Source organism: Silene latifolia, chromosome X, assembly GCF_048544455.1.
Source record: "Silene latifolia isolate original U9 population chromosome X, ASM4854445v1, whole genome shotgun sequence".
Lineage (NCBI taxonomy): Eukaryota > Viridiplantae > Streptophyta > Magnoliopsida > Caryophyllales > Caryophyllaceae > Silene > Silene latifolia.
Genome location: NC_133537.1, coordinates 151,897,232 through 151,969,320, shown reverse-complemented (window position 1 = coordinate 151,969,320; position 72,089 = coordinate 151,897,232). Strand labels below are relative to the sequence as shown.

Sequence of the window (72,089 nt, the reverse complement as noted above, 5' to 3'; positions counted from 1 at the left end):
ATTCCTTATAATGAGACTTAAACATGTGATCATCATGATCAACAGTCGTGATTGCATTATTGTCGGAGGACACATATTCCAACAATCTCCCACTTGTCCTCGACAAGTGTGCGTCACCAATTCTCTTGTCCTATTACTATCTCCCACTCAATGCAAGGTGTCTTTCAGGTCGTACTTGCAAGTGATCATATCGAGAGTGGTTTCCTCGATCTGGAGAATAACTGATTGACCGGATTTATCTATCATAGATACCTTCCGAGCGTGGCCACGCATTTCCAGTTCATTACTCCTCGAGTGGCCCTGAGATATTGTTATAACCCTGACTAGGGGTGGACAATTCCTATCGCACTCATTCCCTTCGACTAGCCACAGCCATCATAACCCAAAATATGCCCATATGACCCCATTTACAAAGGTCGTAGTAACACAAATCAAAGTTAATCTGAAACTGTGCCATCTTAGGCGAATAGTCTTTAGTCAAAAGAATCGACTCATTTGAATACTATAGTAGCTCTCGCCACGACCAGGCTATATAAATTTGCCAGAACTCTATAAGCGGTCATTAGGCCCGACAAAATGTTCCTAACAGTCTGCCTATGTGATCGACTAGTCATCTCACATGACTCTATGGCACTTGAACTTGCCATCAATCGCATCACACTCTAGTCACTTCGACACGTCACCTCATGTAAGTAACTATGGGCAAATACAATGTTAATCCATGTTCACTTTAACGGGGTTCAAATGTCTCCACAACCCGTTTGGATATAACAATGTACAAGGTGAGTTAATAACAACTCAAACGACAAATGTCGACATCACACTCGGGTAGTCAATACCATATTATAACCTTGTGATGCAAATCGTAAGTGTATAAACACTTGTTGATTGCAATAGAAGTTTAACATGTCATGTGTCCATGTGTTCAAACTTCTTATAATCGCATTTTTCTTTATGTTCATGTTATCTTCTCATAGCATGGACCTTACCAAGTACACATCAAGGTTCCCGACCTCGGTTTTGGTTCTTTATCTTGAATGAACTTCCTTATCGATTATCACATAACGAACGAATTTGTGGTGAATGATATAACTTGTACTGATCAAGTACTCCATCCACACACAATGCACTAGGTACATGTTTTGTAGAGTCTTGCAACAATTTGTCAAGATGATAAGCCTAGCACTTCTTACAAGTCCTAGCATAGTTAGGAAAGATAAGTTTTGAGTAACTTCTTATTCAACTAAGTATCTTTCCAATAACCTCTTATTTCTCCTTTTGATTTGAAAAGTTTAGGATTTTCATAAATCTTTACGTGTGTTCGAACTTTCTATAATATGTGCAACCTCTTAACACATAATAGAGTATTCCGTCAAACACCGAAATCGCTCATCGGATTCTACTCGAGAATTCATGACGTTTCTATTATGGCTTACCAATGAATCATCATGCTCTTATGCATATGATTCACCATTGGACATGTGCATGATTATTCTAATGGCGGAAACATTAGTTACTAATAATCATGAGATCAACCGTTCATAGGTTCAATGAACGACCATGACTGCTAATGGCAATTCCATTTTCATATACATGAATAACCTATGTGAATGTTGATACGATGTGTATCTCTTAATACTAATCCAATATTTCTTGATGTAATTGGATTCATCATAGTCCAAATTCATCCAGAACTGAAAACTCAAATACTTCTTTGTGAAAGAAGATATTAGCTCGTCATTCTTCAATGAGTGATGAGTTGTAAACATTCAAAGGATGATGGCTCCCACTAAATTTCATGTCTTCACACGAAAATTTCTAATGCTCCCACTTAATTCCACATGTTTCGAAATTGATTACTCAATTGAAAACATTTCAAAATTTGGAATGTATGTTGCTTTGCAAAGTTATTAAGATGAAACCATATATGTTCCCATCATATCCTTTCAAAATTCCTATTTCGAAGAGGTCTCATCTTAACCTTATGGAAAGAGATTTTAATCTCTAACTCACACATATCATAATGATGTGTAGCAATGTCATTATAAATAATATCTAGAACACGTCCTTCGAAATACCCTTTCGGAAGGAGGTTTAACCATTTTATAATGAGGTTAAGTAATGACATCTGCGTGGTTATAACTTGGCTATTGAAGATATCGGTATATCAATCTTTGCAACTCGATCATAACTAGTATGTTACTTTGATTCATTTAGGCTCTTAAGTAAATCTCAAGGTTGAAACTATTGGTCAAAATATTCATAAACTTAGTCAAAAACTCTTGTTAAGATTTTACATTAGTCATTTTGTTCCAAAACTTTCTTTTGGTCTCCTCGTGTAGTTATCTTGAGAACATTCTCTTACGATTACTTCACTTGGTCTCTTTAGTCATATTGAACTTACTTGAGACCATAGATCTCATCTATTGAGTAATCTATTTAAATAGATATACCTTCATTCAAATCATTCTCTCTTGCGTAGATCTCATTTACACAAGTACACAAAAAATTATATCTTGCCTCGTGTGTTGTGTCCTCATTTTTCTCCCACTCTATCTTTAGAATAAATACACTAGAGATTCAAAGATAGCATATGAGACACAAATAATGATGTTGAAGTATAACGAGAACTATCTCATAGGTTGACTAATAGTTTTAGATTTCGTAAGTGTACTTGGTGATTGACATTCCTTTAAGAGAGTTCATAGACTCAAAATTACTTTATAAATGATCATACACAAGCCTTAAGCATGTGGACATATAATGAAACCCGTCATTATATTTGTCTATTAGATCACTTTAAGTTATATGTTTCTAAGAGTAAGCATTTAAACATGAATTTTAGAACAAAAGGATAAAATGATAAAACGGGTGACTTGGGTTGCAAACCAAGTCACCATTATCCAAAATATAACCCATTATCCAAAATACCTTTCCATGTCGAACACGGAAACTTAAGGTTCTAAAATTCAAAACATGAATAAAATAAGACAATAAAAAGCGAAGCTCCATGAAAGCTATTCCTAGCTCCTTGATGGTTTCTTAAGCTTGCTTTTCTTTTCTTTTGTCTTTGCTTGGTGGAGGCCCTATTTAGAATAAAAAGGGAGATACATTATCACAACTTTGTATCACAATACCATAGTTGAATTAGAAACATAAAAGAAAGGATAGTCATTTACCTACTGGAGTAATCTTTCCAGCCTTAATATCACCAAGGTATTTGGAACAATTTCTTTTCCAATGTCCCATACCATTACAATAATGGCATTTATTAAGAGGACCCTTCTTGATTTTTGAAGTGCTAGCTTCACAAGTCCTAGATTTGGTGAATGTGGGAGCTTGCTTCTTACCCTTCCTCCCATTCTTCTTGAACTTCCCCTTACTCTTAGTGCTTATGTTAAGCACATCCTTGGGTGGGTTCACATTTAACCCCATGTCCCTCTCGGCTTGCACAAGTAACTTGTGCAATTATTCAAGAGACACATCCTTGTCTTGCATGTTAAAATTCACCCGGAATTGAACATACGCTTTGACTTTGGACAAGGAGTGTAGAATCCTATCTACAATGAGTTCTTTGGGGATTTCAACCTTTAGAATCTTCAATGTCTCGACAAGCTCCATAAGTTTGAGCACATGAGGGCTAACCTTTTGGCCCTCTTTGAAGTCGAGATCAAAGAATGCCGCGGCCGCCTCATATTGGACAATCCGCGGAGTTTGTGAAAACATTGTCACAAGCTTGGAGTAAATCTCATTAGCATTGCCCATTTTAAAGGCTCTCCTTTGGAGATCCGCCTCCATCGCAAATATCAAGACATTTTTCATTGCGGCGGACTCCTTTTGGTAACCCTCATATGCTTCCCTAGTGGCGGCGGTCGACCTAGTATGTAATACTTCGTATTTATAAGTCTTGGGGTACTCTATCGAGTAGGCCTTACTCTGTCGAGTAAGGGTAAGTTGCGTTTTAGAAAAATTTCTGACCTATTGGGTACTCGATCGAGTAGCTGGGGCACTCGATCGAGTAAGGGGGTACTCGATCGAGTACCTCGGGTACTCGATCGAGTAGCCGGTTTTACGGGGAGTTTTCTCGGGTTTTGTTAATTATGCGATTAAGGTATATAAGCTTTGTCGTCATTGTTCTAAATCACTTTTGCAAAACCTAAATTACTGTTTAAGAGAGAAAGCAAGCAAGTTCTTCATCCTAATCGCATTATTAGCAATACCCGGAGTTTGGAAGGTCAGTTCTTAGCATTGATTATACCGTTGAGTTCCTTGCGTCAACGGTAAGATCTATGTACCCTTTTTATTGTCTTTCCTTTGATTTGGTTAAACCCTAATTTAGAGATTTGGGGGTTTTTGTATAGTATATGATTCGGTAGCATTTATATGTCATATAATAGAAGGAGGTTTCATAGAGGAAGCTTTTTGATTCAGCAGTAGAGACTGTCTGATTGTGTGCTTACCAGGTAGGATTTCCTACTCAGTATTAGTCCCATAATGGGATATTGGTTGATGTGTTGTGTTTGGTTGGTTGACATAGTACTTGTATTATGATTGTGGTTGTGATCGTTGTCTATGGTTCGCGAGGCGTGGCCTCGGCTGAGTGGGGTCACTTGCGGGAGTGGCTTCACGCCCTAGTTTCGCCTTCTGTGAAACCCGCCACAGAAGGGATGTGCACATTAATGGACAGGGTTATCGCTCACTATGTGGAGCGGGGATTTGTTGGGTACGGCTGCGGTCCCCCACTGGCAGGGCTGGTCTAGTGGACAGTCAGTGATTGAGATGATTGGATTTGGCGTGATTGTGTGTGTGTGACAGTTAAGCTGTCTGTTTATCTTATTGTTAGTATATATTGAATTGTGTGATTAGTACTGACCCCGGTGTTGTTTTGTAAACCTGCGGTGATCCATTCGGGGATGGTGAGCGATATTGAGCAGTCTCTTGAGATGAGTCTTGGGATAGCTGGGATTGCCACGACATGATGATAGGAGTCTTCCGCTGTAGCTTATTAGTTATTTACATTTCAGTTAGAAAAGTCAGTTTGAGAATATGTATCGTACTTTTGGTTTGGTTTTGAGAATTGTAACTCTTCGCTAAGTATTTATATTTAAACGTTGTTTCTTCATTGCTATTTGATTATCATTGCCTCGGGTAACCGAGATGGTAATGTCTTCATACCCGAGTGGTCCTGGTAAGGCACTTGGAGTATGGGGTGTTACAAATGGTATCAGAGCAACGATCCTGAAACCTGTAACCAATGAACCTAATGAACATAGGGAGTCAACTAAAATGAACCCGGGGTAAAAGTTGTAGGAGCTAATGCAAAGGCTTGGGAGACGTCCTAAAGTCGCGAAGTCGCCCTACAATTTTGAACCGGTCACATGGGGGGAGTGTTTGTCGAGTCGTATGTGTGTTTGGTTAACTTGTGTAAGAATGTGATGAAATGTGTTAATTGTTGGATGTTTGAAGTAGAAGGTTGAGAATGTGAAAGAAAGGTTAATGAAATATGTAGACTTGTTGTTGGAGTGATAACATGTTGGATGTTTATAAGGTGGCATTTAATCACATGATATAGTGATCTCGTAGATCGTACGAAAGGATGCGTAGCATTATATGCTTAGTTATGATATAATATGTGGTTTTATAAAGTTTTTTTTAGCATGTTAGCATATGATATAGCATGCGGGTAGCGTTTCTGAATTAGCATGACTCGATCGAGTGGGACTGACTTGATCGAGTGGGGTTTTGATGATTTTGAGTCCAGAATCGTGTTTTTGGGTACTCGATCGAGTAACTAGGGGTACTCGATCGAGTAGGGGGTCACTCGACTCGGTCGAGTATGAAAGAGATCAGAAGGTCTGTTTGGGGTCTGATGTTTGGGTACTCGATCGAGTATGTTGGGCACTCGATCGAGTAGCCCGTTACTCGATCGAGTGTGTTTGGGAACTCGATCGAGTAGGTTCTGGGCTGCGTGTTTTCATGTTTTGAGGTTTAGTACGTGTGTTTATGTCTACCCTTTCTTATATATAGTTTCAATATGCCGCCCAAGAAGACTGCTTTGTATGCGAGAGCTGAGCTTATGAACATAGATGACATCGTTAAGATGTTGGAGCATCAGGATGCTCTCACTGAGGCTTTAAAGACTGTGGGGAAAGATAAGGATAAGGATAAGGAGAAGGAGGTTGATCATTCTAAAATCAGCCTCTATATCGCGAGGTTTAACCCGAAAGAGTACAAGGGAGTTGGGGAGCCTAACCTTCTTGATAGTTGGCTGAGAGAGATGGAGAATATATTAGATTTGGTTCCCTGTCCTGATGAGATGAGAGTGGAACAGGCTGCGTTCTATCTGAGGGAGGCAGCTGGCAAGTGGTGGGATACAGTGAAAGTGAGTGCTAAGGAGATATATACAAACCAAGGGTTACCTGCTATACCTTGGGAGGAGTTTCGTAGGGCTGTGAGGAAGGAGTTTGTACCGGAACATGTGAGGAGTAAGTTGAGGGAAGAGTTTGACAGTTTTAAGATGACCGCTGAGATGTCTGTGGCCGAGTACTACAGGCAATTCAATGAGAAGTCTAGGTATGCTGAGGATATGGGTTTGAGTGAGGAGAACCTGGCGTTGAGGTTTGAGAGGGGGTTGACCCCTAAGATTATGGATAAGTTACCCGTGGGAGTCCTTACTGATGTTAAGGAAGCTTATGAGAGGGCTGAGAGAGCTGAGAGGTTGGTGGAGATGGCTCAGGAGAGGTTAGGTGGTGAGAAGAGGAAGTCTGAGAGCGAGGGTGGTGTCCAATCTAATCACAAGAAAGGCAACCACAATCAGTCTAAGGGATTTTCTTCGGGTCAAGGTTCGATCTTTGGGGCTTCCTTTGGGCGCGGCCGTGGAAGTGTTAGTGGTAGTTGGGGAGTGACCTGCTATAGCTGTGGTGGTGTAGGCCACAAGAGACATGAGTGCACAAGTGCACCGGGATCTTTCCAGACTCCGCACGAGCTTCGCGAGCAAATGACCGGCTGGATCATGGCCAAACCGGGAAGTCGAGTTACCAGTGGGAGGCAACCGCAACGGCGGTAATTCTTATCAGAAACCACCAACGAACAACAACAACAATCAAGGGTCGGTGCTAAGCCGACCACATCGCCAAGATCTTGTCCAGGAGGTGGGCGAGGAAGACCGATGGCAAGTTATTCATGATGGAGAAGAAAGCAGCTGAGGAGGATGCTCACGTTATCACCGGTACTTTTCTTGTAAATGGTATTCCTACCTTTGTTTTATTTGATTCGGGGGCTTCTTAGTCGTTTGTGTCTTCGCGTCATGTTAAACAGTTGGGTTTGAGGGTATATGAGTCTGTTAGTGAGCGAGTTTTTATACCTTCGGGTGAGTCTGTATCATGTGGGAGATTGTTTAGAGATGTATCTATGATAGTTGGGCAAGTTGATCTACCTGTAGACTTACTAGAGTTCCCGTTTGACGGTTTTGAGATGATAGTCGGGATGGATTGGTTAGGAAAGTATAAAGCTAAGATAGACTGTCATCAAAAGAAAGTATCTTTAAGAGGTTCTAAGGGTGTTAGTGTGTCTTATCGTGGGTTTCTAGTCAAACCCAAAGTTAAGTTGATTGCAGCTGTCACCTTGAAGTCTTATCTGAGGAAGGGATGTCCTTTAATCTTGTGCCATATGAGAGATGACCGGATAGAGAGTCCGACAGTTGAGGAGATACCAGTGGTGGGGGAGTTTGCCGATGTTTTTCCTGACGAGATTCCGGGGTTGCCACCAAAGAGGGAGATAGATTTCACCGTTGAGTTGAAACCAGGGACGGGGCCAATCTCTAAGGCACCGTACCGTATGGGTCCTAAGGAGATGGAGGAGCTTAGGAAGCAGTTGGATGATTTGATAGAGAAGGGATACATTAGACCAAGTGTATCGCCGTGGGGAGCACTAGTTCTTTTCGTGAAGAAGAAAGATGGGAGTTTGAGGTTATGCATAGATTACAGGGAGCTGAACCGAGTGACGATAAAGAACAAGTATCCTTTGCCAAGGATAGATGACCTGTTTGATCAGTTGAGTGGTGCATCAGTCTTTTCTAAGATTGATTTGAGGTCGGGGTACCATCAGGTGAAGATTAGAGAGGTGGACATACCAAAGACAGCTTTCACGTCAAGGTATGGCCATTATGAGTATGTGGTTATGCCGTTTGGGTTGTCTAATGCACCGGCAGTGTTTATGGATTTGATGAATAGAATCTTGAGACGTTCTTGGACCATTTGTAGTGGTATTTATCGATGACATCTTAGTCTACTCTAAGACTAAGGAGGAGCATGAGGAGCATCGAGGATCGTGTTGCAAACTTTGAAGGATCATGAGTTGTATGCTAAGCTATCCAAGTGTGAGTTCTGGTTAGAGAAAGTTGCTTTTCTGGGCATGTGATCTCTAAAGATGGGGTAGTTTGTGGATCCGTGAAGATAGAGGCGGTGACAAAGTGGGAAGCACCAAAGAATGTTCTTGAGGTTAGGAGTTTCTTGGGTTTAGCTGGATACTACGGACGGTTCGTGAAAGATTTCTCCAAGATAGCTAGACCTATGACAGCGTCGATGAGGAAAGAGAACAGGTTTCGTTGGGATGAGAGTTGTGAGACGGCGTTCCAAACATTAAAGGAGCGTTTGACCACAGCTCCTGTATTAGCATTGCCTGAAGGGACCGAGAACTTTGAGGTTTATACAGATGCCTCGAAGAATGGGCTGGGATGTGTGTTGATGCAGAATGGTGTGATTGCCTATGCTTCTAGGCAATTGAAGCCTTATGAGGAGAACTACCCTACTCATGATCTGGAGTTGGAGGCTGTGGTGTTTGCTCTCAAGATTTGGAGACATTACCTTTATGGAGCAATCTTTAAGGTATTTTCTGATCACAAGAGTCTCAAGTAAATCTTCACTCAGAAGGAGTTGAACATGAGACAGAGGAGGTGGATGGAGCTGATTGGCGATTATGATATGGAAATCATCTACCATGAAGGGAAGGCCAATGTTGTAGCTGATGCTTTGAGTAGGAAGAGTGTACATTCTTCGTGTGCACTCTATCTTTGATGAGGCCGAGAGATGAGGTAGCGAGCTTTGGGATACATATGATGCGAAAGGAGATGCCATGGGTAATATGACAAGACAGCTTGAGTTTTATGATGATATTCGAGGTAAAGCGGGCGTTGGACCCTAAGATAGTGGAGTGGAGAGCTGGAGTAGAGAAAGGGACAGTGTCCCGGTTTTCTATTCATACAGATGGTAGTTTGAGGTTTGATGGTAGATGGTGTGTTCCTAATGATGAGGAGTTGAAAAAGACTATCATGACAGAGGCACATTGCACACCATATTCAGGTACATCCGGTGGTGACAAGCTATACAAGGATTTGAAGAAAACGTTTTGGTGGCCTGGGATGAAGAAAGAGACAGCTGAGTTTGTGTCCCGTTGTTTGACATGCCAGAGAGTTAAAGGGGAACAGCGATGACCACAAGGTAAGATTCAGTCTTTAGAGGTACCTGAGTGGAAGTGGGAATCCATTTCCATGGACTTCATTGTGGGTTTGCCAAAGAGTCAACAAGGTAACAACATGATTTGGGTAATAGTGGATCGACTGACCAAGTCAGCTCACTTTGTTCCAATGAAAGATACATGGACTAAGGCACAATTGGCTATGGCCTATCGAAAGAACGTGCTTAAGTTACATGGAGTCCCTAAGGACATAGTGTCTGACAGAGATGCGAGGTTTATATCGAGGTTTTGGAAGGAGTTGCAGGAATCGTTGGGAACAACTTTGAAGATGAGTACAACATTTTATCCTGCGACGAGACGGGCGGATCGAGAGAACAATCAAGACTCTTGAGGATATGTTGCGAGCTTGTGTGATGGATTTTGGTGGTAGGTGGGAGCAGAGGTTGGACTTGATAGAATTTTCTTATAATAACAACTATCACACTAGTATTGGTATGGCACCGTTTGAGGCTTTGTATGGGAGAAGATGTAGGAGTCCAATCTGTTGGGACGATAGTCTTTGAGGCAAAGGTGGTTTTAGGACCAGAGATGGTGCATGAGATGGTGGAACAGTTTAAGATGATCGGGGAACGGATGAGAGCGGCTCGGGATCGACAAAAGAGTTATGCGGATCTACATCGCCGGATATAGAGTTTCGGGTTGGGGATAAGGTTCTTTCGAAAGTGTCTCCTATGCGTGGGGTTATGAGATTTGGGAAGAAAGGCAAGCTAAGTCAGAAGTTTATAGGACCGTATGAGATCTTAGAGCGGGTTGGGGAAGTTGCATATCGTCTGGCTTTACCAGCTGCATTAGAGAGAGTGCATAATGTGTTTCATGTATCGCAGCTGCGGAAGTATGTGAGTGACCCGTCACATGTGTTAGAGGCCGAGAACTTAGAGCTAGATGAGTCCTTATCATATCTTGAGGTGCCTAAACAGATTCTAGACCGAAAGGTTAGAAAGACTAGGAGTGGTGAGACAGTTCTGCTCAAGATCCTTTGGTCTAACCACGAGACCGAGGAAGCTACATGGGAGCCAGAGGAGGCTATGAAAGAGCGTTACCCTTTCCTTTTTGATCAGGTATGTATGGTTACGGGGACGTAACCTTGTTTCTTTTAGGGGGGTAGGAGATGATCACGAACAGTTTTTAAAAGTTTTACACCCCTTTTATATGTTGTGTCAGGATGTTTGTCGGGATGAGTTGGGTTAGTAACATGTTTTATGTTGAATTTTGTTTGATTGCTGAGTCGGGAATGTTATGGGAGTACCTTTGTTTAGTAGTGGTTTGAACTTCGGGGACGAAGTTCCTTTTAAGGAGGGAAGACTGTAATACTCCGTATTTATAAGTCTTGGGGTACTCTATCGAGTAGGCCTTACTCTGTCGAGTAAGGGTAAGTTGCGTTTAGAAAAGTTTCGACTGTTGGGTACTCGATCGAGTAGTCACACTCGATCGAGTAAGGGGGGTACTCGATCGAGTACCTCGGGTACTCGATCGAGTAGCCGGTTTTACGGGGAGTTTTCTCGGGTTTTGTTAATTATGCGATTAAGGTATATAAGCTTTGTCGTCATTGTTCTAAATCACTTTTGCAAAACCTAAATTACTGTTTAAGAGAGAAAGCAAGCAAGTTCTTCATCCTAATCGCATTATTAGCAATACCCGGAGTTTGGAAGGTCAGTTCTTAGCGTTGATTATACCGTTGAGTTCCTTGCGTCGAGGGTAAGATCTATGTACCCTTTTTATTGTCTTTCCTTTGATTTGGTTAAACCCTAATTTAGAGATTTGGGGGTTTTTGTATAGTATATGATTTGGTAGCATTTATATGTCGTATGATAGGAGGAGGTTTCATAGAGGAAGCTTTTGATTCAAAGAAGAGAGACCGTCTGATTGTGTGCTTACCAGGTAGGATTTCCTACTCAGTATTAGTCCCATAATGGGATATTGGTTGATGTGTTGTGTTTGGTTGGTTGACATAGTACTTGTATTGTGATTGTGGTTGTGATCGTTGTCTATGGTTCGCGAGGCGTGGCCTCGGCTGAGTGGGGTCACTTGCGGGAGTGGCTTCACGCCCTAGTTTCGCCTACTGTGGAACCCGCCACAGAAGGGATGTGCACATTAATGGACAGGGTTATCGCTCACTATGTGGAGCGGGGATTTGGTGGGTACGGCTGCGGTCCCCCATCGGCAGGGGCTGGTCCGGTGGACGATCGATGATTGAGATGATTGGATTTGGCGTGATTGTGTGTGTGTGATTAAGTAAGCATGTCTGTTTATCTTATTGTTAGTATATATTGAATTGTGTGATAGTACTGACCCCGGTGTTGTTTTGTAAACCTGCGGTGATCCATTCGGGGATGGTGAGCAGATATTGAGCAGGTCTTGAGATGAGTACTGGGATAGCTGGGATTGCCACGACATGATGATAGGAGTCTTCCGCTGTAGCTTATTAGTTATTTACATTTCAGTTAGAACAGTCATTTTGAGAATATGTATCGTACTTTTGGTTTGGTTTTCAGAATTGTAACTCTTCGCTAAGTATTTATATTTAAACGTTGTTTCTTCATTGTTATTTGATTATCATTGCCTCGGGTAACCGAGATGGTAATGTCTTCATACCTGAGTGGTCCTGGTAAGGCACTTGGAGTATGGGGGTGTTACATAGTAGTAGGTTCGGGTGGAGAGGCCTCGGTAAGGTAACGAAGCTTGTCGTCACCTTGGGCGGCTAATTTGAGTTGGGCATCCCAATCGGAGAAATTTGACCCATTCTTTTCAAGTTTACATCGATCCATGAAGGATCGGAGCCATGATGTATTAGCGAGAGGCGTGGCATTAGGGGTTGGTGTTGCCATTTGTTATGAGAAAAAGAAGTGGTCTACAAAACAAAATAGAAGGAGTAAAACAAATGTCGTTTTAATACTCGTAAAAAAGTATAATTTAAACAAGTTTTATGCATTTTTCTAGTGACGTCTACCCAACTAGATAAATGATTCCAAGACCCAAATTCATATCGACTTAGGCACGGTATGGCCGATGAAACCTTTATCAATATAACTCGGTGGATTAACGTTTTAATCGATTCTACTTTTAGAATTCTTGGTCGATAAAATTACTCTAATAATTATCTATAGCCCAAAACACATCCGACAAGGGCACGGTATGGCCGATGAAACCCTTATCGAAAAACTTTTGTTGAGTTCAACCCAAATTTCGAATAAATGTGTCCATGATCCAAATCCACATCAACTTGGGCACGGTATGGCCGATGAAACCCTCATTAACATGAACTCGGTGGATTAACATTCATCACCCACTTCCCCTACGTAACAAGGTTTGTACCCCGGTAGGGCCGAGTGCACTCCCTCGCGAAATAGGTTTTCATGGTTTCTACTATTTGGTAAGGCTATGTCCCAATTAATTGTTTTAGCGAGAGGTCATGTCAATTTATTATCTATCACGTTTTAAGTGAACTAAAGCGGTGAACTACGATAATTCTAATTGACACGGTCGATAAACTCGATGAATGAAGATGCATGTTTTAGTTATGGCGATTTAGCGATGCATGTGACATATAAATAGAATGCAAAAATAAAATAAATCCTAGTATGACCTTCCTAAAATAGAAAAACTATTTAACTATTAAATATTCGGAAACCAACTCCATTGGTCCCTTGAACTTCGGTTGTGGCACGCATCTCGAGGTAACACCGTCTTTATGTATCGCCATCTTGAAGAAATCCGTCTTTGGGAACTCCGAAATAAATTAAATTACATAATTTCCTATTATACATTTGTAACTAAAATAAAATAAATCTATTAAATTACAAAACGGTGATACGAGATCACAATAAAATTACAACCGAATCGATATTCCCATACATTTCGGGAAATAACAATTAAAACTAAGGCCATACTAAGTAAATTACATAATTCAAAAATTACATAAATTAAAATTATGACAATCATAAAGAAAATGCAGCATTATAATATGTATGATCATGCCCAATTTTATGCTAAATCGCCTTTAATTAGCCAATATCGTATATTACTCGGTTTTTACGGATTTGCGTGATTTCAACATTTTATAATCACAAAAATTACATAAATTCATATTTATGCATAAGTTAATTACCCTAACCTCTTAGGACTCAAAATTTAGTCTTCACTAATTATATGACCATAATTAACTCATATTTCTAAAATTGTTCATTAATGGACCAAAAAATTACAAAAATAAGCTATAAACTTCAAATAAATCACAAAATTTCAAATAAATTCAAAATTCAAAATTTAAACTCATGAACATTCTGGAAAAATACCATGACACTCATAATGTTCAAAACTTAGGTTAAAAATTTCGAAATTTTTCCGGAAAAACAATGTTGCGGTTTATCGGTTTTAACTAAAATAATCATAAAAACATGTGAAAAATTATATACATCAACTTTTCAATTTTATATCTGAAAAAGATAATAAAATGCAACATATAATGTTTTTTCTTAGTCATAGATTATGTTTTATTAATTTTTCACTAATAATGTCACTATTTATGCAATTTTTCTTCAAAAATCCATAAATCATGCAAAAAGACTTCACTATATCCTATTATTTTACACACATCTTGTAAAATTGCATGTGACAACATACTAAATTTCTATGACCATATTCTAAATTTATCTCATATTAACCTATTTTTCACCTAAATCCGAATTTAATAATGAAAAATCCATTTTTCGAGCATAAGAAGTCCAAAAATTATGAAAATTTACAGGTTATCTCAAAATAATATATTTGACAACATATCGAAAAATCACTGGAAAATACGAAGTATAGCTAATTTTAGTCCGAAAATGACATTTTTACTCATAAAATCATATTTTAATGCCATTATTGTATAATATGAACAATAAAAATTCGTAAATTAACCAAAATATCCTAAAACATTTTAGGACCAGAAATTTTAACATGCATGAATTAATTTCGTGATATATCATAATAACACAAATTATACAAGTTTTATATGTTAATCTTTATAACTCGGAAAAACTTTTAACCGATTTGCATGCAAACAACCATGGCTCTTGATACCGATTGAAGGAAAAGTAGATCTATATACTTAACATACTCATATATGTTTTAATATAATTTGTCATAAAATTAACTAATGATCTTATGCATGCAAACTAACAAACAAAATAAGGAAGAAACATTGTTCTTACATTGGAAATTCGGTTAATATGGGCACAAGAGAGATCACCTTTCTCTCTTGTTCTTGTGCTTTCCTTTAATGGAAGAACTAAGATCCAAGTATAGGATCTCTCCCAAAGCTTTATACCCAAAGCTCACTCTTAATAAAATTAATACTATGAATACTAGATAATATTAATTTTGTAGAAAAATGACCTAAAATAATTTGGTTTTAATCTCCCAAAACCGATTAGGAGAAGAGAAGAGGAAGTGGAATATTTTTATCTCTCTAAAAATATTTTGATGATATGAATGAATGAATGAAAAAGACAATAACATTATTGTGTATAAGGTAAAATTTGAGAGGAAAAACCAAGTGGTTTTTTGCCTCTAAAAACCGGGTGGTAGGAGGGGCAAAGGGAGCCAATGCATGCCTTTGTTTATCTTCACAATGTAAACTAGGTTTGCATGGCTAGTAAGGTAAGTAATCATTATGTTTACCACTTATATTATAAACACAATATTTAGCCTAATCCCCTCTTAATTTCGGTATACTAGATAACATGGATTCCATATTATTTTTGTCAATTTGTCAATATGTTACATGTCACATGTCACATAAAATTGCTATGTATTTTTAACATATTAAAAATCAACGTATTAATAAAAATACGTCATATTCAAAAAATCGACTTAGTAATTCATAATTACTTGTACCAAAATATTTTACCAATTATAAATCACAACAATTTGTATTTATAATAATTCATTCAATTTCAATTGTTTCTTTAAACAATAATTTCATCTGAGTAAAGATACAATTCGATTACTCAGACCGTATCCAATTTAATCAAATTCCAATGTGATACGTAAATTTTACTTCCAAAATCGTCCGTCAATTTTCAAGTAATTTAATTAACTCGTAACGTTATACGATTAATTAAATGATCAATTAAGAGTGTTGCCCTATAGGTATGACCTAGGGGATCAACTGATCACCACCGTCGCACGACAGTAATATCAAACTCTAGTCAGCTAATCATTACCGATATATATTGATCAGTTGACAGTAAAAATACTTCCCAATTGTATTCTTTATAATGAGACTTAAACATGTGATCATCATGATCAACAGTCGTGATCGCATTATTGTCGGAGGACACATATTCCAACAATATGGAGTATGTGGTGGATCTTTTGAGTATGACTATGGGTATGGGGAGTTTGAGAAGCAAGTCAACACAAACCTACCTTCGTATTCGTACAATGAAAACCCTAACTACTACCCTAATTTTTCCCACCAAAACCACCACATCCATTATCCACAACAACCACCCACTCAATACCCACTTCATAATGACTTTCAATTGCCACAATACAACCACTTTCACACCCACCCACAACAAGAAAATAAATCCATTCAAAATGTGATTCTCCAAATGATGGGGGATCAACAAAATTTGTTCAAACAAGTGCTAGAGGAGAGCCAAAATAGGGACAATGTTCTTCAAAGCATTATTACCCATGGTGAGGAGTTGGCAATTCGAATTGCCCAAATGGAGGCAACCCAAGAAACCACCCAACCAACCACTCCCCACCAATCTTTGAGCATTGACCATGAATGTGAGTTTGAAGGAGTAACCTTTGATGTGGAAGATGAGAAGTGGGAAAAGCCAATCTCTTTGAGCTCTTGTGAGTATAAAAGTGTGGTATTTGATGAAGAAGATATGAAGTTGAGTAAGCCAAGTACTCTTAGCCTTTGTGAGTATGAGGGTGTGTCATTTGATGTGGACATTGAGGTGTTGGAGGAAGAATTATTGAGGATAAGTAAAGCCCCTATTTATGATTCATATGGAGAAAGCGATGATGATGCATCTATGGAAGAAGATGATGAGGGAAACATAGGCTCAAATGATAAATGGAGTTGTGAGATCAACTTGCTTGAGGAACCCATCCTTGAGAAGTTTGAAGATTGGTTCGATGAAGAGGAGGAATGCCTTCATGAGAGTCTTTTCAAACCCACTATGGAGCCCATGATACTTGGAGATGACATTATGGACCTTCTCAGGAAAGTTAAATCGTCATACAAGAATTACCTAGTGGAGAAGCTCAAAGAAAAGGCCATGAAGGAGGTTACATGTGGAAATTTGGCACCCACCATCCCAACTCCAACGACATCCCATCATCAATGCCATGAAAGTTCGTCTTCTATCCTTGGAGGATTGACTAGTCCAAGCATTTGCGTCATCAACCCTGGAAGAAATAGGAGCAATCGGAAAACCCCCTATGACAAGAATCTCAAGTTTGCTAGTTTTAAGAGCCGGGAAGGCCATCATTGCAAAGCAAAGGAGAAGGGGAAGGAGTTCAAAGGGAGGTCCCTCATGGATTGGCCCTACTCTATTTTGCAATGGTTCAAGACTTATTCATGCTTACTTGATGACCATTCACAAGCTTTTGACCAACTTTTAAGAGCATTAAGCTCCATGGATAAAGAAATTTGCCATTTAACATAGTTTGGTGGAGTCCTACCTCAAACCACCATTTGTAAGATATCCTTTCCTTTGACTTTGCATTACATTTACACTTGCATTTAGTTATATACATATACATTTAGCTTGAATTTGTATTATATTTCATATTGCATTTACATTAGTTAGTTCATTTAGTATAGTTTGCATTGTAATATATCTCACATGTCTCATATAGTTAGTTACATTCATGCATAGTCACTAATGACCAATCCTATTCTTTTCTAAACTAGAAATAGTGTTTAAATCGGTTTGGGGAGGTTTGATCATAGGTGACCATAGTTTACTAGAAATCATGCATCATATAATGTAGTTTAAGTTGCATTCATTTGTTATATATGACATATAGAATTGCATTTAGTTAGAGCATGCATTCATTCATACCATATCATTGCATTTGCACTTCAATTTCCATAAAATCAAAAAATCCAAAAACATGTTTTTCTTTTTCATTCCTACTCCTACATGTACATTGAGTACAATGTCCAAAATAAAGTGGGGGATGGGAATTTATATTCCAAAAATGCATAAAAATTGAATTTTTTTTTGAAAAATACAAAAACATGTCTTTTTCTTCCACAAATCATAAAAACCATAAAAATTTGAAAAGTGAAAAATCCAAAAACATGTTCATTTCCTTTGCAGTGTAGTCTTGTGTATATATTGTGTTTGTATATCTTGTGTTTGTTTGTCCTCCTATCACATTGATCGACTACGCCACATCCGAGACATGAGGATATTGAAGACCGCATGGTATGATCTTTCCAATCTCCTTTTTCCTCTCTATGTTAATGACTACGTGACTTTATTTTGATTGATGCGGTAAAAACAATGTGAATTTAGGATTGCATTTAGATTATTTGGCATACTAGTTGGTAAAAGCATATGCATTAGGTTGTATAAATGTTAGTTACATCATGGCATATAGTTGTATTTAGGAAAAATTTTGTGAAAGCATCTATTTGGGAAACTTGACAAGTTTATATAAGGCCTTTGTAGATACCTTTTTTCTTAAGACTTTGCTTGCTAGAATACTTGTAAAACACCCTAGGATGTGTCATCCTAGTATCCTTTGACCCATGGATTAAGGCCTAGTCAAGAGTATCTTGTGGTGTGATAAATCCTTGGTTACCGTTTATTCCAAGGTGACCCTTGAAACCATGCAACCATCCATCATCCATATTCTACCACGTTTTGTCTTCAAAGGGAATGGGCACACAAAAATTGTTCAAAAATTTGAGTTCATGAAATGAAAAGAAAAGAAAATGTTTGCAAATGCATCAAAAGAAAAGAGGAGTAACAAAAATGAAAACTCCTATGCTTCAAATATAAGGCACCCTCGTTACAAATTGGGGTGACTTTGAAAATGTTCAAAAGAAAATGCAAAAAGTTGAAAGTTGTCAAGTATTGAAATGCCAAAAATCAAAAGAAATGGCAAAAAGAAATTGTTCTCAAATGTTATATGCCATAAGAAATTGGGGGGAAAAACAAACAACAAAAGCAAACTCCCAAATGAAACTCAAATACTATCGATCCCTTTTCCATCGTATCCACTTTTGTGCATGGTAGAGAGGGGACGACCCTTCTTCTTGTCTAGGCAGGAAGGGGAATTCCGTGATCCTCCATTGTTTCTAACACCATAGGGAGTCTATTCTTGACAAAAGCATTTAACAATTGAGGACAAAGGTACTCTAGTTTGACACAACTTGGAGGTGATTTATTGGTATCCTTCTAGCCTTAGTAGTTTGAAGAAACCATATCTATGAAGGAGTATGTACCCTTGAATTTCTTCCCCTTTAGATAATTTTTGCCACTTAGATGAGGAAAGTGGCTATTCTTTTGTAGATGCATCCATTACTTATTTTGTGTGCTTTAATGCTTGGATGTGTCTCCATTTTGGCAAGCCCCACACTGCCTTGCAAGAAGGCATCCTACTTCATGGTTGTCTTGTTGTGAGTTTAAGGGGTGGAGTGAGACCCGCTAATTGTCTCATATCGGCTATATTAGTAGGTTAGTTTAAATAAAGGTCTAGTTTTTGTCACCTCTTTACTCGGGACGAGTAAAGGTTCGGTTTGGGGATATTTGATGTGAACATTATTTGCACACATTTAGTCCCCTAATTGAACCTATTTTTCATACTATTATAACATTCCATAGCAATTTTATCCGTCAAATGCTTCCTATTTTGCTTTCCTAGTACATTTCGTATGTTTTGTAGGAAATAAGACAATTAGGCGGAAATTCCCGTCTCCCGTGCATATTTAGAAGCTTTTTGATGATATTGGATGGACTAGTATGAAGAGGAGGCAAGAATGATGACCAAGGATGTAGGAATAAAGAGTATATAGAAGGATCATAGGCTTAAAAGCAAGGATGACGAGAAGGAAGACATTGCAAGAAGAAATTGCTCGAAACCCAAATTGATAGTTGCTCCTTTGGATCTGACAGTATGCTAGATGAAACGGCGTCGAAAAATCAAGTGATCTAGGCTTTTGAATAACTCCAATAGGAGTCCGGATGAGAAAATGACGCCCGTTTTACAATCCGAGCTCAAATAGAGAAACTGTCCGCCAGGACGAGCGTCTCCCCTTCAAGACGCTCGGATTGTTTGGCAGACAAGAATGAAGAAGAACACTGCCTTAAGATCCGAGCGTCCCGTGCTTGATCCGCTCGTCTCCCCCTGCTACAGTCCGCTCGTCCCGACTACCTGGCCGCTCGGATTGTCCTCCAGTGCAACACGTCCTCTTCTTTCTCCATTCGAGATGCGCATATTTTTGAAAGACTAGCTAAAAGGAGACCCGCATCTTTTCTTGAGAGGAGTGATTCCTCAAGGACTTAATCGTCATTTAAGCCCTTAGTAACCCTAATTTGTGCACCTAATCCTCACTATAAATACCCTATTGTACTACTTAGAGTACCATGCTCTCTTAACCAAGCTTTCTTTGATTAACTCAACTTTCCTTAGATTAGATTAGGAGTAGATTACAATAGATTATCCTTTAATCTTTCTACAAAATTACACATTAATCTTTCCTTAATTATTGTTCAAGTTTATTATTGAGTAATTCAAGTTTATTATTGGGTAATTAGAAGATCATTTGGGTTTATTGGGAGATTGACAACCTTCCATCAATCATCAAGTACTTCTATTATTCTTTGCATTATTATTTTGGAATCTCCATATGTATAATTCCCTTAATCCTTGTTTTAATTATTGTTAATATTTCTTACTTGTTCATCATGTTTTGTCTTGTTAATATGATTGACAACCTTGTTAGAATGTTAAACTTGATAATGAGTGAGTAGTCTCTTAGCTAGGATTAATGGGTAATTAGGGGAAACCAACATGGGGATTGATTCATGCTTAATCTAATATGTTTTCATAATTAAATTGCTTGGTTTTTGTGATGTCAACCTATGGACATGTTATATTTGATGAAATGCTAAGCCTATGAATCCTTGCATTTGTACCCATCTCTTATTTATTCAACAAGATTTGTAAGACATAAACCAACTCTAGTCTTGTTAGACCATGCATAGAAGTTGAATAGGAGGAAAGTAAGTCAACTTGTAGGTGTTGTACAATCTAATCGATTCGGGTCTGGGACCCAACTCTTCCTATGAATCGTAAGACATAAACCAACTCGGTTCTTCCACAACATTAATTGCTTGCAACTTTGTAAACATGTTTGTATGATCAACACCATGAGTCCCCTATGACCCCATGATATCCTAGTAGTTTTAATCATTTGTTTACATCCTTCCTTTTATTGCTTGTTTTACTTTATTACTTGCATTAGTCTAGAACACAACTACAAACCCAAATCAATTGTGACACTAGCATAAATTGAGATAGATAGACTTAGAACCCAAAGCACACCGCCCGATGGATCAACCTCGACTTACTGCTAGCTAGTTGTTTGTTGAGAATTATAAATGTGTTTGATTGGGAGACCCGACGACATCACCCATCACCTTCCCACCCAAAATCAAGCAATTTCCAGGGCTCCCAATACACATACACCAGGTTCATTTTATTAGACTCACTATGTTCATTAGGTTCATTGGTTACAGGTTCCAAAATCATCGCTCTGATACCACTTTGTAACACCCCCATCTACCAAGTAGCCTTAACAAGACCTTCCCCAGCAAATAAAGGCGTTACCATCTCGGTTGCCCGGTGATAGTAAATATCAAACGTCAATAAAAGAACAATTAAGTTATTACAAGTTATCTCAACTAAGGAAAGTAAAACTGATGACAAACTATCAACCACGTGATACTATCCAAGCCATTACTCGTGATGGACTCGTTCCTCCAAAGCACCCAACTAAGCTCCCAATACCAACACCTGCTAAGACCGACTGCTCGCCATAATGGATCATAGCAGACACAACACAAGAAGAAAACAGAGACAACATCACACGAGGTCAGTATTTGAAGAACCACACAAGACACTAGAAATAGCATACACAACCCAACACTACCTCCAAACATCCATCACTCCTTTGACTACCCGAAGGTCAAGTCCTACCGGAATATCCATCGCTACAGATATTCTACACCGCCAGTGGGGGACTGCAGCCGTTCCCACCTAAGCCCTGCTCATCTTTACCGAGCGCAAACCATGTTCCTTAATATGCACATCCCCTCATGTGGCGGTTCCATAAGGGGCGAATCAAGGGCGTGAAGCCACTCTCGCAAGTGACTCCACTCAGCCGAGGGTGCACCTCGCGAACCACAGAGAACACAACAACCAACTACAACATCAACAATTACCAAAACCAATTAGATAACACAACCGACATACTAGACACTCAACAGTACTGAGTAGGAAAACCTACCTTTAGCAATCCGCAACAACACCGCATATGACCGTATGACGATAAGCAACCACCATTACCACCTATTACATTCAGTATAAAAAACCTTATTACTACTAACACAACCATAACCAAAACTAAGGAAGACGATGATGATGATGATGATGATGATGATGATGATGATGACTTACCTATACTCAGCGTTTTGGCGATAAGACCGCTACCCGACTCATACTTCTTATCCCCATGGTGTCTCAACTCACAAAGGGCCCCAAAGGAAGAAGATTGGTGAAAGAGAGAGATGTATCGACAATTAGGTTTAAGAGAAATAAAATGAAACTGATTTTGGTTTCACGACTTCATGATATATATTTTACCGTTGAACTCCACTTACTCGATCGAGTATGGAACTTACTCGATCGAGTGGCCTCTACTCGATTGAGTCACATAACTACTCGATCGAGTAGCCTACGCTAGATCGGGCCTCATAATCCCAAAGGTTACTATAACGTAAGATCGAACTACTAAGGCTTCCAGAGGTCGAGACAGGTGTCTAAGGTTAGTCAACAGCGGTCAACGGGTCCCTAACAGGGCTTGTATTACAGTTTGTCCAACCGACCCATTGAGGAGTGACGTTGGTGCCACTAGGGAGGAAGCTGCTAGATTTCATATTGCTTAACGCTCGGTTGTTGCTGCTTATGCAGGTAGATTTGCAAGTTTGTTGAAGGATAACTCCGTGGTAGGTCTTCAGGGGTTCCGCTGGAGAATTTGTAATTTTGAATTTTGAGGAGAAATAACGGTTTTTATTGTCGCCATTCGAAGTTTTCCCAAGAATGGCGAGTTTGAATTTCGCTACTTGCAGTTTGAAAGATAGAAAATAACAGTTTTAATTTCCGTCATCTAGATTTTTTAAGAATAGGGGGTTTGGATTTCGCTATTTGCAATTGTGAAGAAAATAACGGTTTTTATTTCCCTCATAGAAAAAAACATTTAGAATAGGGATTTTGAATTTCGCTATTTGCAATTGTGAAGAAAATAACGGTTTTATTTCCGTCATTTGAAATTTTTGTGAAAATAGCGAATTTGAATAGCGCTATTTGTATTTGTAAAGAAAATAACGGTTTTTATTTACGTCATTTGAAACTTTTGTGAAAATAGCGAGTTTAAATTTCGCTATTTGTAATTGTGAAGAAAATAACGGTTTTCATTTTCCTCATTTGAAATTTGTATTTATGAAGAAACAGTGATTGTACGCGTGTTTGGGCCAAAGCCCAAAACTTCGCTGAAAATGATAGAGCCACCCCAAAGAGGAGCGAGTTCTTGGGCGACATAAGGGGCTTCCCCTATTTTCTTAAAAAAAGACGCGAGAACAACTTGCTCCACATTCATATCGCCTTCTTCGACAAAATCAAACAAAAGCTCTCAAAAATCGCCATTATTGATCTTGTTAGTTGCTTGGATTCGTGCCATTACCACCATGTCATCTCAAGGTATGTAAATCATCGTGATTTCACTTGTTTTTGTTTGCATTTTTGTTGATTGAATTAAGAGGAAATCCTAATTCGTCGCAAATTGAATTAGGCGTTTTTATTTCGCTCGTCTTTGAGTGCAATTGATGCTTGAATTAGGTTAGAAACCTATTTAGGAGTATAGGGGTACAATTAGTTTGCATTTTGGTCCCCCCCCCCCCTTATGTAGGAAAAACGCGAATTGAAGAGTCAAGCACGGGAGCACCTAAGAGGGAGAGGGGGTAAATTAGATGTCTATTTAAAAATTTAAGCTTAATGAAAGCTACTTTTAAAACTCTTAAACAATTTTGACTATACTTACATGAAAGGAGAAATTGATACTTAGAACTATAGAGTTAGAAGTATGCAACGACAATTTAGAGAGTATAAGTCACATTGTAATACACAGTGGATTCTGAAACAATATCCAGAGTTAAAGTGCAAATTAAAATGTAAATAGACAAAACAAACGATGTTTTTAAAACTGGTTATGTCACTACTCCGCGACTTACGTCCAACGCTATTTTATTAAACGTCTTAGAAGTAAACTCATACAAACTAAGACCATCCCGAATAATAAAACAACTTCCCAACCTACTTCAATTGCTATTTGCTTAAAAGCTACTACGCTTCCAAGACTCTTTCTTAAAGCTACTCTGCAATAAGACTTTTGCTTTGGGCTACTCCGTCGAAAGACTCCATGCTCAAAAGCGTCTCCACTTTGAAGACCTTGTGCTTAAAGCTACTCTGTAATAATACTTTTGTGCTTAAGATAATTCTATCCTAAGACTTTGTTTTGGTTATACTCGGTTGTTACAAGACACCCGAATCTCAATGTTGTTCAAAATATGAACGTGGAGATAACGTTTAAGTTCTTAATACGAGATCATCAAACAAGATTTGAATGACTAAGTGCAACACAACGTACTCGTTTAAAAGACTCAAAAGATAAAACAAACTTGCAAAATGTGACTCAATAATTGTTAAATGATAAATGATTTTGCAAAGTTAATTTACTTGATTAAAAGCCCAAGTCTTTTGCACACGTGTTAAAATTAATTAAGCACGGTATTTATAATGTCCAACTAGTGTATATTTCACACATTAAAACGCCTCACAAAAATATAGTGCAAGTGTAGAAATAATGTAAACAATTGAAGCTTGGGCAACACTTGAAAATAGGACGGTTTCTTGCACAAGCAAAACCGAGACCCTCATGCAAGAAACGGGTTTCTTACTTAAGTAATATAGCATACTTAGTCAAAGCAAACTTGCTACCCGCACACTAACAAATATGGGTTAAGTTTTTGTTCAAGAAAAAGATTATTTGGAGTTGTTCATGGGAACCATAAATTTTGCCAAATAGGTAAAAGTAAACAACCCATTTTTGGTAATTTCTTTTTGTGCAAGCAACTTCTTTTCCAAGAATTCAATAGTTTTTTCTAAATTCAAAAGATCAAGCCAGATTTTCTGAAATTTAAAAGGTTTGTTGAAAGTTTAGGAAGCCATTTACAAGAGTTTAAACATTGTCGAAATGTTTCTTTCAAAGACGAGCCATCATAAGTCACTGTGGACTGTATTGTTTTTGCACATAGATAATTAACCGAGTTTAATGATCTATTCCAATACCATGACTCAACCTATGGCATTCTTCATCTTTGATCATCCTTATGCAATCTTCATTAACGATTAGAGCTCTTGAGCTACAAGATTAACACTTAAGAGGCACACGATTAAATAAACAATGAGATTAACCTGTCTTATGGCATCATGAACACTAGCTAATCAAATTGGTCTCAACACGAATGAGGGGTGAAACCTTATTCTTTCAAAATGTTGTTCTTGTTTACTCGAGTCGTGGATCCCACTAGGTTGCATTGTAGTCAGGGAAGACTGTTTTTGCTAAGTGAAACCTTTGCCGTATGCGAGGGGTAAAAATTTTGCGTTTAACCCTTGTCAGACGGTCTTATGCTGACGAAAAGAGCACCTGTTGGGCTCGAACTAAGCCGTCTTGATTTGAAAAATTCCCTAAACACAGTTTAGGTCACATTAGGACGTGATCGGGTCACGTTGGTTTGTCGTGGCCGCTTTTGAATTTTTGGCCTCTTTCGCGCTTAATTCGGGGTGATATTGCTTTGCTTGAGCTTTGTGAAATGTCCGGCTAGGGCGGGTGTATATTTTTGTTTTCATAGGATTTGTGTTTGGCTGGGGGGGGGGGGGGGGAGGGGGTTGATTTCTTCCTTGTCGTCTGGACTCCTCTTTTTGCTTGAAAAGAAGGACGAGTCGGATTTTTTTATGGATTTTTGTGAGTTTTTTTTGTGAATTTTTTGTTTGATGGGATTGGGCGGATTTGCTCTTGCTGGTTTTACTGTTTTTGTATTTGCAGGTGATTTTTTTTTGGCCGTTTTTGGCTTTTGCTTATTTTATGCCGTCGTAATGCCGAAATTTCTACTGATGTTGATTTTGCTTTGGTATCAGAAGAGTGTTTGAGAGTGACTGAGTCGGGGACTCGGGAGTAGGAGGATCCAGGAGGTTCGGTTGACTTGGCTACGATTAAGGCTCGAGGGTAGGTCACTGGGCTCCGATTAGTGACCTACGTCTGCAGATTAAGGGGAGTCTGATGATCGGGGTTCAACATTAGGGCGATGCACTGTGTTGTTGCTTTTTATCATCACTTCGTCTGATGATTGGGGTTCAACATTGGGGCGATGCACTGTGTGTAGCCTTTAATCGTCACGTCGTCCAAAATCTGCTTGAGAGTTTTTCTGTTTTTGTCTCGGAGTAGGAAGGAGGAGTTATTGTCATGGTAATCTCCCCTGCTTCCGCTGTTACTCGATTTATTTTCATGTTGCTCCCTTTATTTTTCGATTGGAGGGACGGGGAGTGTTTGGTTCAGTAGGTGGCGGACAGCCCCCAATTCAATTTTAGGTTAGTGTCTATATCATAAGTATTTGTAGTGGACCCTGCTTGTATAGTCAGTTGTGTTAAATGAGTGTTTATATCAGGCTTTGTTTGTATTAAATGTGTGTCAGTTTATTTTGCGTGAGGCGGTTTTGTATAAGTATTTTGGTTTGTGGTTTTTTTTTTGCTTGGCTTTTTTGTGTTTTGTTTTGGAGTAGTGTGGTCGACGGATGGCTTCCCGCTTGCTTTGGTATTTGTACCTGCAATTTTAGAGTAGAAAACAAGCAACAGGTAGCACATACGCATTCATACATGCACAAACGTAAAAATAGGCAAAAATGTTGTCGAAATAACCGCGATGACTCAAAGTTAAAAATTTGAAATTGCTCATTTGAAATTGGATTTTTGAAAATTCCACGACGAAACGTCACGCTTGGATTTTTCAAAAGGGAATTGTTTTTAAATTTTGAGAAATTAATTCGTGTTTGAATTAAGTTAACTCGATTTGCGAAATTGATTTGCAACTCGAATTGAAACTCAAACCGCCTTTTGAATTTAAAACAAAATGAAATCACAGAAGAACTGCGAATATGTCGATTTTTGAATTTTGCGAAATGGAGACTCGGATTTGCGAGATTGAAATTTGTAAAATCGATTTTGCGAAAAAATTTCGTCATGGAAACGATCCGTTGCGGATCGGGACGACTAGCCCTTCCCCCGTTTTAATAAAGAAAAGAAAGATGCGCCGTGAAAACCGTGTCGAATTTCGTAAAACGTGAATCCAAGGAAATGTGAGTGTAAGAAAACACAAAAATTCATGGGCCAGGCATAAGAGGTGCGAGCACTATGGCGAGGAAAAAGAGGTGCAAATCCTTATAAGCAGCCCAAAGAGGCGCGGGCTTCTTTGCGATGCATGAGGCTTCTTCTTTTTTCCGAAAAAAAGCGTTGATTGTTTTGTATAAGTAGTGAGTTTGTGCTTCATTGTTTCATTGTCCGGAACACATAGATCTCTACGAAAACCTCCTTTCTTCTTCCTTAAAAAATAATTTCATGAATACTTTCGAAGGTAGGTTGTGACATTGGTGTCGGGATTTATCTCCTCCCTAAAAATATCAACTCGATGTAATGGGAGGTGGTCAATTATTGGTGCTTCTCCATGTCAAGGTTCAATCTTCGTTCCTTAATGCATGCTCTTAGTTTTGGGATACGAAACACCATGTTTTCAATTTCCCAAAAGGCAAACTTTACCCGCTTGCCGAAGAAGTAGGTGCTACTAAGGATGGTCGGGTTATACTCCGGTGCTTCCTCCGACTCGGTTGTGCTGTAAAGAGAAATTATGTTCCATGTTTGGCTTGTTGATGAGCCAAATGAATTTCCTTCTTGCTCCTCTTGGTGTTGACATGTTGTCATTTATCAACATTTTCTCTAATCGGTTGAATGCTAATGTTTCGGAGGTTGCTAGGAAAAGGGCCCTTGCCTTTTGCCTAGTGCATGCCTACCTTCTTGTTGATGTTTTGATGAAGGATAGGCCGAAGTGGTATGGTAATATGAACATCATTCATATTGTTGAACAAATGGAGCACATACGGGACCCGTCTTGGTTAGTACATGGCCAGATTGTTCAAGCCTTGGATAAGAAGAAGCCTTGTGGAGATTCGCACTCGTTTGGATCTCCTAGAATCCTCCAAGTATGGCTTATAGAGAGGCTAAGGAATGTTGAGCCTCCAATAGATGCTTCTTCTTACTCTTTCCACAACTTTACCATGAGAAAAAAGTTGTATACGGATAGCTTTACGTGCACCGAGGCCTATTGAACCTCGAAGTTGGTAGAGGAGGGTAGCCTTCATGTCCCCTGGGTGGTGCCTTGGTGGCACTTGAGGTCATTTACGGGGTTGCCCAATTCGGCCGCTTCTTCTCGCTCTTTGATGATCGTTGGTTTAAAGGTTGCTTCCTTCATTTATCCGGAAAGGGTCATGAAGCAAATGGGCCGCCAACAAAAGGTGCCCGCTCAAGATACTCTTGTCCAATAAAGCGTGATCCGAAACTCCAGCTAGTGGAGGGTTTCGAGAGGTGGTGGGCTACTCTGCTAACTTGGGAGGTACTGAATCCCGTTCCTATGACATGGGTGAATCCCGCTTATGTCAAATGGTCAAGAGCTTCCACCTTGGAAGAAAGGTCAAAGTTCCGCAAGGATGAAGTCAATGACTTGAATTATAGGGAATTGGCCAAGGCGAATCGTGCCTACTTTGACAAGTTTGATGATAATATGAGTCCAAGCGTGATGAGGCCGCCGAAGAAAAAGAGCTTGGTTCCTAAAGAGGCGTTGGGCCGTGTGTAGCCTCGACTTGGGCCGGGTATTGGGCTGTAACACTCCCATAAGTCGGGACCCTTCCTCAAGGCATTCCCAACACATGGAGGCATCGCAAGACTTGGTTTCCCAAGCTTGTAGTGCGAACAGACAAGTTAAGAAGAATTTACGACAATAAACTTTAAATAGATAAGTATGAGTTAGATAAATAGTTACAAGTTTAGGGGATGCAAATGCCATAGCATTTAATACAACCCAATTGAAATAAAGTGGAGTTTAAAATGTCAAAAACCAGATAAGCATAATTGGTGAAGCCTAAATGAAGACCACTCCCAAGCCCTTACATCAATCAAGCTAACCTGTCAAGCACTGCTCCCAATATGGGCGGAAATCGCCATATGGTTCACTACAGACATTTAAAACCCAAGTGTTAGCTTAATATTGTAAATGCTCAATAAATGCAAATGATAAAAATTATATGATCATGTGATAAATGCTAAGGCAGCCAATTATGAATTGAACAAATATGTGAAATGCATGACAATCAACCACCAAGTTTCTTACCTCTCCATAACCGGTGGCCGGGACACGTCCATGACGCCACATATCAACACTAGGTACTCGGAACAAGTCCGTGGTACTGGGCCCGAGAACGACTCGAGTCCCCTGCTATACATTATTCCTCAACCACACGAGTCCCTCCAAAACGCAAGTACTAGATGTGCACATCCCCCTGGTGTGGGAAGCTCCAAGGTGTGACTCAAGCGGAATACGGTTTCCCAACCGCCTTCCGTCTCCTTAACTACAACCAATATGTTCCACCATTTTCCAACACCAATCAAAAGAAAATCAAACCAAACAATTCCTAACAAGAATACTCGTGTAATTACACCAAACATAATACAAGTCAAAATGCTCAACCTTCAGCAATTCACTTCTTTTCATGTCATTACTTCCTAACATGTTATAATGCATTCTAACCATGTATAAGATGATTAATCATACTTAATCTTTCATCATATACATGAACAACATGAAACCATGTTATGTCTTTAACTCTAATTACCATTAACAAGTTATAATGGAACTACATGAAACAAAAGCAATAAATGCATAATAAATGCATAATCAACCACTCATATTATTAGAGCTAAGTAAGGAAAATCCAACCTCAAGCTTATCTTGACAAGGCCTCAAGCTAACCACTAGAAATGCTCCTCAATGACGCTTCCTACACAAATTAATTACTATATTCATTACCATAATCTACTACATCAAACATACTAATTAAATTCCTTAATTACCCATCTTAATTTCCCATAACCTAATTAATTATAAAATAATCTACTAGGATAATTAAGGTTACTAACATAGGATTAAGGGAAAGTAAAGTATAAGTCGACTTACAAACCAAGTGGATGAACAAGGGAGGAAAAGATGCCAAGAATCCTTCACTTGTAGATTAGGTTTTTAGAGTATAATTTTGGTGAGTGTTTTAGAGAGAATATGGGGAGCTTAGAGAGTTATGGAATTGGCTGGGGAGTGGATTTAGGTGAAGAAATATGAAAGGATAAGCTTCGCAAGCAACACTCCACCAACCAATCTTCTCGCATAAAATAGACTTGACCGGTCACTTTGTCGAGTGGTCGGTCCACTCGGTCGAGTGACCAACTTTCAGAATAGTCAGACTCCTGCCAAACCCCACTCGGTCGAGTGGGGCTCCACTCGGCCGAGTGGATGGTCTACTCGGTCAAGTAAGGTCTTTATAAATTCGAAGTATTACAATCTTCCCTCCTTAAAAAAAACTTTGTCCCCGACGTTCACACCCGACACTATAACCACCAAAATTCTAAGTCCCTTAATGCCCCAAGGGTGCATGGCGGTATGTCGAGATAAACATAAGACTACTACGGTATGACAAACTAAGGTGAGGTTGTGTCGGCTTAAGAAAGAAAGAAAGAAAAACTCGTGCTTCTTGTACTTACGTAATACGCCCCACCCCTCTAGAAATACGGTTACGACCTCGTATCCAACTCATACCTGTGCAAAAAGGTGAGGGTATCGTTCTTTCATGGTTTCCCCGGCCTCCCATGTGGCCTTTTCAAATAGATGGTTAGTCTACAATACTTTTACCAACGTCTTGTCCCCACGTCTTGTCTTCCTTATCTTTCGGTCTAGGATCTCTTTGGGTGTTTCCACATATTTTAAGGCATTATCCAACTCTATCATGTCCGCCTCAGGTACGTGTGAAGGGTCACTTATGTATTTATGCAATTGAGATACATGAAAGACGTTGTTGTTGGAATATGTGTCCTCCGACAATAATGCGATCACAACTGTCGATCATGATGATCACATGTTTAAATCTCATTTTAAGAATACATGTGGGAAGTAATATTTTACTGTCAACTGGTCCACACATATCGGTAATGATTGGCTGACTAGAGTTTGACATTACTGTCGTGCGACGGTGGTGATCAGTTGATCCCCTTAGGTCATACCTAAAGGGTAACACTCTTAATAAAATATTTAATTGGTCGTATGATGATACGGGTTAATTAAATTGCTTAAAATTGACGGACGATTTTTGAAGTAATATTTACGTGTCTCATTGTAATTTGATTAAATAAGATACGGTCTAAGTAATCGAATTGTTTTATTGCTTAGATAAAATTATTGTTTACGGAAACAATTGAACTGAATGAATAATTTATTATAAATACAAAATGTTGTAATTTATAATTGGTAAAGTGTTTTGGTACAAGTAATTGTGAATTACTAAGTCGATTTTGTACATGACGTATTTTATTAATACGTTGATTTTTAATACGTTAAAAATACATGACAATTTTACATGACTTGTGACATGTGACAAATTGACAAAGATAAAATGGAATCCATTTTATCCCATATGGACCGAAATATGGAGGGAGTATGGTGTTTAAATTATGTTAAATTATTTGAGTGGAAACAAAATAATTACACCTAGCTTTAGCCATGAAAGCCTATGTTTTCTTGGATAGAAAAACTTGACCATGCATTGGCTCCCCAATCCCTCCTTCCACCGGTTTTTTTTTGGGAAAGGTAAGTATATATATTAAGATCTCCAAACTTACACATTTGAGCTAGCTAAAAAACACTAGCTACTGACATCGCAATCCAAGCCTATTTAACCACTCTTCAGTACTTCTATGACAGACAACAATGTTACTAACTCTCATTTTCATGATCAATGTCTCCTTCACCTGTTTTATAATGCCAACAGGGAAAGGGATTACAGACTCCAATCTACAACAATTCCTAGCTTTCCGATCGGGTACATCACCAAGGGCCAAAGCAAAGCAATGACCACGATTTGCTTCTTTAAAAGAGACCTATCTCTGACAGCTATCCACCATTCAATGACATTGTGACAGGGAATGCATACCTGCAACCAATCTTCCAGCAGTCTAAGACATTGTCTGCTAAAAGGACATCTGAAAAAGAGGTGATTAAGATCCTCCTCATCGTCCTCACATAAAAAACAACTATTGCTCTGAATAATGCTCCACCGGTTTTTGGAGAGGCTAAAAGAGAGTTTTTCTCCAAAAATTATTCATTCATACAATACACAATATTTCTAGTGTAAGAAATAAGAAAGCTCTCTAAGAAAAACTAGAGAAATAAAACTCCAAATATCTTCCTCTCTTGGCCGAAATACAAGAGATAAAAAACAATAGTTTTGGGTCAATTTTATTAAGATTAATATTGTTCTAGTATTAATAATATTAGTCTTTTAGGAGGTTATCTTGGGTATAATTCCTTGGGAGAGATTCTATCCTTGAATCTTTGTTCATCCATATTAGGAGAGCTCAAGAACAAGTAAGAAGGAGATCTTACTTGTGCCCTTTGATCCGAAATCTCAATGTAAGAATGATGATTTCTTCTCTATATTTACTTATGTTTGCATGCATAAGATCTAATTAATTTTATGACTAAATTAAAGTGAAACATATATGAATATGTTGAGTATAATGAGATATAGATTTCTAACAAGCGGTATCAGAGCCTTAGGTTGTTTGCATGCAAATCGGTTATAGTTTTTCCGAGTTATACGATTAACAAATAAAATTTATAAATTTGTGTTTATTATGATATATCACGAAATTAATTGTGCATGTTAAAGTTTCTGGTCCTAAAATGTATTTAGGATGTTTTGGTTAATTTATGGATTTTTATTGTTCATTTTATATAATAATCGCATTAAAATGTGATTTTATGATAAAAAATGTCATTTTTGGACTAAAATTAGCTAAACTTCGATTTTTCCAGTGGTTTTTGGATATGTTTTCAAATATTTTATCTTATGATGACCTGTAAATTTTCATAATTTTATGAGTTCTTATGCTCGAAATATGGATTTTTCATGATAAAATCGAATTTAAATGGAAAAATAGGTTAATATGAGTAATATTTCGAATCTGGGCATAGAAATTTAGTATGTTGTCACATGCAATTTTACAAGATGTGTGTAAAATAATTGGATATAATGAAGTCCTTATGCATGATTTATGAATTTTTGATGAAAAATAACATAAATAGTGACTTTAATTAGTGAAAAATTGCTAAAATATACTTCATGACTAAGGAAAAATGTCACATGTTGCATTTTATCACCTATTTTAGATCTAAAATTGAAAAGTTGATTAATATAATTTTTCTCATATTTTTATGATTATAATTGATAAATCCGATAAACCACAACATTGTTTTTCCCGATAAATTTAGAAATTTTAACCTAAGTTTTTGAACATTATGAATGTCATGATATTTTTTCCAGAATGTTAATGAGTTTAAATTTCAAATTATGAATTTATTTGAAATTTTTATGATTTATTTGAAGTTTATGGCATTATATTGTAATTTTAAGTCCTTTTATGAACAATATTAAGAAATATAAGTTAATTATTGTCAAATGTTAGTGGAGACGATTTTTGAGTCCTAAGTTGGTTAGGGTAATTAAATTGTGCATAAATATGATTTTATGTAATTATTGTGATTTTAAAATGTTGAATCACGCAAATCCGTAAAAACCGATTAATATACGATATTGGCTCCTTAAAGGCGATTTAGCATAAAATTGGGCATGTTCATACATATTATAATGCTGCATTTTATTTATGATTGTCATAATTTTATTTTATTTAATTTTTGAATTATGTAATTTTTACTTAGTATGGCCTTAGTTTTTAAATTGGTATTGCCCGAAATGTATGGGAATATCGATTCGGTGGTAATTTATTGTGATCTCGTATCACCGTTTTGTAATTTAATAGATTTATTTTATTTTAATTACAAATGTATAATAGGAAATTATGTAATTTGTTATGTAATTTATTTATTCCGGAGATCCTTGAAGACGATGCCACTCAAGAAAGCGATCCATTAAAGACGGTGTTACCTCGAGATGCGTGCCAAAACCGAAGTTCAAGGGACCAACGGAGTTGGTTTCCGAATTTGTAATAGTTTATTAGATTTACTATTTTAGGAAGGCCATACTAGGATTTAATTTATGCTTTGCATTTTTTTTATATGTTGCATGCATCGCTAAATCGCCATAACTAAAACATGCATTATCATTAAATCGAGTTTATCGACCGTGTCAATTAAAAATTATCGTAGTTCACCGCTTTAGTTCACTTAAAACGTGATAGATAATAAATTGACATGACCTCTCGCTAAAATAAACAATTGAGACTTAGCCTTACCAAAAAGTAGAAACCATGAAAACCAATTTCGTGAGGGAGTGCGCTCGGCCCTACCGGGGTACAAACCTTGTTACGTAGGGGAAGTGGGTGATAAATGTCTATCCATCGAATTCATGTTGATAAGGGATGAATCGGCCCTACCGTGCCCAAGTTGATGCGGAATTAGATCATGGACACATTTATTCGAAATTTGGATTGAGCTCAACGGAAGTATTCGTGACCGTAGTCGCATATGTTCCGGGCTAAAGATAAATGTTAATGTAATTTTATTGACCAACAGTTCTAAAATTAGAATCGATTAAAGCGTTAATCCACCGAGTTATATTGATAAGGGATGAATCGGCCCTACCGTGCCCAAGTTAATATAAATTTGGATCTTGGAATCATTTATAATAGTTGGGTAGAGGTCACTATATAAATGCTCATATCTTGTTAATTTATTTACAAGTATGATATTAAAAAGACAAATGTTAATATTTCCTTTTCCTCCATATTTGTAGTTCATTACAATGAATCCATCAAACGCTACTACCTCGATAACTATTGAGTCTTGCCACAATGTTTTTGACGACGTTTGCTCCAACAATGATTTCGACACTACTAGAGAACTTCATTTTGGGATAGGTTCGGATGGAAACCTAAACTTCATCACTTCTTCTAAACCTCCTACTACTACAAGATCTCTTGTGAGCCGGTCTCAGGAAGACCGCCTCATAAAATCTATAGGATCTTTGTCTTTAGAAGAGAAAGATGCCAAAACTAGTGGGAGCTCATGCAATCGAGCTCTTGCTTCTAAGGGAAAAAGTTTAAGAAGAAGGGAAAGAAAGGGAAAAACTTCAAGCAAGTTGAAGATGAGTGCCATTATTGCTATGGCATGGGACATTGGCTTAGGAATTGTCCCGTATATTTGCGAAATATAAGGGAAGGAATCATCGTTCCAAAAGGTAAAATTGCTAAGGAAATTTATGTTATTGATATAAATTATACTTCCACTATGACATGGGTACTGGATACCGGTTGTGGTTCTCACCTTTGTAATCATTTACAGGGTTTAAGAGACGTGAAGAGGCTTAGCAAAGGAGATGTGGATCTACACCTTGGAAATGGAGCTCGAGTAGCGGCCGAATCCAAAGGAACTTATGTATTAGCTTTGCCTAATGGATTTGAGTTGTATTTACATAATTGTTTTTATGTGCCTACACTTTCTAAAAACATTATTTCTATCGCTATGTTAGACATGGACGGATTTTGTTTTGTCATTAAGAACAATCGTTGTACTATTTTAAGGAATGACTTGGTTATGCCAAGCTTCTTCCATTAATGGCATTTACATTTTAGAAACCTCAAATCCGACTAATGATATATATAACATTCAATCAAAGAAACTCAAATCAAGTGATCCAAATGAATCGTTCATTTGGCATTGTCGATTAGGTCACATAAACGAGAATCGCATCAAAAGATTAATTTAGACTAATGTGATTACACCATTTGATTTTCAATCATATGGAACATGCGAATATTGTCTTCTTGGCAAGATGACTCGTAATCCTTTTAGCGGTAAAGGAACACGAGCTAGTTAACTATTGGGACTCATACATACCGATGTGTGTGGACCAATGAGTATCACCGATCGAGGAAATTATGACTACTTCATAACCTTCACCGACGACTTGAGTAGACATGGGCATGTCTATTTAATGAAATATAAGAGTGAAGCTTTTGATAAATTCAAGGAATTTCAAAATGAAGTAGAGAACCAATTGAACAAAAGACAAAAGCACTACGATCCGATCATGGTGGAGAATATCTTAGCCTTGAATTCGATTCACACTTGAAAGGTTGTGGTGTTATATCACAATTTTCTCCACCCGGAACACCAGAACTCAATGGTGTGGCCGAAAGGAGAAATCAAACCCTACTTGATATGGTTCGATCAATGATGAGTCAAACCGAGCTACCAAACTCGTTTTGGGGATTTGCGATTCAAACCGCAATTAGATCTTTGAACAATAGTCCCACAAAGATAACCGAAAAGACTCCATATGAGATGTGGACGGGAAGGGTTCCCAATATATCCTATATGAAGATTTGGGGATGTGATGCTTACGTCAAGGCTGATGTGACCATAATTAGCGCATATTTAGCCCCCGAATCAGCCTTGTTCCCATGCTTTTTAGTGCATATTTGGGTCATTTATTGTCTTTAGTTCTTTGTTTTGCATATTCTTTGAGATTTTGATCCCTCGGTAGGAAAGGAGTGCAAATCTTGCATTTTCATGGCAAAACGAGACTAAATTGATCGAATCCAATGACCAAGCATCAAGGAGAGACAAGATTAGAAGGCCTTTGTATATATTATAGTAGATGAGCAATGTTGAGAAAGGATCCTTGAGTCCCCAAGGAAATCCCTAAGGAATTTATGAAGAAAAGGGAAGAAAAGAAGAAGAAATGTTGCTGAGGTACAATCCGTGCGGATTGTCCCCAATCCGCCCGTCCTCCACAAGCACAATCCGTGCGTTTTCCTCCAAAGACGCTCGGGTTAGCAGCCACCACAATCCGCCCGGATTCCTCCAAAGACGCCGTGTTCCACCACCAGAATCCGCCCGTCCCGACTCCAAAACGCACGGATTCCTGTACAACGCAATTTCGTCTTCTCTAAGCTACAAAGAAAGAAGCCCTTCCTTCGAAAAATACCGGCTCCTCCCTGGTCAATCTAAAAAGTGTAATTACTAGTTTAGCCCTAAGTTAACCCTAATGCATCCCCCTGATTTCCACTATAAATACCCCATTAGTCTAATTAGAAGAGCATGTTCTTCTTATCAATAATTAGAGTAGTTAATATCAATCAAATCTCTCTTTAGTATTGTAATCAACAATTAATCAAGTTCTAATACAAGTTTTATTTCCTTAATCTCTCTTTTGTTCATCCTTTATTTTGGGTAATTGAAGATTATTTTGGTTATTATTGGGAGATTGACAACCTCTCAATCAAGCATCAAGTACTTCTTTTATCTTTGCGTTATTATTGGAATCATTAGTAGGTATAATTCTCTTAATCCCTCTTTAATTATTATTAATTACTTTCATTTATTCATCATGTTTCCTTTTGTTGGTATGATTGACAACCTTGCTAGCATGATCAACATGATAATGAGTGAGTAGTCTCTTAGCTAGGGTTAATGGGTGATTAGGGGAAACCAACATGGGGAATGATTCATGCTTAAATTAATATGCTTTCATGGTTTATTTGCTTGCTTGTTATGATCTCAACTCATGCACATGTTATGTTTGATGAAATGCTAAGCCTATGAATCCTTGCATTTACTACCATCTCCTATCTTTTCAATGAGACTTGTAAGACATAAACCAACTCGAGTCTCATTAGACCATGCATGTTGTTGAGTAGGGAAGACTAAGTCGACTTGTAGGTGTTGTACAATCTAATCGATTCGGCTCTGGGACCCAAACTTTCCTAGGATTGTAAGATATAACCCAACTCAATCCATCACAACAATAATTGCTTGCTTATAACTTGAGAACATGTTTGTATGATCAATTCCCATGAATCCCCTATGACCCCATGACACCCTAGTGCTTTTTTTTATCAATTGTTTACAACCCTTTCAATTCATCTTGCTTGTTTATTTCCATTGCTATTTAGTTTAGTGACCTTCTACATCAACCCAAATTGTGACACCCCTAAGACACCACTAGTTTCAATAGAAATCTCATCTCAATTCCCGTCCCTTGGGATCCGACCTTTACTTGCCTCTTTACTAATTGTAGAGTTGTTTGTGAAGCTATAAATTGTGTTTTGATTCGGACGTGACCCATTGACCACATCTATTTAATTGTGAACACGAAACGGACCGATCAAAAATGGCGCCGTTGCCGGGGACGGTGTTTACTTGATTTATATTTTCTTTTATTGTTATTAGTTGTGTCTTTCTTTGCCTTGGGGAAGTAAAACTCCTCAAGGTTTGTTCTAAGTGTTTTCGAGTTGTTTGATATTTTGCATGTCTAGAAGGTCACAAGGTGATTTGTTACCTTTTGACCGTGAAATTGAAAGAACCTTGACAAAAAATAGGAGATTTGCTAGGAGGAATTTAAGAGGTATTAGTGAGGTTGTTCAACCAACTATTGAGTTCATCAATCCTTTTGCAAGAGAAGGTGAGGAGAACCCATTACAAAATACCTCACAAAATCAACCTACAATGCCTAAATTTTCATCGCATTCCGTACCCACCGAGGAGAACCTACCCAATGGTACTCCCACACCACAACATCTAACCGGAAATTTTATTGCCAAATCCGCCTTTATCCAATTAGTCGAAAGGAGCCAATTTGGGGGGATGCCTAGTGAAGACCCTCATTCTCATATGGAAACCTTTTGTGACTATTGTGATGCGATTTCTCAAACCGGTGTGACTCAAGACCAAATTCGATGGGTCTTATTTCCTTTTTCTCTAATCGGCACCGCGAAACAATATTGAAGGGCCTTGATAAGGCCACTCTCGGAATAGATTCTTGGACGAAGTTGGCTCTAGCTTTCTACAAAACGTTCTACCCACCGGAAAAGACTAACATGCTAAGAGCTCAAATTACGGGTTTTAAGCAAAGGGATGAAGAATCTTTGTATGAAGCTTGGGAGCGGTTTAAGGGAATTTGTCGCTCATGTCCTCACCATGGACTTAGCGAATGGTTCTTGGTATAACAATTTTGGAACGGTTTATATGAAGATTCAAGGAACATTCTCAACATGGGATCAAATGGAATGTTCACCGAAGTTGATGACAATCAAACATGGAACAAGATAGAGGAAATGGCGGTCCATAACTCTCAATATAGTAGACCTCACAAGGCTACTAGAGGAGGAAGGCATGAAGTGGACTCCGTTACTCAATTGGGTGCTCAACTTAGTGCTCACATTGACATAATCAATTTGAAGTTTGAACAAGCTATGGCTAAACTTGAAGAAGCCTCAAAATCACCAAAGCATCATGTTAATGCCATGACGGCATCCTCATCAATCCCAAGTGGGATATGTGAGAATTGTGGAACTTTGGGACATGACCAAAGTGAATGTAGGGGAACAAATGAACAAGTAAATGCTTTCCAAGCATACAAGAGTGGTACCCCTTATTCCAATTATTACAATGAAAACACCAAGTTTCATCCAAATCTCTCATACAAAAGCCAAAATGTTCAAAATCCTCAAACAACTAACACTCCACCTCCCATGAGAAGCCAAAATCAAAGACCATTTTACAACCAAAACCAAGGTTACCAAAATCAAAATCCATACAATTACCAAAATGACCAAGGTTTTGATGTTCAAAAAGCGGTCCTCCAAATGGAAAAGAATCAACAAGTGTTTTTCACCCAAATGCAAAAAGATAGTCAAGCAAAGGAAACCACCATCAACAACATTCTAGCTCACACCAAGATGTTGGAAACACAATTGACTCAACTAGCATCTTCAAGCTCACAAAGACAAAAGGGGCAATTACCACCTCAAAGTAATCCCCCAAGACATGAAACGGTTAGTGCCATTCACTTGAGAAGTGGTACAAGGTATGAAGCACCGAAGAAGCAAGTTGAGGATGAAGTTGTGGAAGCTAGTGATAAGGAAGAAATTGTGCAAAACTCCAAAGATGGAGAATCATCAAAAGAAGAAATTTCAAAGAAAAATGAAGACAAGGTCAAGGAGAAGGAGCCCATTGTGATTAGACTTCCTTTTCCAAGTCGTCAAGCCAAGCCCAAATTTGATGACCAACTTGGAAAGTTTATTGAAATTGTGAAGAATTTGGAAGTCTCAATTCCTTTCACGGAATTAATCAATCACGTGCCGGCCTATGCGAAATACATGAAAGACATCCTCACAAAGAAGAAGTCGATCCGGAAACTTGAGACTATCGCCTTCAGTAAAGTGAGTAGTGCAATACTTCAAGGGAGTTCACCTCCAAAACTAAAGGATCCGGGAAGCTTCTCAATACCGTGTACCATTGGCGACACCACGATCAACAAAGCCTTATGTGATCTAGGGGCTAGTGTGAGTGTTATGCCGTACTCGGTAAGTAAAAGGCTGGGGATGGGAGAGCTTAAATGCACCAATATCACACTCCAAATGGCCGATAGATCGACGAAGACACCATTAGGGATATGGGAAGATGTCCCCGTGCGAATTGGGAAGTTTTTCATCCCGGTGGAGTTTGTCATTGTTGATATGGAGGAAGACTCCAACATTCCAATCATTCTTGGAAGACCCTTCTTACACACCGCGGGTGCGGTGATTGATGTAAAACATGGTGAGCTCACTCTAGAAGTGGGAGATGAGAGTATAACTTTTAATCTTGACAAGACTATGAGAGCTCCTCGTTTACATGAACCGTGTTTTATGATCGATCATTATAGTCGGAAGGATGAAAGGAAGAAGTCGGAACTCCAATGGAAGAAGAAAATTGAAGATGCTCCATTCAAAGAGCAAGTGAATTGTGATAAAGAGAGCTTGCAAAGCTCATCAAAGACAAGCAATGAAGAAGATGGCCTCATTGGCCAAGAAAAGGAAATGGGAAAGTTGTCACCATCAAATCAAGAGATTTTCAATGATCAACTTAATGAAGTTTGTGGTCTTTGGGACGACGAATTTGAAGGGATTTTTAATCCCTACATTGGTAATGCCATCAATCAAGACCGACAACAAGGGCCACGGTCTATTGAAGACCTCTACCATGATAATGAACAAGCTTTTGATTACTTTTTCAAGGTGTTGAGCAACATCAACAACACCTTGAACATGCCCCCTTAACATCTCATCAAGAATGAGAGTTTGGTGGAGTCCTCCCTAAACCACCATTTGTAAATATTTCTAACTCCCTAACTTGCATTTCAATTCTTGTATTGCATTTTTTTTGTCATCTTTGGATTTTTATATACTTTGATGAAGATAATTATCATGTTTGAGAGAAGTGAGGGAGGGATTAATAATTTCAATTAATGTGTAGTGCTTTAGCTTAGTGTGGGGATGACAATTGCCTAGGCTATCCATGCCTTAGTAGTGCCCCCACAATGAAGAACACAAGATATGAAGAAGAATGGAAGAATGACAAGGGATATGCGTTGTACACGAATGGAACTGAATCCGGGTACAAAGGGGTCGAATCCGAGCGGATTCAGGAGAATCCGCCCGTCTTCAGACAATCCGAGCGTGTTGGGTAGAAGACGCACGTCCCTTTGAGCTGAACTTTTGAAATATTTTTGACTGTCAGCGAATCCGGGCGTCCTACATCCTAATCCGCCCGCCTTCAAAAAGCCGCCCGTCTTGAAAGGAAGACGTCCGTCTTCTTGGCTGAGGAAAACAAGAAAAATCCCTGTAAAGGAATCCGCCCGTCTTCTGTATAATCCTCCCGTCCCGTGTCTGCGAATCCGAGCGTCTTCCCTTAAAGACGTCCGTCTTTAGGCGAGTTTTTCCCAGCCTAGAAAAGGCAGAATCCGCCCGTCCCGAGCAGAAACCGCACGGATTGCCCCTGCAGTTCAAATTTTTTCGGGCTTTATAAAACCCCTCCCACATTCATTTATTCATTCCTTCATTCATAACACTACTCAAAACCCTCATCCTCTCCATCACAAAATCAAAATTCCTCAACTACATTCACCAAAATCAAATCAAAACATTCTTTTAATAACAAATTAATCACTTCTTTTTCAATAAAAATCAAAACCAAGCACAAAATCTTCAACCTTTGAGTCGATTTTTGAATTCATAAAGGCAATGCCTTTCATCTTTAAATCGATTTGGGTGCACTAGAAATTGAAGATTTTTCACTCTTTCTTGGTTAATTCATCAATGGCAAGGACTAAGGGGGCAACAAACGCAACAAACGCAAAGGCGCCAAAGGCAGAGACACTTTCATTAAGGCAAAAGACTCTTCAAGCAAAGAAAGCATTGGCTATGGTGGTAGCAAACCCAAACTTGGAAGTGCAACAACAACAACAACCTCCCATGGGTGCAACAACATCTACTACTCCAGAAATTGATCAACTTGCAAACTATCCGGAGGTAACTTTCATTTCCAAAACCCATAGGGACACTTTTGCTAAGTTTGCTAGAAAATCATTTCAATCCACCAAGTTTATATGTGAAGATACCTTAGAAAAATTGGGTGTCCTTGAGCAAACTAGAGCCTTTTTGAAAGCCATGGGGTTGGAGAAATTGTTTGAATAAAAAGAATTGACATACCCCTCCCTTACCTTAGAATTTTTGAGTTCTTTGAAATAACAAGGTTGAGACTATGGAGAACCTCGAGTTTCGTCTAGCTAATGTTACTAGGCGCATGTCCTTTAAGGAATTAGGTGAAGCTTTGGGTCTTAGTGATGAACCGAGTTATTTTAAGAATGTTGGCAAATATGACCCCGACCCTCTTTGGGAGGCGATTTCCGGAAGGAAATTTGAGGACATTCATGCGAGTCGTGCTCTTTTAGTCCACCATCCGGGCGTAAGAGTATGGCACAAGGTCGTAGGGAGCACCATCAATGCAAGAAAAGACACCAACCATTTCACCAAACTCGATTTTGTTCTTCTTGAGTCGGCTTTGAACATTGGAAGAGTACACACCAAGACTTTCAACTTTCTAAGGCTATTGGTGGATAGATGGCTCAACATTGATTGTGGGAAGAAAGGCACTACCGTTATTGTGAATGGAGCCCTAGTCACTATCCTAGCTAAATACTTTGATCCTAACTTCAACAAACATAACAAGTATGAGGCGAAAGAAGGTGGTCATCTCGTTGATTTGCATACTATGATACACAAGTACAAGTGGGTTGCCCATAACCCTCTTGACACCAAGTATGGATGGCTCACTAGTGAGGCTAGTTCTTTCACTTTGCCTTCAAAGATTTGCCGATTGAGTGTCCACCGGACCAATTATCTACTTCCCCTTTCAAAAGAGGCCGAGTATACCCTCCTCTACCATTGTCACACCACTTTACCCTTTTGAGTACCAAGAGTTCAAGCCGGAGGGTGTTGAAGCAAGAAATGATTATTTGACTCTTCTCATGCAAGCAATGCACAAGCAAGCCTTTGAGGATCGGAAAAATGCTTACTTAGCTCAATATCCACCCCTCTTACACTTAGCTAGGCAAGGACTACTTGACCCATCATGTCCTTTGCCTAGTTGGGCGGATAAGGAAGTCCTATTTCCGAGTGCATCTAGGGTTGTTCCGGGTGACAATGAGGTTGTTGGTAATGAAGAAGTTGATGATAACATTGATGAGGAAGCAAGTAAAGAAGGAGAAGAGGATGATGAGCAAGGTGAAGAAGAAGATGATGAAGCAAGTGAAGAGGGAAGTGGCAATGAGACCACTTCTAATGAGGAAGATGATGATAGTGATGATATGATGGAAGATTAGCAAGCTTTGGAGGCTCCTACCCTCTCAAGGTTTGTCTATTTCTCTCTTTTTTCTATTTATTTATTTATTTATTTTTCTTGATCATTGTTGGAGTAGTCCTAGCACCATTGAGGACTCACACCTCGGTACTTTTTGAGGTGTTCTCATTTTTTTGTTCCCACTTTCAAAATCCAAAACGACAAATTAGTTTCATGCATTGCATAGTGTGTGCATGAACTACACCCATCCTAGGACATTAGCAATAGTGTCTAACTCGGTTTGGGGAAGTTAATGCATACACAACGGGAGGTAATCTAAATTATCCTCTCCGTCATAAACAAAAACCATGCATCATGTAGTGTAGACTAGTGTAGATTGCATTTAGTGTAAAAATCATGCATCATGTTTGCATAATTTCCCATCATTTTGGCCATTGAGGACAATGTCCATATTAGTGTAGGGATGGGGAATTCTAACTTAACTTTTATTCAAAAATCCAAAAAAATTGAAAAATTTCGAAAAACCATAAAAAATTGAAAATTGAAAAACCCAAAAACATGTTTATTTCCTTTTGTAGTGTAGTTATATTGTATATATTGTGTTTGTCCTATCCTTTTTCACATTGATTGACTACGCCACATCCGAGACATGAGGATCATGAAGACCGCATGGTATGATCTTTCCAATCTCCTTTTTCCTCTTTATGTTAATGACTATGTGGCTTTATTTTGATTGATGCTGTATAACAATGTGAATTTAGGACTTGCATTTAGTTTATATGTCATATTAGTTGATAGAATCACTTGCATTAGGATGAATATATTAGTTGCATCATTGCATGTAGTTGCATTTAGATAAAATATTTTGAAAAGTGCCTAATTGAGAACTTTGACAAGAGCAACTAAGCCATTACAAATACTTTTTCAACTTAAGACTTTGCCTACTAGAATGGTTGTAAAACACCCTAGATAGTGTCATACTAGTGTCTTTTGACCCATGACCCAAAGCCTAGTCAAGGGTTTGCATGTGAGTCACCTATCCAACCCCGTGATGCGATGTGGACTTGGTTAACTTGTCTAGGTGACCTTGATTGACCTTGTGGTAAGGCAACCCAACAATATTTTCTATCAATAAGCTTGAAGTGCTCATTTCAATGAATTTTGTCATGTGGAAGTAATTTAATGCCAAGGAAACCTCAAATGTTATGAAATGTTGGAATGTTGAGAAATTTAGTTGTTTTGATGGAGGCGTACCACTTCGATGTGCTTTGGAGAGGGATCCATTGAATTGGGCCCCCACACGGTTGTGAATTCGGCCGCCCAGAGACAGAGTGACTATCACCCCGAAAAGCTATTGTCTAAAGGTTAACCGGTTGCCTAATAAGCGATTGGCGAAAGCAAAGGACACTAGCCCAGAAGGGACAAACCCCATCTTGAATTTTTGAAATGTAAAAGTTAAATGAGGTCAAATTTTGAATACTAGTCATATCCACCCGTTGTGTATAAAGATTTGAGCATTTCATTCCCAAAAAGCCTTTTTGTCAAGCCACTTTGTCGAGCTTGGGACGATCCATGACCTTTACTTTTGTAGAGAATTCGAGACTTGTCATGTCATATGCTACTTGCATCATAGGGATCATCATTCCACCACCATCCGATCGCTCTTGACGAAAGCATTTGGAAATTGAGGACGAAAGTAGTCTAGTTTAACACCATTTGGAGGTGATTTAGTGCCATCCTCTTAGCCTTAGTAATTTGTTGAACTAGTATTTGTGAAGGATTACATGCTCTTAAATTTGCTCTCTTTTAGTTGCCTCCGCCACTTGATGAGGAAGTGGCTATTCCTTTTGTAGATGCATCCATTATTTGATTTTGTGTGCTTAATGTTTGGATGTGTCGCCATTTTGGCAAGACCCACCTTGCCTTGCAAGAAGGCATCCTACCTCATGGTTGTCTTGTTGTGAGTTGAAGGGGCGGAGGGAGACCCGCTAATTGTCTCATATCGGCTATGTTATTAGGTTAGTTTAAATAATGGTCCTAGTCTTTGTCACCTCTTTACTCGGGACGAGCAAAGGTTCGGTTTGGGGATATTTGATGTGACCATAATTAGCGCATATTTAGCCCCCGAATTAGCCTTGTTCCCATGCTTTTTAGTACATATTTGGGTCATTTATTGTCTTTAGTTCTTTGTTTTGCATATTCTTTGAGATTTTGATCCCTCGGTAGGAAAGGAGTGCAAATCTTGCATTTTCATGGCAAAACGAGACTAAATTGATTGAATCCAATGACCAAGCATCAAGGAGAGACAAGATTAGAAGGCCTTTGTATATATTATAGTAGATGAGCAATGTTGAGAAAGGATCCTTGAGTCCCCAAGGAAATCCCCAAGGAATTTATGAAGAAAAGGGAAGAAAAGAAGAAGAAATGTTGCTGAGGTACAATCCGTGCGGATTGTCCCCAATCCGCCCGTCCTCCACAAGCACAATCCGTGCGTTTTCCTCCAAAGACGCTCGGGTTAGCAGCCACCACAATCCTCCCGGATTCCTCCAAAGACGCCCGTGTTCCACCACCAGAATCCGCCCGTCTCGACTCCAAAATGCACGGATTCCTGTACAGCGCAATTTCGTCTTCTCCAAGCTACAACGAAAGAAGCCCTTCCTTCGAAAAATACCGGCTCCTCCCTGCTCAATCTAAAAAGTGTAATTACTAGTTTAGCCCTTAGTTAACCCTAATGCATCCCCCTAATTTCCACTATAAATACCCCATTAGTCTAATTATAAGAGCATGTTCTTCTTATCAATAATTAGAGTAGTTAACATCAATCAAATCTCTCTTTAGTATTGTAATCAACAATTAATAAAGTTCTAATACAAGTTTTATTTCCTTAATCTCTCTTTTGTTCATCCTTTATTTTGGGTCTCATTAGACCATGCATGTTGTTGAGTAGGGAAGACTAAGTCGACTTGTAGGTGTTGTACAATCTAATCGATTCGGCTCCGGGACCCAAACTTTCCTAGGATTGTAAGATATAACCCAACTCAATCCATCACAACAATAATTGCTTGCTTATAACTTGAGAACATGTTTGTATGATCAATTCCCATGAATCCCCTATGACCCCATGACACCCTAGTGCTTTTTTTTTATCAATTGTTTACAACCCTTTCAATTCATCTTTCTTGTTTATTTCCATTGCTATTTAGTTTAGTGACCTTCTACGTCAACCCAAATTGTGACACCCCTAAGACACCACTAGTTTCAATAGAAATCTCATCTCAATTCCCGTCCCTTGGGATCCGACCTTTACTTGCCTCTTTACTAATTGTAGAGTTGTTTGTGAAGCTATAAATTGTGTTTTGATTCGAACGTGACCCAACGACCACATCTATTTAATTGTGAACACGAAACGGACCGATCAAAGGTAAAGACCGACAACAAGCTTGCCCCCCAAGATCCGAAAAATGCATCTTTGTTGGTTACCCCTCGACCTCTCGAGGATACTACTTCTACAAACCTCAAGAAAACAAAGTGTTTGTGTCTTGCGAGGCTGTCTTCTTAGAAAGAGAATTTATTTCTAAGAGACAGAGTAGGAGAAATTTTGAACTTGATGAAGTTCAAGAGCCACAAACCGAAGTAGAGACGCAAGAAGATGTTCCTTCGTCATCTAACGCGGTTGTCCCTCCTCCACTTAGAAGAACAGCCCGAGTTATTCGCCATCCCGATTGATATGTGGGACTTATCGAAGAAAATGGAACACTCGATGTGTTGCTTTTAGAAAGTGACGAGCCCGCCGCCTACAAGGGCGCAATCTCTAGTCCAAATTCCTCCTTATGGCTTGAAGCCATGAGGTCCGAAATGGATTCTATGCATGAAAACCAAGTTCGGAACTTGGTGGATTTGCATAAAGGGGCAAGACCTCTTCAATGCAAATGGATTTTCAAAGTCAAGAATGGCATAGAAGGATATGATGATGTCTACAAAGCTAGGCTAGTGGCAAAAGGATTTACCCAAGTCCAAGGTCTCCATTATGATAAAACCTTCGCCTCCGTAGCCATGCTAAGATCCATACGGATTTTGTTAGCGATTGCCGCATTTCATGATTATGAAATATGGCAAATGGATGTCAAAATCGCTTTTCTAAATGGGCATTTAGAAGAGGAGGTGTACATGATACAACCCGAAGGTTTTGTCGATTCTAAAAATCCTAACAAAGTGTGCAAACTTAAGAGATCCATTTATGGTCTTAAGCAAGCATCTAGAAGTTGGAATCATCGATTCGATCATGTTATAAAAGAGAATGGTTTCACTCGAAGTGTTGAGGAACCATGTTTATACTTGAAATTTAGTGGGAGCAATGTTGTGTTCCTAATCTTGTATGTCGATGACATACTACTCATTGGAAATGTTAAGAAGTGGTTAGGTAACTACTTCCAAATGAAGGATTTAGGAGAGGCACAACGCATATTAGGTATCCATAATCCCTAGAGATAGATCCAAGAGGATATTGGCACTAAGTCAAGAGTCTTATGTTGATAAGATTCTTCGACGGTTCAGCATGGACAAATCTAAAAGGGGATTGGTAACTATGCTAACTGGGACTATATTGAGCAAGTCTCAATCTCCCTCCGAACCTCATGATGTTGAACGCATGAAGATGATCCCTTATGCTTCCGCTGTTGGAGCAATCATGTATGCCATGATATGCACACGTCCTGATGTCTCGTATGCCTTGAGTATGACGAGTAGATATCTAGGAAATCCAGGTGAGAGTCACTGGATAGCCGTCAAGAACATCCTTAAGTACTTGAGAAGGACTAAGGATTCTATCTTAGTGTTTGGAGGTGACACCGAGCTCCGTGTTAATGGCTACACGGACTCAAGTTTCCAAACGGATAGAGATGACATGAAATCACAAGCTGGTTTCGTTTTTATGCTCAATCGTGGTGCTGTTAGCTGGAGAAGCTTCAAGGAAGTCAGTGATCATGCGATTCAACAACGGAGGCTGAGTACATTGCAGCATCAGAAGCTGCCAAGGAAGCTGTGTGGATCAGGCAATTCACGGAAGGTCTAAGAGTAGTACCTACCGCCAATGATCCCATCACTCTCTTTTGTGATAATAGTGAGACGATCTTCCAAGCTAAAGAGCCTAAGTCTAGTAATAGATCTAGACATGTACTTAGAAAATATCATGTAATTAGAGATTTCATTGAAAGAAAGGAAATTGCGATATGTAAGGTTGGGACGGATGACAACATAGCCGATCCGCTCACCAAGCCTTTATCGGAGGCCAAGCATGATGGACATGTTGCATCCATGGGACTTACACGTGTACCAAGTTTATGTTAGATTTTGAATGAAATAAAAGTGTTGTTTTTGTTCATGTTCATAATCACATTTGTCTTTTATCTTTTCTTTATACATTGTTACATCTAAACGGGTTGTAGTGACAAATTGAACCCCGTTAAAGTGAATACGGATTAACATAGTATTCGCCCATGGTCACTTGTATGAGGTGACGTCTCGAAGTGACTAGAGTGTGATGCGATTGATGGCAAGTTCAAATACCATGAAGTCATATGAGATGACTAGTCGATCACATAGGCAGACTGTTAGGAACACCTTGTCGGGCCTTATGACCGCTTATAGAGTTCTGGAAAATTTATATAGCCTGGTCGTGGCGAGAGCTACTATAGTATTCTAATGAGTCGATTCTTTTGACTAAAGACTGTTCGCCTAAGATGACACAGTTTCAGATTAACTTTGATTTGTGTTACTACGACCTTCGTAAATGGGGTCAAATGGGCATATTTTGGGTTATGATGGCTGTGGCTACTCGAAGGGAACAAGTGCAATAGGAATTGTCCACCCCTTGTCAGGGTTATAACAATATCTCAGGGCCACTCGAGGAGTAATGAACTGGAAATGCGTGGCCACGTTCGGAAGGTATCCATGGTGGATAATTCCGGTCAATTAGTTATTCTCGAGATCGAGGAAACCACTCTCGATATGATCACTTGCAAGTATGACCTGAAAGAGACCTTGCATTGAGTGGGAGATAGTAATAGGACAAGAGAATTGGTGACGCACACTTGTCGAGGACAAGTGGGAGATTGTTGGAATATGTGTCCTCCGACAATATTGCGATCACAACTGTCGATCATGATGATCACATGTTTAAATCTCATTTTAAGAATACATGTGGGAAGTAATATTTTCTTGTCACAATCGGTCCACACATATCGGTAATGATTGGCTGACTAGAGTTTGACATTACTGTCGTGCGACGGTGGTGATCAGTTGATTCCCTTAGGTCATACCTAAAGGGTAACACTCTTAATTGAATATTTAATTGGTCGTATGAAAATACGGGTTAATTAAATTGCTTAAAATTGACGGACGATTTTGGAAGTAATATTTACGTGTCTCATTGTAATTTGATTAAATAAGATACTGAATGCATAATTTATTATAAATACAAGATGTTGTAATTTATAATTGGTAAAGTGTTTTGGTACAAGTAATTGTGAATTACTAAGTCGATTTTGTACATGACGTATTTTATTAATACGTTGATTTTTAATACGTTTAAAATACATGACAATTTTACATGACTTGTGACATGTGACAAATTGACAAATTGACAAAGATAAAACGGAATCCATTTTATCCCATATGGACCGAAATATGGAGGGAGTATGGTGTTTAAATGATATTAAATTATTTGAGTGGAAACAAAATAATTACACCTAGCTTTAGCCATGCAAGCCTATGTTTTCTTAGATAGAAAAACTTGACCATGCATTGGCTCCCCAATCCCTCCTTCCACCGGTTTTTGGAGAGGCTAAAAGAGAGTTTTTCTCCAAAAATTATTCATTCATACAATACACAATATTTCTAGTGTAAGAAATAAGAAAGCTCTCTAAGAAAAACTAGAGAAATAAAACTCCAAATATCTTCCTCTCTTGGCCGAAATACAAGAGATAAAAAACAATAGTTTTGGGTTAATTTTATTAAGATTAATATTGTTCTAGTATTAATAATATTAGTCTTTTAGGAGGTTATCTTGGGTATAATTCCTTGGGAGAGATTCTATCCTTGAATCTTTATTCATCCATATTAGGAGAGCTCAAGAACAAGTAAGAAGGAGATCTTACTTGTGCCCTTTGATCTGAAATCTCAATGTAAGAATGATGATTTCTTCTCTATATTTACTTATGTTTGCATGCATAAGATCTAATTAATTTTATGACTAAATTAAAGTGAATCATATATGAATATGTTGAGTATAATGAGATATAGATTTCTAATAGTTGTGCACTTGGTCCAAGGCCTGCGGAAATGCTAAATGGTAGGCCACTTCTCCGACTCTATTCAATATCTCATAGGGACCAATGAACTTTTGGCTCAACTTGCCTCTTTTCCGAAATCTCATGACTCCTCTCATGGGTGAAATCTTGAGTAGCGCCTTATCTCCTACCGCAAATTCAATGTCACTTCTCCTCAAATCGGCATAACTCTTTTGCCTATCTTGTGCCGCCCTCATCTTTTCTAGGTATACATGGACTTGATCAATTATGTCTTCGATCATTTGAGGCCCAAAAAAAATGGCTTCGGTGCTATCATCCCAACTAATAGGGCTCCGACATTTCCTACCATACAAGGCTTCAAACGGTGCCATGCCAATGCTTGCATGTTATCTATTGTTGTAAGAGAATTCTATCAAATGTAGCCTATCTTCCCAAGAACCTCCAAATTCCAAGATGAAAGCCCTCAATATGTCTTCCAATGTTTGAATGGTCCTCTTCGCTTGTCCATCCGTTGCCGGGTGGAAAGCCGTACTCATCTTCAATTGAGTACCCAAGGAGCTTTAAAGTTCTTCCCAAAACCTTGAAATGAATCGTGAATCTCGGTCCGACACAATGTCCTTTGGGAATCCATGAAGTTTGACCACAATCTTGATATAAGCATTAGCTAACTCCACCTTGCTCCAAGTGTCTTTCATTGCAATGAAATGATCCGATTTAGTTAACCTATCCATAATGACCCAAATCATGTTCCCCTTCTGAGTTCTTGGTATTCCCACTATGAAGTCCATAGGTATCGACTCCTACTTCTATTCTGGTACTTCTAGTGGTTGCACCTTCTCTTGTGGTCTCTTGTGTTCTCCCTTCACTCTTTGGTAAGTCAAGCACCTTGCCACAAATTCCGCCACTTCCCTCTTCATGTTTGACCACCAAAAGGTCTTCTTAAGGTCATTGCATAACTTATCACCACCCGGCTGCATGAGTAAGATGTGTTATGAGCTTCATTCATTATCTTTTTCTTAAGTTCTTCATCATTGGGTATGCACCATCTCCCCTTGAATGTAAGGCTTCCATCCCCATGCAACTCAAATCTTGAGGGCTATCCCCTTTCTAGTACCCATTTCCACTATTGGATCTTCACATAACTTGCTTGTTTCTCTCGAATTTGCTTATATAACTCGGGTTATAAGGTTAAGTCTGCAATCGTATCCCTTTTCTTATCACATGAATGCCGATTTTCTTCACCTCTTCCTTTAATATTACCATGGACAAAGTGGTACACAAGGAGTGCACCGACTTCCTACATAAAGCATCGGCCACCACATTAGCTTTTCTTCATGGTACACTATCTCTATGTCATAATCCCCAATGAGTTGAATCCATCTTCTTTCCCTCATGTTCAACTCTTTTTGGATGTAGATGTATTTCAAACTCTTATGATCAGAAAACACCTTAAAGGTTGCTCCATACAAGTAATGTCTCCAAATCTTTAAGGCAAAGACAACGGCTCCCAACTCTAGATCCTGTGTTGGATTGTTTTCCTCATAGGTCTTCAATTGCCGCGATGCATAAGCAATGACTCTACCATTTTGCATAAGTACACATCCTAAGAGATTCTTTGAAGCGTCGGTGTACACCTCCGGTAAGGCTAACACTGGGGCCGTGGCCAAGTGCTTCTTTAAGGTCAAGAAGGCCATCTCACAACTTCCATCCTACTTGAAGCGGTTTTCCTTTCTCATCAACGGCGTCAAAGGTCTAGCGATCTTGGAGAAGTCTTTCACGAACCGTGGGTAATACGCGAATAGACCTAAGAAGCTTCAGATTTCTGCTACATTCTTGGGTGCTACCCACTTAGACACGACCTTAATCTTGGTCGGGTCAACGACAACTCCTTCCTTTGATATGACATGCCCTAGGAAAGTCACTTTGTCCAACCAAAACTCGCACTTACTAAGTTTTGCATAAATTTCATGCGCCCTTAAGGTTTACAAAACTATTCTTAAGTGCTCCTCGTGCTCCTTCGTGGTATTAGAGTAGCCCAAAATGTCCTCTATGAACACTACCATGAACTTGTCCCAATACGGGCTAAACACCCTATTCATGAGATCCATGAATAAGGCCGGGGTATTTGTTAATCCGAATGGCATCACTAGAAACTCATAGTGCCCATATCTCGATCTAAAGGCGGTCTTCGGGAAGTCTTCATCCTTAATCTTAAATTGTGTAGATACCTCATTTCTGCACCTCCCGCAAACCACCCGGTGATGATTGAGCCGCATGTTTGGTACACGGAACGATTTTTGACAGTTCGTACGTTTATCATCAAGTGATCGCTCACCCACTTGTGTCTACCTCATAGTCGTCATCTACGCGCCGATACGGTCGTTTTCACAGTAATTAGAGTACAATTGGAGTTCGGGTAAAAAACCGTCTTCATTTTCTAATAACCGTTTAAAATGCCGAGTCAGAATGTTCTGGAATGTTTCGAATATTTCTATTCCATATTTTTCCAATCTTATAATCTTAGGTAAAATATATCCCGAAATTATCATACAAAATATTAAGGAAATAAGATTAATCCGCTATTCCATAATAGAAACACGGAAATCTTTCTTCCGCAGGAGGAAACCACTGAGGAAAAGACGCAGCAGGTGCTGCCTCTTCCAAGAGACGCAATGCTTGCCGTGCCTCTCCGCAGTCCTTTTCTGCGTATTTTCGTATCTTTTCGAGATTCACTTCCAAAGTTTCTCCGAAAACCCTATTTTCCATCGTGTGATTAGTATAAATAGAGACCTTCGGTCTCACATATTTCTCACGCGAGTGTCCACCCTTCTCTTCTCCCTTTGCATTCTAGACCACGTTCTTACCTTTTGGCGTCTACGTGCTTGAACTTTGGACCACGTAAGCTCGGATCTTTCTGAGTCCCAGCCTCGTTTTGCATGACCGACCAATTTGACCAACTCCACAATCAATCAACTTAATCAATCTGTTTAATTCCTCTAAGAGGGCACTTTCGTCGTACATTCGAGTCAAGCATCACTAAACGTTAACTTAGTCAATCTCGTTTCGTCAAACATGTAAGTCTGAGGGTGTAAACCCCTATTTTAATTATTGTTCTTTATTTTTGTAATCATTATTGTAAGATTTATGTCGAAAATACTCTCAAAACCTATTTGTAAAACCTTATTTCAAACCCTTTTTACGGATTATCAGGAGAAAAACGTCCAGAAAAGACGCAGCAACTGCTGTGCCTCTTCGAAGGGATGCAGCACCTGCTGCGCCTCTTCCTGAGGCTGCCGCAGTTCCTGTTTCCTTTCTTCTTCCTTCGTCTTTTGTTCGTCTTATTGTTTTTGCTTTCAATTGTTCATGTTTCTTTCAACACAATAATTCTAATATGATAATTTTAACCTGTAATTCATTAATAACTTATCATCATTAACATCCCGACTTAAATCCCTTATAATCCATATTTGCGGGTTTTCGTCATTTAAATCAATTCGGGTTTTTAGAGGTTCGATTCATCCATATTGAGTCTCTGGAATTCATCTTTGATATATTTCCATCTGTTATTTATCGTCACCATCATTAATTCGTCTTTAACCTAATTAATTTGTTTAGTTTGTTTAATTTGTATTTGTAATTAACCTTATTAATCTTGTAAATAATTCATCCTAATTAGTTTTTATCCGAGTTTTATCGTTTTTATGACCTCAATCACTTGTAAATAATCTGTTAAACCACTTCTATCCGAGTCAAATAATATAATCAAGCATTAAAATCACCAATGAATATTAACGATTTACAATATAGGATTCACGACGGAGAATCGAGCTCAGAATGACGCAGCGCGTCACGCGCCTCTTCCAAAGGACGCAGCTCTGCTGCGCTTGTTCCTGGTTGAGTTCTGTCTCTGAACTCCCGTTTCTGCTTTGACCTAGCTTATTAATTACGTATTAATTTACTATTAATCGTATTATCACCTAATAATCTATTTGTTTATTTATTTATTCTTTCTTTTCTAAAATTATCCGTTTTAAATGTATTTTCGACATAAATCAATTAATCCAATGTAATTATTGTAATTTTCTTTATTGTATTTCTTTTATCGTATTGCTTGTATGCTCTCACATTTAATCTATCTTAAATTCCTACTTCGACTCAATTGCATGTTAAATTACGTGACAACCGACTTAGTATTAATTCTCACATGCTAGGATTAATCTAATGAATGTTGCATTGCATGCATATAAAGTATAGACAATTTCCCTAATCATTAGTAGAGGCCGCTATCGAGGCGGGCGGGATTAGGTGTTCGATCAAAAGAGCTTCCTAATACGTACCCTCACCCCTTACTCCAGATCTCTGTGAACATCCGTGTTTATTGGCATCCACGAGAGTCATTCTAGACATAGAATGCTAAGGGTAACGAGTTCTTGGTGTTCATGTCACTACTTTGTGTCTTGACATGGCACGAGGTATTCAAACGGTTTCCAATTTTCCACAATAAATTGGTGGCGACTCCACAAATGCACAAGAAATGCTTGCTCGCTTTTCGCCCCTGTGGGCCCGCGTCCACAGTTTGGCGAATCTGCTGGGGATTAATACACTTACGTGTAGCCAAGGGTGAAACTTGAACAAGGTTAGGGAATAGTTTGTACAAGACAGTTGTCGGTTTTCATATCTCGGTCTTCCTAGATCGTTTAGTCGGCCTTCCTAGGCCCAACCCAACCCATTCAACCAATCGTCCCGTCTAGACGGTCCAAGTTCTTATTTGGGCCTAAAGATGGATAGCGATTGACGTCATCCATACCATGTTACTTACTCTTGTTTGTATCAAGGACTTTAACTTCTCGAGAAAATGGACTAGGAATCGGCCTTACTCTTGTTTGGTACGAGCCTCTCCATAGACCCCGGATTTGATTTTTCGGTATGGCAACCCACCCTTCTAAGCCAAAACCCTTTTAAATGCACTCAGCATCCCGTTATAATGCATGTATAAGTGCTTGTACCATATGTGATCACCATTTCTAAACAAAACAATGACGATTTTTGTAAAAATCAAAATTTCTTTCAAAATGTAAAAATTTCGAACATAATCCCAATATTAGCGCAAAAACAGTCAAAACTCTGTCCAATTGTCGAGTCAAAATTCGGGCCTTAAAGCCCATTTCAAAACCTCACTTCGAGTCCACTCCTACAACTACACTACAGTTGACTAGGACCAACATTTTCAAACTTTGTCATTTCTTCAAAAACTCACTTAACACGAGTGGCACACTCCCACTCTACAAGTCAAAATATTTTTTCCAAGTAAGTGTGCTAGAATGGTCGAACGTGTTTTGATTCGTCGTCGATCTATTGTTCAGTTTCCAAGATGCCTGACACAAGCGACGTGAGCAACTACCAACCCCTGAATGGTAATGATCAAATCATAGCCACGCTAGCTCGTCTCCAAGTCACTCAAGACCAAGTGTATGATCGCCTCGACACAATCGAGGGCCGAATATATACTTTGGAAACAAGGTTGCCTCCTCGAGAAAAAAAAGTGTCTGATGAATTTGTGAATAACTTCGGGAACGAAAATCCTCTTATGGGGGCACATGAGGTTAACCCTCCCGTAGGTATGCCTGCAGCTGAGAAGCGACTCCAATACTTGGAGGAACAATTGATGAATCTCAAAGGGGATGATATCTATAGGGAAAATAATCGCAAATATGAGCTCCAAATTGCCAACCAACTTCAACATGACGGATATCCCTAAATTCAAGGGGCATGAAAACCCTTTGAACCATATCCGTGCAATCAAGGATTACATGTCTACCAAAGGCATTAAACCTGAGATGTTCTTAAGGATCTTTCCTTCATCTCTTGACACTATCCCAAGACAATGGTTCTATTCTCTAGAGCACAAGAAGATTGCTACCTGGGACGATGCCACAATTGAGTTCGCTAAGCAATATGCAGATAATGCCGAAATCCAAGTCAACATGCGCACTTTAGAAGTTCTTAGCCAAAATGACAAAGAAGGTTTCACCGACATCCTAAGTACGTGGAGGAAGACTAGTACCCAACTTGTTGAACGTCCAGATGAAGCTACCCTCATGGAGAAATTCGTGGACAATTTAAAGCCCATCTATGCGAGTCATTTGAGGTACCAAAATATTAAGACCTTCAAAGACTTAACTGTACTAGAACAAGGATCGAGGATGACATCCGTAAAGGGCTCTTGTCCAAAACGGTAGGTTGTGGATATCAAGGCTCAACAAGTCGTTCTTACGACTCTACTAGCAAGACTGATGAAGTTAACCTTCTCGAGCCATCTAAGAAGAGTACCCCACCAAGAAAATTCACTAATATTGGGGACACATACTCTAATGCTCTAAAGAGACTGATGAAACAGGATAAGCTTCAACCCATAGGCCTTACGCCCGAACCAGAAAAGAAATCCAAGTTATGGGACGAGAATTCGTATTGCGAATATCATAGTGGCAAGGGATATGATACAGAAAAATGCTATAAGCTAAAGAATGTGCTTCAAGACATGATTGAGGACGGCCGCCTACCAATACCGCCTGGAGGCAAGCCCAACAACACTCAGAATCCTCTTGGAATTCTGATGATTACAAGTGAAGAATCTACCTTAGATTGTTCACACCTCATTTCTCCAGTCGAAGATGAGATCTATCCAATAGAAGAAGAAGGTAACTACTCTACCATTTCCCCTACCATCACCGATTTCATCGCATGAGCAAAGAGTGTGAATAGGCAAGTCTCGGAACTAGAGAGCGTAGTGGCAACCCTACGTGATCCCAATGCAACACCCAAAGGACGTGCGCCACTAAGTTTCTCTCAAAATGCTACAATGCAAGAAGTAGTAGCCGTGGTTGATAAACTAGTCGACCAAATTATCCAATTGGAGGCCGAGATCATGAGGATGAGAGAACTTGCTACTATCAATGGCGTGTGGGCCGACGATGATGACGATGAGAATCTCAATGAACACTACCTAGTCAAATTCAGTGAGGAAATAGTCCAAAATAGTGAGGATCAAGATGTAGACCACCTTACTCGTTCGGGACCTTCCATAACAAAACACTTCTCAAAATGGTCCTATAGCGAATGGTCCAACCAACGTTGTCATACCAAATGATAACGAAGATACCTCTACTGACCATTTGCGAAAGAAACTAGAGAAGACAACGACTGATCTTTCAGTCTGGCAACTAGTTACAAGCTCATTTCCACATCGCCAAGCTTTACTGCAGGCCTTGGCCAAACTAAATATGGCACATAATTCCACACCCGATGACGTAGTCAACTTGGTCTTCCAAGATTTACCAAAGCTAAGTAACCCTGTTACTTTCTCGGATGAAGACTTGCCACCCTTTGGTGCTAATCACAACTTGGCTCTTCACATCACTGTTATTTGCTTGAAGAAGAATGTGCCAATGACTTTGGTAGATGATGGCTCGGCAGTTAACGTTATACCTTTGAAAATGGCATACAAACTGGGCATGAAAGAGTCGGATTGGACCCCTACCAACCAAGGTGTTCGCGCATATGTTGGTACACGACGAAAAGTGGTCGGACTTGTTAACCTGTGCATAGCAACAGGGCCGATCGAACGAAAATTCAACTTCCAAATAGTAGACATTGAGGCATCCTTCAACATACTTCTGGGAAGACCTTGGATTCACGCTTCCAAAGCGGTGACATCCACCCTCCACCAGAAGATCAAGATCCCACTACATCGTAAAGTGGTGACAATCATTTCATCACCCATCAAGGCAGTAATAGAAAAGAGGTCAAGCAATCAAGTACTTGCGGATCCAGTATATGAACTTGGGGACTTCCATAGCATAAGTGTTATAGAAAGTGAGTTGGCACCCTTGTACTTCAATCCTTACTCCAATTTAGTGGTCAACCACATACTCAAATCCCAGGGATACTTCCCGGGAATGCCTTTGAATCCAATCCAAAGGAACACCTTTGCACCCTACAAAGAAGACAACTCACAAAGGATACCACTTGGATTAGGGTACAAATCCACTAAAGAGGAAGCTCTCGAGAGGCTCGCCCAAGTTCAAAACCGCAAGAACGTGGGAATCCAAATACGACCCTATCTCCCTACCCTAAATGGATACTTCGTTAGGGAAGGAAGTCAAGAACTCTTTCATGAATTTCCCGAACCTTGGCACTATCTCAAAAGGAAGTTAGCCGGAATCGAGATCTTTCACAATTGCTACTTTATTCCCACCGAAACGGTTCCTACCGTCAAAACTCGTCAAGCACCTTGTTTAGACGAACAAGCTGTTAGCTTACTATTTGGGGAAGATCGATTTATTAGAGCCGCACAGGATGAGATCATTACCATGATACTTCAAGACAATCATTTCAACCCTACCGCATTGATCACAAAAACCAACTCAAATCAGCAGAAAGGATGGAGAAAGTCGATCAAGTGGACGAACAATCAAGGAAGACTCTTCAAGCTCACCACTAGGGAAGGAGATATGTTCAAAGGATAACCAGAAGACGATGAGTTCGAGTTCGAGTCAGAGTCAGAGTCGGATTCAGAGTCGGAGTCTATAGAAGTCCCTAGAGAGTCTCCTCCTGTCGTCACTCCCATTCCCCTTGTTTCTCCTAGCTTAGCATCAAGTAGCAACAGTAGTTTGGGAAATGTCCCAACGGCTGTCCCCTTACCGCCACTGACTATAGAACAGATGGCTTCTTTGTTTCAACTTTTCTTAAATTCTAATATGAATAAATCAGGTTCGGCTTACTCTTTGTGTTATTCTGAATGCAATTCTGTTTACGATGATAATGAGGATGACCCAGACCCAGACTCAATCGAAATACCTCCCTACATAGCCAAAGAAATACTACAAGAGGGGGAAGAGGGACCAATAATAGAAGATACTGAACCCATCAACGTAGGAACTGAACTAGAACCCCAAGAAGTTAGGATAGGGACGACCGTGAGCTCTACCGAAAGGGCCAATTTCATAGACCTCCTACACGAGTTCAAAGACGTTTTTGCTTGGTCCTACAAAGACATGCCAGGGATCGACAGGGACATTGCAGAACATAGAATCCCGATTAAACCAAGTTTCAAACCCGTAAAACAGAAGCTTCGACAAATGAGGACAATCAAAGAAGAAGTCGACAAATAATTCAAAGCCGGGTTCATCAAATTTTCCGAGTACTCAGACTGGGTAGCTAACATAGTACCCGTACCCAAAAAGGATAGGAGAATCCGGGTTTGTGTGGATTTCAGAGACCTAAACAAAGCAAGTCCCAAGGATGACTTTCCGCTACCACATATCGACATATAGGTGGATAACATAGCAGATCACGTACTATTGTCCTTCATGGATGGATACGCAGGATATAACCAGATCAAGATGGCCATAGAAGGTATGCATAAGACCGCCTTCGTCACTCAAAGGGGCACCTATTGCTACACGGTTATGCCATTTGGGTTAATCAATGCCGGAGCTACATATCAACGCACCGCAACTACGCTCTTACATGACATGATGCATAAAGTAGTTGAGGTATACGTAGATGATATGATTGTTAAGTCCAAGGATAGTGAGGGGCACATTGCGAACCTTCGCAAATTCTTCTCAAGGCTACGAAAGTACAACATGAGACTCAACCCTCAGAAATGCGCATTCGGGTAACATGTGGTAAACTCCTGGGATACGTTGTTAGCCAACGAGGAATAGAAATAGACCCTTCCAAGATCAAAGCCCTAATCAAAATGCCGCAACCTCAAACAGAGAAAGAAGTTAGAGGATTCCTAGGTAAGGTGCAATACATAAGTCAATTCATATCGAAACTAACCATGATCTGTTAACCTATCTTCAAAAAGCTAAAGAAAACGGATCACACAATGTGGGATGAAGACTGTCAAAAGGCATTCGAGCGAATCAAGGAGATACTAGCCAAACCACCAGTGCTCATGCCACCCCAACGAGATCAACCTCTTGGTTTATATCTCACGGTAACTGAAACAGCCATGGGTGCCATGCTGGCCCAAACCGTAGGAAAAGAAGAAAGAGCTATCTATTGCCTCAGTAATAAGTTATTGGAGTACGAGTGCAAATACACTCCACTCGAGAAGACATGCCTTGCTCTTGTGTGGGCAACGAAGAAGCTACGCCATTACATGCTTAGCTACTCCGTCAAAGTATACTCTAAAATGGATCCTGTCAAATACCTCTTCAAGAAACCCGTTCTCAATGGACGCCTAGCAAGATGGACCTTGATGCTCTCAGAGTTCGATCTCAAGTATATACCTCTGAATGTTATAAAAGGGCGCGCCGTTGCCGAGTTCTTCGCAGAAAATCCCATCAATGATGCACAAACAATAGACACCTGGTCATTTCTGGATGAAAATATACTCCAAACCGATGTACACTCTTGGGACCTTTTTTTTTATGGGGCATCGAACTTGAGAGGATTTGGAATAGAAGTGTTGCTCATTTCTCCTGAAGGCGAGCAAACACCAGTATCTGTCAAACTCGACTTCGAGGTGATAAATAATGCGGCAAAATATGACGCTTGTCTCATCGGATTACAAGCAGCAGTAGGTTTAGGCATCAAGAATCTTCGCGTACATGGAGATTCATCTTTGATCATCAACCAAATTACGGGATCTTGGAAAATTCGAAGTGAAAGCCTAGCACCTTATCAAGACAGAATAGACCAAGTAGCCCAATTCTTCGATCAAGTAACATACCTACATCTACCTCGAGAGGAAAATAAATTTGCAGATGCTCTTGCAAAACTTGCATCTTTGATTAATATGCCGGATAATATGGTAGAAATGCCTTTATGCATTGAACGACGGTCAGAACCGGCTTACGTGCACCAAATCATAGATGAAGAATAAATTACAGAGGAACCTTGGTTCCATGCAATCCTGAACTTCAAACTCAATGGCACCTATCCACCAGATATGGACAAGAGGGGACAACGCACTATACGCTTACTAGCTTCCCAATACGTCCTCATGCAAGGAGATTTATACAAAAGAGCACCTCTTGGTGTGATCCTACGTTGCCCTGATTATTCACAGGCACGAAAAGTGATGGAAGAAGTCCATAATGGAGAATGTGGCCCTCACATGAGTGGACCTATGATGGCAAAGAAAATAACACGTTTGGGGTATTATTGGACCACAATGGAATCCGATTGCATCAAATATGTCATACATTGCCACAACTGCCAAATATTCGGGAATGTCCAACATGTCCCTCCTTCATTACTCTATACAATGACATCTCCTTGGCCATTTTCTGCTTGGGGAATTGACATCATCGGAAAGATCACGCCAGCCGGAACAGGAGGTCACTGTTTCATTTTGGTGGCTATCGATTATTTCACCAAATGGGTAGAAGCGGCTTCCTACACTAGTCTCACAGCCAAGAACATGGCAAAGTTCATACAAACCAACATCATCTGTCGATACGGCTGTCCACATGAGATCATTAGTGACAATGGGTCACATTTCCAGGCTAAGACTGAGCAATTGCTAGTAAAGTACAAAATCAAGCATCACCACTCCTCGCCATATAGACCACAAAATAATGGCGCGGTAGAGGCGACAAACATGAACGTTGTCACAATCCTAAAGAAAATCATTGACAACTATCGAGATTGGCCAAGCAAGATACCTTTTGCTTTATGGGGATACCGTACATCTGTTAGGACGCCCACTGGGGCCACCCCTTTCTATTTGACCTACGGCATGGAAGCCGTACAACCAGTCGAACTAGAAATACCATCCTTGCGTATTTTACTCGAAAGTCAAATCCCGGCAGCCGATTGGAAAAAGGATAGATAAGAAGAACTCATCCTCCTGGATGAACGAAGATTGCGCGCATTACATAATGTGCAAACATATCAGACACGTATCAAACGAGCCTTAGATGGGAATGAATTTGCCAACCCGACAAACCTCGACCAATTAAAACGTTACTATGCCTAGAATAGAAACAAAACGCGCCTCGTGTAACCCCACGTGTCGCTCCTGTGGCACGAAATAAACGGCCACTGGTCAAGCTAAATAAAGCTAACGTCACCTTACTCTTGCATTTTGACAATTTGTCATCCTCATATCATCAAATAAATTGAATTGCACTTTAGGAGTAAGTAAAAATCTCATGCTTATTTTCTAGTTCACTACAAGCTCTTGCTTAGAACAATTATCCTTTTACATTTACTTGAACTACGCGTAAGGGTTTGATTTCATTTATTTAAATGAAAACGTAGGCAATCCTTCACAGGATACAACCCATTATTTTAAATGTAAATAGAAGGACATATGCATATGCATATGCATTTGGAATTCGACAAGAATAATAATAGAAAATCCCAGCGGTTTCATAACCAATCAACCTCTTTTATTTCATTTCTTTTAATAATAATACGCTACATAATAAAAATAAAACTAAAAAAAAAATTGGCTAGGATTCTAAAAACCCCACCTTCTTATTAGAATAATAATAATAATAAATAATAATAAAGACTCAGGCTATTCTTCCACTTTCCCTTTGCCTTTGTCATTTTTATCATATTTCTTGTCTCGACCTCGAGCCGGACGCTCTTGCGCCACTTCAGACCTAATCACCAACGGTCTCTCTCGTGGTCTTGCCTTGCCATTCTTGTCAACCACCTTTTCCACGGCAGGAGAAGTCTTCGTTTCCTTCGAAGGATGAACAACTTGAAACCCATCTTCTTCCTCTCCCTCAGTCAGATGCTTCTCTTTCTACTTTTCTACATCACGAACCTTGTAGTCAACAGGCTCGCGCTTCCTCAATCTCTCGCGCTCCTCCGGAGTAGTAGCTTTCCTCCACCGCGTACAGGAATCAGACACTCATAGAGCACTAACAGAAGAATTGAAGAACCACACGTTTCTTTGAGCCCATTTGATGGCCCATTGTCTTCGGCTCTCAGTGGTAAGCGCCACAGCGATCTGCGGGACGGTATCAAGCTTCGAAATCGTCCGCTTCAATCCAACCTGCCTCATCAACCTCTCCGGGAAGATTCATATCATAAACTCCAAGCTAGGAATGCGCACAGATCGGGTAGGGTCCAAGGACGATACTCTTGTGACAGATTAGAGATGCCACCATGGTACGATCCATCTGATCAAGGGACCATCATCATTCTTCAGTTTTTTCTCCCAATAGTTGCAGGCTCGAGTGAAGTCCACCATGTAAAGTCTAGTCCTCATTACAATTGAGCGAGCATGATAAGCAGAAACATTAACTGGGGGCTCGATCAATCGATGACGCTCCATAAGCCAGACCTACCAAAACGCAGGTATTAGAATCAAAACAAAAAAAAAACAAAAAAAAAACAAAAAAAAAAACAACAAAAAATCGAAAAAAAAAACTTTGTTCTTTTACCTGCAATATGATGGGACTTCCCAAATAAGGAAGGTCGCGGTTGGCTTTCCTGTTATCTAACCCCAGCAGGATCTCTCCTAAACACAGGCAAGCTGGGCTCCTGCGCAGCTCTATTTGCTCAATTATGTTCAAGTAACAAGGGTCACCTCTCAAATCTTCATCAACATGCCCTTGAAGGACATATACATGCAGTAGGCAAAATCCGAATGCCCGCCTTGCAACATAGGAAATGGTAGGATCTGCCCTGTTTATGAATCGATCGATGAAGTCTAACATTCGCACTCCTTTTGAGGTCACAAGACGGTCAACCTCAGCTCTTGTCAACCCAAGCAAATCTCTGAACTTATTCTTATACCCTTGAGAAGTAGAGGGTATAGCAGGCAAATGTTCCATTTCCCAACCACCGATCGCAGCAATTTCTTCGGGAAATGGGCAAATATCGCCTCCAGGAAAGGCAAATACGTGATAATTCGGGTCCCAATAATCAAGACAAGCCTCTAGGAACGGTTTGACTACCTTGATCAGCTTCAAACTCAAGATCGATTCAAAATTATAGGCGCCCATATCGTGTTTCTCCACATTAGAGAACTCATTTGTCCACTCTTTCAGACGAATTTCAAGAGTATTCATGATGTATGCTTAATTAGAGAGCTTTTATGTAATAAGACGAGAGAAAGACGGAATAATTATGTGAATAAAACCTCCCTCGACGTCTATATTTATACTAAAAGTTGTTTCCTAAAATCTGTCAGGACACACACACAGGGGAACAGGCGCAGCACCTGCTGCGCCTCTTCAAAGGGACACAGCTCCTGCTGCGCCTCTTCCTAAGCCTTCTTTCTGTGATTTTTCGCGTTGGATCTTTCCTAATTCCTCCAAGAATAATTTCCTATTCATACGGGTTATTATTTTGGTAAATCCATCAAATTACCATGTTTTTAAGTTACCTAATTCCATGGGCATGCATTTCGAGGCGATATCGGCATTTTCGTCATTTCAGCACACTTATACATTTCTTTCTAATTTTCTTTTTTGGGGGAATTATTTCACTCCCATCCCATTTCACATTTCAAACATATACGTTTCTATGTTTTCTTTTTTTAGGGGGTAACCCTCCCTACCATCCGGTCATTTTCGATAAATTTTTTGCATTTTCTCGAGTCTTTTTCTTGAGCTAATTTAGGCCATGTGTACAAATATGCACTCAGGCCATCATATATACAACCAAAAGGAATATGTACACCAAACTGGGGGCTCGAGCCCAAACAAAGTGTATAAAGTGCAAAATGAAGGTCCTAAAATGTACAAAGGTGTGTGAAGTACAGCCAACAACAAAAAGCAACAAACTACTGCTGGGCGCCCCCCAACTCGGTAACTCTCGCCTCGAGAGCAGCGATCTCGGCGCCGCGGACCTCTAGCTCCCTCAGCAGGCGAGCCGTCTCCTCCCGGGACTGGGCTAGCTCTCGCTCCAAGTCACGCTCCCTCTACAAACGACAAGAATTGGCTCATGTCAATCATTTCAAACACAAAGCAAGTTAGAAAATTCAAAAATGAAGTAAACGGAAGGTTCATACCTGACGTCCTCGACTGCCAGCAAGTACCGCGATGGCAGTAGCCCGTAGCTGGTTGGCTACCCTCCACAAAGCCACGAACCGGGATGGCGCAACCTACATTTCAATAAACAAGGATTCTCAATGATTTAATAAGTTTAAACAAGTGTATTCTTATACAAAAGCTGATTAAATTAGGGAGCATACCCTCCAAATCAGATGCTGCCACTCGTCTAGACCAGCAGCTCTCACCGCCGCGTCAAAGTCGCGAAGCTCGGAGATCATCGTTATCCCCGTCGCATTAGTGTACTCAAGGGTCTCGGGGTACGCTGGGGGCTCGATGCCCGCCACCTCGACCTTCTGCAAAGTCAAATGGTTTCCATTAATTGATGATCATTCATCATGTTTTCAGATTAATCAAAAGGAGAGAAAAAAACTTACCACGACTGGCCAGTACGCCAACCTCCCGTAGAGGAACGCCGAGTAGTCCTTACCAGGAAGAAGGAGGGCGTCGCCACCGACGCCAGCTAAGTCAGCCTCCCTCTCAGCATCGGAAGGCTCCATGAACATCGTCGGAGGAGGATCGATGGGAACCGTCAAGACATCTCGGGAGCACTGGCGAGCCAAGCGCTTTCCCAAGTACCACATAGGACCCATCGACATCCTCAAAAGCAACCGGCTCGAGCTCCTAGGTCGAAGGACCTCAGCCACAAAAGGAGGAGCGTTAGCGTAGTCTACCCAAGGCCTGGGCACCCCCTATGAAAAGCAAACAAGAGGTCATTCATATGATCGGTTCCGAAAGAGAGCAATGAAAAAGTGAACAAAGAAAAGTGGCTCGAAGATACTCACGTCGTCCAACTGCAGAACGTTCATGTCCCGTCGACAGGCGTCGTGGAAGGAACACTGACTCTTCGTGCGACACTTCACCCAATCCCTCACGACGGGATAACCTTTGTCCACTGCTTCTGTCCTCTTGGGCGGGAGACTCGGAAAGTAGGAGTACACCCACGCCTGTAAAACAAGATAGTCAATAACGATCTTTCATGATTCGATAAAGAAATGATCTTTCATGAAAATAAATGGAGGTTCATACCTCTAGCAACAGTCCAAGACCAACGGTAGCAGGAGAAGTCCCCTTCTCTATGAGCTCCGGACGAACCATGGCCCTCATATAGCGAATGAGGACCACAAAGCCAGCAGTGACCCAGTCCCAACGGCCTAGGTCACCCAGGTCAGAAAGAAAGGGAAGAAGCTTCGTCGACAGCCTCTCTCCCTTGTCTCCCTTGTCTCCGAGGAAGATCGAAGACAAGAACCACCAGAGCCACAAACGGACTCTCTACTCTGCAGTAGAGGGAGGAGGAGCCATCCCCCTCCCATCAATCACCACCGACATCGGTGTCTTCCCAGCAAAATAATCCCGGACATAGGTACTAGGCACCAACCCGGGCACCGCGGCAGCCTTCGGCATCAAGTTCCAGCCGATCAATTTCCTAGCCTCGGCCGAGTCTACCCTCATGGCTGTCTCCGGCCACACTACCACCTCAGTCCCGTACGGTAAGCCAGAAATCATGCTGTAGTCCTCCAACGTGACCCCAACCTCACCGAAAGGCATGTGAAAAGTGGAGGTCGGGTCGCAAAACCGATCTAGGAAGGCTCGAACCAGGCTAAGGTTAGCCTGAATCTTCCTCCTCGTGATATCTCTCCAAGCCTGTACCAAGGCACCAAACGCTCCTCGCTCGATGATGGCCCACTCCTCTACTGACAGTCTCTCGTAGGCCCCATCATCATCGTGTAACCCAAGAATGATCTGATGTTCCCGGCCTCCTATTTTGATCCAAAGCAAGAGTTATCTTTAGTTCGAATGAAAGGGAAAGGGAATAGGAAATAGAAATGAAAGAAGATAAATGAAAGAGTGAAGAGTTTAAGTTACCAAGCTCTTCACCGTCCTGTAGGACAGGTGACCCTCTGCAGCCCAAAGGAAGTGCCTGCTGTCCCAAGTCTCAGCCCACTCTGGTGCTCCCCTCAGCTGGCGACCACCTCGTTCGACATTGGCCCACCTCGGGGCCTCCTCCTCCTCAACAGCCTCCTCCTCGACGACCTTGTCCTCAGCAGCTGCTACTGCAGCGGTAAAAGCCTGCTCTAACGCCTCCTTAAGCATATAAGAAGGGTTAAGACCGGTATCCACGTCCATGGGAGCTCTCCCAGACGTAGAAGCCTCGTCACCTGTAAGATTAAAGTGAATTTAGGGGATTTTCGAGTTTTCAAAGCTCCGAAATCGCTCTTTTCTCGCCATCTTTGGCCAATTTTCACACAAACCCGTCTGCTCATGTGGTAATTTGGGTCAAGTCAATCCTAAGTTGAAGCATAGTCATGGGTTCAAGTCGAAATTTCGACAACATTTCCTTATAACGGCGATTATGCCCTAGCAAAAGTGTCCTGAAAAAGCTGTCACAAATCAAAATTCTGAAATGGTAGGAAGTTTAACCATCATATGAGGATTCCAAATACCAAGTTTCATCGCAAATGGGCAATCCTATGGCTATTTTCGAAGCAATATACGGTTTAGCTGTGAGACCGTCTCAATTTCACTCAAATGCTCAAAACTCAACGAAAATTCAAAATAAATACATGGTTACGATCCTTATACTACCAATTATCCATTTGCAAGGTCAATTTTACAAGGAAAAATAATTTGGGGAAAAGCCCTAAATTTTCGACTTTTTAAGGGTTGAAAAACCCTGATTTGTCGATCCAATTTGATCAAATACGAAAGATTATGCAAAAGTAATATACATACCTCGATTAGTCATGGCAAATGCATGATTTTGATCAAATTTTGGCGAGAAATGGTTGAAATTTGAGAGAGTAATTGAGATTTTATGTTTCAAAATTATGAAATGAATCCCATGTTTCATTGAGTTTTTACTCAAGAAAGCCGCACTCAGGAAAAGACGCAGCAGGTGATGCGCCTCTTCCAAGAGACTCAGCTCTTGCTGCGCCTCTTCCTCAGTTTCCCTCCAAATGAATTTTTGAAGATTCGTTATAAGTTCGTTATTTGTGGGCCCATCTTTCGTGCGCCTCTTCCTTGATACCACACATCGTATATTTGGTCCATTTGACATTTGTTCTTCGCCCAGACCCGCATTTCCAAGCCAACTGCAAACTGTCATAATATATTTTTTACCAAGACTTTGCTTGCCACAACGAGCGGATATTTTCTGACAGGTGTTTCGACACACCTTTATTCTGTTCCCCCAGCGAGAGTACACGGACAGCCAATCGTCCCTCTCGAAATATGGAGATCAGTTCCCGGTTCTGTTCCCCCAGCGAGGGTACATGGACAGCCAATCGTCCCTCTCGAGACATGGAGATCAGTTCCTGATTATGTTCCCCCGACAAGAGTATACGGACAGACATTTGTCCCTATCAACACGTGGAGAGCAACATCGACCCCAAGCTCTTCCGAAGTTTGTTTGAAAGCCGACCCAAGCAGATTTTTCTTAGCAGTTCCTGCCTACGTCCCGCTGCCTCTTCCAATATGGCGTCTTCCCTTCCTTTGGAGTCTCAAGGAATCTCAGGTATGGTCTCTTCTTATGGCTGGCGAGCCTCCTTACGTACTCTAATGGACTTTAAATGACCGTCCCCGATAGTCGTCAGACTCTAAAATGTTCCCCACGACAGGTCCTTGGTTTAGACCCCTTGAACCGCCGCGCGTCGCCATAGTCGTCAGGTTATAATCTTTGATTGACCTGATGGCTATTCTTTGACTTTCGCCTTGTCCAAGCCACAGTCAAAGTGGGGGCTCTGTAGATACCTCATTTCTGCACCTCCCGCAAACCACCCGGTGATGATTGGGCCGCACGTTTGGTACACGGAATGATTTGTGACAGTTCGTAAGTTTATCATCAAGTGATCGCTCAAACAATTGTGTCTACCTCATAGTCGTCACCTACGCGCCGATACGGTCGTTTTGACAGTAATTAGAGTACATTTGGAGTCCGGGTCAAAAACCGTCTTCATTTTCTAATAACCGTTTAAAATGCCGAGTCAGAATGTACTGAAATGTTCCGGATATTTCTATTCCATATTTTTCCAATCTTTTAATCTTTGGTAAAATATATCTCGAAATTATCATAGAAAATATTAAGGAAATAAGATTAATCCGCTATTCCATAATAGAAACACGGAAATCTTTCTTCTGTAGGAGGAAACCACTGAGGAAAAGACGCAGCAGGTGCTGCGCCTCTTCCTCAGTCCTTTTCTACGTATTTTCGTATATTTTCGAGATTCACTTCCAAAGTTTCTCCGAAAACCCTACTTTATGTCGTGTGATTAGTATAAATAGAGACCTTCGGTCTCACATATTTCTCACGCGAGTGTCCGCCCTTCTCTTCTCCCTTTGCATTCTAGACCACGTTCTTACCTTTTGGCGTCTACGTGCTGGAACTTTCGACCACGTAAGCTCGGTTCTTTCTGAGTACCAGCCTCGTTTTTGCATGACCGACCAATTTGACCAACTCCACAATCAATCAACTTAATCAATCTGTTTAATTCCTCTAAGAGGACACTTTCGTCGTACATTCGAGTCGAGCATTACTAAACGTTAACTTAGTCAATCTAGTTTCGTCAAACATGTAAATCTGAGGGTGTAAATCTATTTTAATTATTGTTCTTTATTTTTGTAATCATTATTTTAAGATTTATGTCGAAAATACGCTCAAAACCGATTTGTAAAACCTTATTTCAAACCGTTTTTACTGATTATCAGGAGACAAACGTCGAGAAAGGACGCAACAACTGATGCGCCTTTGTAGATACCCAGTATCTGCTGAGACTCCAACAAACACCCGATGACTATCGGACTACAACATGCTTTGGAATAACGGTGTTTGATCGACAGTTTGTGTACAACTTTACGTCGGAAAACTTAAAACGATTTCAAAAATAAAACATCTCAAAACATTTCAAAAATACCTGGAGTGTTTAATGCACGGCGACGGGGTCGCAATGACACTAACTAGAGTCAAAACCGGCACTGGACCAAAAACCGACTCAAAAATTCAAATCCCGACTCCAACAACGCGTCAAACCAAGTCAACCACCAAAAACAAACATTTCAAACCTTCTACCTTAAGTTTTCCCGGATTCATGAATGGTCAAGTACCAAACATGTGACTACAAAACCTAGGATAGAACAAATTATGACTGCGTTTGTTGTGAAAGTGACAACACAGCTCGAAGACCCGCGACGTGGCTCGCGCCTCTTTGAGCAGCCCAGGTGGCCACGTCTCTCAAAACTCACACAACCACTCATTCTCCTATAAATACCCCTCAAATGCCACCCATTTGAGAGTTACGCGAGTGTCCGCCCCTTCTTTTCTCCCTTAAAATTCTCGACTCGACTTCTTAAGTCACAACCCGACGCGTATTTACGACCTACCGATCGTAAACACGAGCCTTACACATTGTTTGGTACCGTCATCGTGCATTAAATCACTTGACCGACCACTTCGACCACTACACCATCACTAAACTTTTAAAACACTCTTTTACTTGCCAAAACGGTTTTAAACCGAGTTTTTTCCGATCAAACGAGTTGTTACACTTACGTCGGTCACTCGCCATAACCAAACATGTAAGTATGAGGGTGTAAAAATCCTCTTTTATTATGTTTTCATTTGTTTCATGACTCTAACATGCTAAAACATGCATAACATGAACCAAAACATGGAATAAACGAGACAAAACTGACTTTTGGTCTGAGGCAGAAGCCCCTTAGGTCGCCAACTAGCTCGCGCCTAAATGGGGTACTCAGACCAGAGATCAACCGTGTTTGTTCTCGTCATTTTCATTAATCCATTTTTCATATTTGTAATCGGTTTTCACCATTTCAAGTATTTTCGAACCTTTGTTG

At 39.9% G+C, this 72,089-nt stretch overlaps 1 non-coding gene across 1 annotated transcript; it reads right to left on the bottom strand.

Moving 5' to 3' along the window:
- Positions 1-39,096: 39,096 nt before the first annotated feature.
- LOC141626106 (small nucleolar RNA R71) lies at positions 39,097-39,203 on the bottom strand. The gene has a single exon (XR_012535831.1). It is a non-coding gene; the product is annotated as a small nucleolar RNA R71 (small nucleolar RNA).
- Positions 39,204-72,089: the final 32,886 nt, after the last annotated feature.